At 40.9% G+C, this 72,089-nt stretch overlaps 2 protein-coding genes and 1 long non-coding RNA gene across 3 annotated transcripts; 2 read left to right on the top strand and 1 right to left on the bottom strand.

The window, feature by feature from the left end:
- The first annotated feature begins 19,841 nt into the window (after positions 1–19,841).
- lyplal1 (lysophospholipase like 1) lies at positions 19,842–27,470 on the top strand. The gene is made up of 5 exons (XM_063878693.1): positions 19,842–19,964; positions 20,982–21,081; positions 21,357–21,526; positions 26,310–26,425; positions 27,165–27,470. The coding sequence occupies exons 1-5, from the start codon at positions 19,880–19,882 to the stop codon at positions 27,402–27,404; spliced, it is 711 nt and encodes a 236-aa protein (XP_063734763.1). The 5' UTR covers positions 19,842–19,879; the 3' UTR covers positions 27,405–27,470.
- A 20,332-nt stretch (positions 27,471–47,802) lies between these two features.
- preb (prolactin regulatory element binding) lies at positions 47,803–62,785 on the bottom strand. The gene is made up of 10 exons (XM_063880348.1): positions 62,565–62,785; positions 60,850–61,039; positions 51,355–51,553; positions 50,726–50,973; positions 50,303–50,383; positions 50,089–50,216; positions 49,821–49,994; positions 48,895–48,967; positions 48,651–48,810; positions 47,803–48,563 (listed from the first exon to the last, which is right to left on the bottom strand). The coding sequence occupies exons 2-10, from the start codon at positions 60,982–60,984 to the stop codon at positions 48,469–48,471; spliced, it is 1,293 nt and encodes a 430-aa protein (XP_063736418.1). The 5' UTR covers positions 60,985–61,039; positions 62,565–62,785; the 3' UTR covers positions 47,803–48,468.
- Positions 62,786–68,111: 5,326 nt separating this feature from the next.
- LOC134862186 (uncharacterized) lies at positions 68,112–71,296 on the top strand. Its single transcript, XR_010165474.1, has 3 exons — positions 68,112–68,237; positions 69,010–69,109; positions 69,730–71,296. It is a non-coding gene; the product is annotated as an uncharacterized LOC134862186 (long non-coding RNA).
- Positions 71,297–72,089: the final 793 nt, after the last annotated feature.

Raw genomic sequence — 72,089 nt, 5'->3', positions numbered from 1 at the left:
GCTGAATAATTTTGATGGTTAAGTTTTTTATGTTTGGGGATGGCATATTTCATTGTCTAATTTAAGTTTGTGTGGTTGATTGATAGCCTAAGGCTTACTAGACACATGTAGCCTATGCCGTTTTTTTTTTTAATTTACTTTTTATTTCAACTGTTTGCCAAAACATAGGAGGCTATAGGCCTATGCCTACAACATCAGACTATTTAGTTATTTATTTTAATCAAATTTTCCTGCCTGTTGTTTGTTTTGGCACATAAAATAGGCATTGTCTGATATTTTGTCATGGCTGAAGATCAATAAAGGTTCATCTGTGTCGCGGAATTGAGTTTTTCCGATGTTTCACTGAGCAACCCCACCCCCACACTCACACTCACACTCACACACAATAAAGGTAACACAAAGCTTAAATTAAGTAACCTATGGTAGCCTACAAACAGACCAGCATTTTTTCCTCTCCAGTGTGCAATAAGAAAGTGCAAGTTGACCGATGATTCACTCCCATGTCGTGTCTTGTTGCAGCGCCTTGGTAGGCCAGGTAGCAAACCTGCACGCTATGAGCCCTGCTTGGAGGAGGCCTAAACGTCTCGTTGATGAGACTGCCTGGGTTATTTTGTTTCGATATTAGTTATACTTTAAAACAGCCAGTCATTGTAGCCTACCACTTGGGGAATAGGCATTTAAAAGAGAGACAGATTATGGAGTGATATGACTCAGAAATTACATCGGGCAATGGCAGCGCGAGATGTTCAGAACGCAAGAGCTTAACTTCTACAAGCTCAATAACATCCACAGCAAAGAAAGAAGGTAAGAAAAATAGTGGGAAAACTTTGCCCATTAATTAGATGTGCAGGTGTACCTGCTACACAGGCAAGACAAGCAGGCAAGTTTTGGGGTTGTTATGGACAATTAAAAATGTGAACATGCAAGATACACTTGGTGCGGTGGACTTTAAGGGAATTTCAGAATGAATAGAGTAGGCGTTTCTTTAATATCGAGGCTCCATAGTTTGTTTCTTGTATGATTGTTAGGCCTGCTGGTATAAAATGAATTGCACTGTCTGCCTGAAAAAAGACCGCTCTCTTCCCATGCAGTCAAAATTAACGTCTTCAGAACTGGCTCATCCTGGATGTTACCCTGACAGGACAGTAAGTTAGTACGTAGAGTTAATTCGCCTATAATGTGAATGACTTGTTATTATATTCGGGCTTTCTTTCTTTTTGCAAAAAATAAATACATACACCTAAAAACAACCGGCGGATGGCGGGTGGGTGTGACTTTGAAAATTGGTGAAAAAACGTTGGTTCGGATGGATGGCGGACGGATGATGAGTTTTGTGGTGCGGTTGCGGATGAAATAATAGCCCATCCGCGCATCTCTAACACACACACACTCCTCACGCAGGTCAACAGGTGATTATAATTCCTATGAGTGCCGCCCATATCCATGTGACCCCAACAAACCAACCCATTACGATCACACAATAATATCTTATAATGATACAAACTATTACCAGATATAAATTAGAACAAACTTACTTTATATTAAAACAAAATGCATCAGTTTGTAAATTTCATGGCTCCTACATTATATATATATATATTATATTATCATAAAACAGCTTGGCTCTGCAGTTTTTTGTCCCCTTGCTCAATGCTAGTGTTGTTTTTAAGATTTTTTTTGGACAAAAGTGGCAAAGAGGAATATATCTGGTTTTTAAACACAAATAAAACCTATTAGTAATTTTCTGTTGATTTGAATCAAAATTGGAACCTCATAGCTCTTATATGTTTGAGGCCCAAATTGTGGCATATCTTACACATAACCCCTCTATCTTTACTATTAACTGTCATGCTTGTGCAGATTAAACTCAAACTAAATTCAACATCAGCTTCAACATTTGAATTGATATTTTAGTACTTTTATAATCATGTTTTATGCTTAATGCTAATAAAACAAAAACTATGCTTTGAATGTTTAATTAAAGGTTGAAGCATATTTGTAAAAGCCAAGAAAAAAGAGATTTATTGTTTAAGAAAGGAGCCAAAAAGATTTGACTTGAAGCAGCATTTTTCATTCCCACCAAAGTTGAAATGCACAAAGACTGTTACTGTCCAATCCCTGTTTCATCTCACAGAGCAGACCTCAGGGGTGAGATAATAAACAAACCATAACATCATGAAGGTTTTTAGGAAGTGTGTGTGTGTGTGTGTGTGTGTGTGTGTGTGTGTGTGTGTGTGTGTGTGTGTGTGTGTGTGTGTGTGTGTGTGTGTGTGTGTGTGTGTGTGTGTGTGTGTGTGTGTGTGTCTGTGTGTCTGTGTCTGTGTGTCTGTGTGTAGCATGCACGTTTGTGAAAGGGAATTGCGTACAGTGTGATAGACACCATGCATGTGTGTTTGAATGAGCAGAGCTGCTGGAGTGTTTCTGATTCAGTGTCAGCAAGCTAGCATAACAATCTCACACAGGGAGGAAAAAGCAGGGAACAAACACACACGCCCACACACACACACACACACACACACACACACACACACACACACACACACACACACACACACACACACACACACACACACACACACACACACTTTCTGGCTCTTGTATGTAAACAGTTTGGCTTCACACGAATAACACCAGAGCAAGCAAGTTTTTTTTCTTACAGTTTGGAGCCGATTCAATCAGATTTATGGGTTTCATGAGTATTATCTGCTTGGCAAATGAAAAATGGATGACAAGGTAATTCCAAACATTTAAAGCCTAACAGTTTTCTTCTAATTATATTTAAAAGGTCTAAATGAACATTGTCACAACTAATTAAACTAACCCTCAGCTCAAACAGCATCATTAACTTGGCTGATGACCACAATTTCATCAGCCTAACCACCACAAGACGGCGTACAGAGAGGAGGAGAGGAGGTCAGAGCCCAGGCATCTGGGTGCCTGAGCAACAACCTCCATGTCAAGGTCAGCAAATCATAGAAGCGACAGGGAGAAGCCTCATCATCACCATCAATGAGACTACAGTGGAGAGAGTCAGCAGCTTCAGGATCCTCAGGGTTTTCATCAATGAAGACTTACCATCATATGACAGCAGCTCGTCCCCTGCGATTTCCACAGGTTCATCCTGACTGGCTGCATCACTACCTGGTACGGCAGTTGTGTCACCTAAAACCGTTTTTCAAGTCAGAATTTATAGCTCTGCCATAGTACTATATTAACTTGGACTGTACTTTTTTTTTTTCTTTTCCACAATTAATTACTAGTTGTTGTTTTTAAGGTATTTTTGGGCCAGAGGGCCTTTATTGGAGAACTTAGAGTGATAGGGGGAGACAAAGGGGAGGATATTGCCTGGTTCGGCCAGCCCGGGGTTTGAACTGGCCTATTAGGCAGGGGTGACCGCATATTATCTGATAGCTCACACCACTGATCTATCTGGCAGTCTGAGTAATTACTAGGGTTGAGTACTGTACTCAATCGAGTAAGAACCAAATCAAATTTCCCGGGACCTGGTACTCAAAGGGAAAAAAAGATATAGGTTCTGCTTATCAGTTCTTAAATGTACCTAAACTACCAGACTTCAGATCAGAGGGAAGTCAGTACGTCTCTCCTAGAACAGGGTCTAGAAAGTTACTTTTTGAATCAAATTACGATTTATTTACTTTTGCAAACAACAATCAGATGTGTAATGCATGGCATATTACAGTACACTGTATATGGTTGTACACTCTGAGGGCAACAGTACGGACACCGAGGGAATAGTATTCTCAAATTGCACCACTTAGAACTAACTTGTGAATGCAAAACCAATGCAGGGATTATCATTAAATCATTTTCATTTATTAACACCAACCATAATTAAACAGTTTGACGTGATTTGTGAATGTGAATATTCTTTGGGTAAGGTTTCATAAATACATCTTGTTGTGCGTATTCTTCTTTTTATAGATTGTTGTGTGAGTACTCCTGGAAGGATCCTGAGACCTTAGAATTTCAATGCCAGGGACTTAAGTTAGATGACCTTGTCTTTAAAGAGAAGCCCTGAATACTGTACGGAGAGAGAGCAACAAGGGAGTCACGGCACACAGAAGGCCGTATATGTAGATGACTAGTGTTTGAAGTTATAACCGACTGAACTATGAAACGCAAACGCATACCAAAAAAAAAGCTGCTTTCCAAGTTACAAACTGTTCCCGTATATTACCTGCTGCTGAGGATCTGAATCATCACACAGGAATCACCGCATCACATTTGTCCAACATATCTTAAGATGGAAACTTTGCAGGCTCCTGTCTCACCCACAGAAACTTGAAGAGTTTCCATTAAACACACACATAAAGCCAAACCATCTGCAGCCTTTTTTAAAATCTGCTTTTATGGCCACTGTTTGTATAAATATGTAAGGATATGGTGTATGATGAAGTTAGAAACATGTCTCACCTATACTTTTGTGCAACTGTACATTAACAGATGTTGTATTTGTCAAAAATGTTGAGAATCTGAATTCCCCAGGTTTCCAAATGTCCCTCACCACGGGCTTATTACTCTTGCAACAACTTTTTCAGGCATCCCTCCTTCTGAAGAGAAAACATCTGGGACAACTACCTCTACTGCATATCTAGGTATCACCTTAGACTCAATGTCCTTCCAGGCTTCTCTACCCTCAGAGCAAATACAACGCATAACTCTGCTCCAGTCTATGCTAGCAGACTAACCAAATGCCAGCTACCAGCCCCCTTTGGACACCTCAATAAGACCATTTGCATAATTCCACAAGCAACATTTTTTCTGTCCAACCTCTGAATAAACGTGAAGCCGCCCCTTTTCTCCATGGGTGCATGGAAAACTTGGAAATGCGTCTTTGGCAAGATTCCCTGTAATTCAACAAAGGCAACCCCTTCACTACAACTTTATCATCAAGCATGAACATCTTCAACTCTTCATGGATGCAGCTGGAGCGCAGGGAGATGGTTTTCTTCGTTTGAAATGCAGCCACGTGTGATATGTGAAGCTGCGCTTCCCACTGCGATGACCATAACCAACGACCATGCTTCTGCAGTTTCCATTTCCAGCCTGGATTGGTATTGCACTCTACCCAAGAACCTTTTCAAATATTGGCAGGTATACTTTGCTCACTTTAAAAAGATGGCTTTGTTACCTTTGCTATGTGAACGGTCACTCTTCTGTTCCAAGACGGTCTCTGGTAACTATAGGTGAATTTCCTCCATCTTTCTTCTGTTGCCCCCTGACTCCTATATGTGTGTGGATTAAAGACCTCCTTATATAGAAGAAGAAGAAAAATAAATAATATACCCTTAATCGTCCAACAGAGGGGAAATTTACATTCTGCATTTGACCCATCCTAAGTTTACGCACACACGGTTCAGTTGCGTTGACACTTGCCGGTGGGCGTGTCTGGCGCCCCCCCCCCCCCCCCCCCTTAGTATTCACCATATCGTTTGCTCTTCTTCTTTTTTCTTTCCTTTCATTTTTCCTTGTCATTTCATGGAAACATATTGCTATAAGCTAGGATAAATATCCTAAATAAAGCAAGCAACAAGAACAAATGCTCTGAAAGTCAAGTAATTTAGGGATTAAGGAAAAGTGGATTTGGACAGCTTTTCTGAATGCACAGGTAAGTGCCTATAGAGATCCAGTGATGACGTATTTTTGTAGGCCGACTGGGTAGCTATCATCGCAAAGGTCTCTATTGCAGAAAAGATGTTTTGTGGCGAACACACATTCATGATACTAGACACTTTTTTTTCGTCAGCATAATCTCCACATATTAATCCCATTAAATGATTTTGGAAGCTTAAATAACCAGAATGCCAAAGCTAACGAGCTTTAAACCTGAGCAACACCACCAGTCTCCTTTAGTAATTTGTTAGCACCCAACGTTTTTATGACACATAGAAACCTCAGACATTAACAAGTGGGGTAATTACTGAAGTATTTTCTGTTGGAGAACAAAACGTGAACATTTCTTAGGCTTGATTTAACCACAGACCCTTATTCAGATTCTGACCAAAGACACGTTCAGAAAAGCATTGAAATCGAGACGAGGGAATCGTAAGTTGTCAAATGCTAGGTTAGCCATGGGTTTTAGGACTTGTTTTAGCACCACTGCAACGAGTCCTTATTATCCACATGAATCCAGTCAGGTATTATATTAAATAATTCCTTCCTTAACCACAAATTGGCTTCTAGCTGACTTCCTTGATATAGCTGAACTAATAAGCATTTTTTAGAATAGGTTTACCAGTATGTTCTTTTCGGACTAAAGCAGGTTCTGTTTCTGTATAAATCCTGCATTGTGTTACTGCATGAGCTCCCTATTACCATTGAGCTGCTTGCTTATCTACCCTCAGATATGTCTCAGCCAATCCAACTGCTTCATAGTTTTCCATTTGACACCCGTCAAAAAAACACAGAAGTGTGTCCTTGTCTTTTCATTTCTATCCGGGTGTCTTCACACCCTGTGCAAACACAACTCTGAGCTGACTAGACAGAAAAGAGCCGCAGGGCCTGATATCTATGTGATTGTCTACTCAGCTCCTTTCAGAGACAATTAATGTAAAATCCTAAAATTACGCAGAAAAATCTTAGGTTACCCTCAGGGTCGTGTGTGTCAAAGCCTGAAACCTCAATGTTATTTCATATGCATGATGTGATGTGACACATGACAGTGTTCCAGGGAGGGCTGAGGTGAGGGTGTGTCACAGGAAGATGAAAAGGAGTATAGAGGGCAGGAAAAGTTGAATATGCTAAATGATGACAAGGTATGTGGAGGCAATGAAGTCAGAACAGGAAGGAGAGGTGGAGAAAGGAAAATCAGGCAGCAAAGGAAAAAGAAGATGTGCAAATGAAGGTGGATGACTGTAGGAGTCTGTTTAAAAAACAATTATCAGCCTGACTACATGGGCAATTTTGCAGCAGGGCTTATGTGTCTTCAGACGGCTGCTTGACTTGTGAAGGCGAGTGTTGAGTGAGATATGTAGCCTTCTTGCTGGGACTTGATCCTGGTTTAATCTGATGTTGAGTGTAAACACAGGAGTTGCTCTTTTATTTGCATCCAAAGTCTCTTAAAACTGCACCATATTAACTTAAAGACAACCATTTAACTGTCTGATTTGTTAGGACGATAGCCAGACAAAATTGTCCAGTTTGTCGCTGAGTTTGAACCCTAGTGTTGAAGGATCAGTTCATTTTGCAACATAAAACAATAGTGGCTTTTAATGTTGTTTTAAAATAAATCATAACCATTTTAAGCAACCTATTTATATGGGTTTTCCAGAGAGTAGAGGTGCCAACAACCATCCAAGCAACCCAGGATACTGGTAATCATTTACATCTTTTCTTTTACTATACAATTTAGTATTGCTATTTACAACATTTTCTTTTTTATCAATAGAGTTGAAAGTCACACTTTTTTCTCTTGAACTGTGAGCTCAAAGTGTCAAATACTAAGTATAAGTATGAATAAGTATGCCTAGTTTTTTAAACCTCTTATAAGGTCGTTGTTAATGGAATCCCTAAAATTGGCAAAAAGATGGATGTCTATGTCCAGGGTAATAGCCAGGTGGTCAGAGATGGTGAGGTCAGCCTGATTACCAGATGGTTGATGAAGATACTGGAGGCCTTAGCTCTGCCTAATCAATACAAAGACATTACAGTAATTCCACTTTAGCTGTGAGTTCCCCGGAAGGCTTTTTTATCTTTGAAAGTTAGATTTAGTCATGAGCACACAGCGGTCTATCCTGAATGAGAACATCCGATGGCTGTAACACCAACTTTGTACCAAATTTGATGTTGATTGTTTTACCAATTAAGATTTTCATGTTCATGTCAATTAAAAAGTGAAAACTAATCCATAAACTACAGTTTGTAATCGTTTGTCTCTCTTTTTTAACACTACAAAGCAGCCCGATAACACTTTAAAGATTGTATTCCTTTATCAGAACAAGAGTTTTTGGTTTAATTAAAAAGTAAATGTATCCATCATCCAGAAATGGTTCAGTTGATGATCTGCAAGGTTTAAAAGTAAAGACGTGAGGTTTTCTCTTGACATTGTTCCTCAAACCAAGTTTCTTGTCTTTCCTCAAAGAAATAAAACCACAAATTACCATTGCTATTTGACAGCTGAAAATAAAAAGTTATAAAGTGGGAGAAAAAAAAATGTCTATATATGATCAGATCAGATAGGAGTGTGGCTAAATGTTGAATGAAAAATTCAATAGTCGCTCATAGATCATTTTAGAAAAAAGATCTTCTGTTATCCAAGACTGACACTCTTCCTGCTCAAGCATCAGTTTCCTAAAAGATAAAAACATGGACCCAAACAAACAGTACACACTGAGCAGACTGAAATGCACTCAATGACCCCCTCATCCCTCTTTGATCCCAGATCCCTCTGCCTCAGCTCCTCTTAGGATCATGTTTTAGCTTATATGACTCTGGAATTGAATCAATGTCTGTTTGTTCACTTAGCACACACACTTTCCAAAGCACTGAAAGTTCTTCAACACATTTAAGAGACGGAAAATCACAAAGGTGGTGTAGAATCCAACTCGGTGCCGTGTTCACACCAGAATATTATTAACTACTATGGTGGGGTTTTTTTTTTCACTTCCAAAGTATATTTCTGTCCTGTTACAGGTATGAGCATGGGTGTTGTGTTTTGACAGCCAAAGTACACAATAATCACCAGGTTCTCATGGTAATCGCCAACAAAGAATCCATTCGGATGCTTCTATCGATTTTCCAACCCAGTTTATATTTAACTAGGCCCACTTCCAGATGACGAAAGCATCAACGCAGTAGGTGGGAGCCAGTGTTGTGCGTGAACGAGTTCAAAAGAACGCGTTCATTGAACACGCTCATTTTTTCGTGAACGTTGAACTGAACGCAACACATTTTTCAATAAAGAACTTGAACGTGAATTCGTTCACATTATGTGTCATGAACGGCAGACATCACTGTAAATGAACGTTGGCATTTGTTTTCCATTGAAAACTGAGTGACATCTGTTTTCTCTTTTGAAACGCAACGAGAGAGAAAGTTCCTCCCTCCTGTAGGTGCCGCTTAAATCATGTATCAACGCAGAAATAGTTTTGGCACTGTATGCGCAATGCATTGCGGGCAACGTAGTGTCCGCCTGAGAATAGTTGAGTTGAATAGTTGAAACGTACTGGCTTCCGCACGACGTTACCCATGATGAATTGCAGCAGAGCGGCTTAGGCATAGCAACGCCGAGAGCGCGGAGGGCTGGAGGCTCGAGAGAGAGAGAGATACAGAGACCAATGACGAGAGTGAGAGAAAGCGCTGCGATTAAAAAAAAACAAACAAGATGGCTAGTGGAAGTGATGGCACGGAGACGGACTCCGATTCTCCTCACGAACATTTAAAACAATTTTACACTCTTGCAAACCAAGACCCCGACGGCAAAAATCTTTCCTTCCTGTGTAAGATGTGTCCACCTGCGCAGCAAAAACAAGTTAGGACATCGACAACGTCCTTCTCGAATTTGAAACGGCACATTGAATTAAAACATCCATCCAGTGTGAATGCAATTCAAGAGTTTTGCTCATTTCATACACACACATAGGTATATATAATATCATATATATCAAATAATATATTCATATTTCATATTATATATTCTTTATTTAATTGAATGCTAGTAGATTTCATTGCACTAAGTATAGAACTGGTCTATCTTGTCTGTATTGCTACAAGTTTCAGCACCTGTTAAGAAACCCACAAAAGCAGTGTTATGAGCAAATGTCTACAATGAACAGTTTCAAAGAACGTATAGTGATTTCTAGCTCGTAGTGTGAAAAAAAGTATTTATTTGAATATCTCACGAAAAAAGTGAAATGAACTGAACTTTGAACTAGTTCAGAATTAAAATTGTGAACTTTGAACGTGAACTGTTCACTTTGAGCATGTATGAACTGAACTTGAACTAGTTCAGAAAAGCTGTGAACTGGCACAACACTGGTGGGAGCGGGCGTGGTTAAATCTAAATCTGGGTTGGAAAAACTGTAGATTCAGACAGATTTTTTGCTTAGCATTTAATTTTCTTGCAGTTACATGTGCAAAGTTAGAGTTTTATTTTGGTAAAAGCATCAATTAAATAGTTATGTAACTTAAAAGGAATCAGACTGACTATAACTCAATTAACTTAAGTTCTGATTGGACCCAGACACTGTCCAATACAACAAGTTCATTTGGACATTTCCTTTGTAGACTCTTGTCAGTGAGATCATGAGTGCAAACAGTAGTTAGAAACTCCATTGTTACCTGTCCTTCTCTCTGCATCTCACCTTGACAACATTACACAACTCATTTTCTGGTCCACCATAACTTTGATTAAAAAAAACAGGTAAAGATACCATAATCGTGGTTGTTCATCTGGATTTTGTTTTGTCACATCATGACTGTTATTCTTGGGTTGTTCTTAAGGTCAGACCGTATGTCCAAAATTGAGGAGGACTCATGGGACTTAATGTCTTAGGATCCTTCAAGGCTGTCAAGCCCCTCCGTCACTCGCTGCAACCTGATATCACCTTTTACCCCTAGTCGTGACACTATTCCCCAAAGATAAATACAGGAATAGATACTGGATGTCTTACAAAGGAGACAGACAACTGGAACGAGTGGATGCTAATGAAATGCAGGGTCTGATATGCACGACTAACTCTAACTAGGTTAAAAAAATATTTACGTGACTGAATCAAACTTAATATATAAAAAACAAAGACGTGTTTTGTTTGTTTGTTTTTCCTTTATATAGCACTTTTCTAGTCCTCAAAGCACTTTAATAAAGAAGTAATTAAAGAAGAAGAAGTGTGCCGAACAAGGTTTGACCTGCTCAAGGGAACTAATATTCACACACATTTAGGGGTTAAGTATCTTGCTAAAGCATACATCGACATGTTGACTTACTGGCTTGGGATAGGACTGCCAACTTTCAGATTGTCAGACGACAACAATATCTTACAGCCACATTCAGCCCTGGCCTTCTGTCATTGGATGGTTCTGATCAGCGGTGGGAAATAACTAAGTAGATTTACTCAAGTACTGTACTTAAGTACAATTTTGAGATATTTGCACTTTACTTGAATATTTAATTTGTTTTGCTACTTGTACTTTTACTCCATTACATTATCTAATACCTTTAGTTTTTTATAGATTTGGATTAATGATGTGAAATATAATCAACACTTAATCAGCCTTAAGTTCCACCTGGAGTAAATTCACAAGCTACCCTGAAACATGCTCAAAAAATGCTCCATTAACAAGCTGTGATAAACACATTAATGCAGGGGTGTCCAAACTACAGCCCTGGTGCCAACTGTGGCCCGATGTCCCTTTGAATTGGCCCTCAGAAAATTCAAAAAGTATAATGGAATATGGCCGACACATGAAACTTGTTCTATATTTATATTGTACTTCCTAAATAGATATCCAAATATATATTACATAGCATAAATTCAGTCATAAATCGTAATTGTTAAAATAAACACATTTCGACAACAGGCTTGAAATAGACACGTCATATTTCCCCTTATTATAAACAATCTGAGGCTTCTGTTTTAAAGGATGAGCTGCCAACACTTCTTGCAACTAAATAAATCAAACTCTATTGAGAGCTCTGATGTAGGCTGGTGGTTTTCTAAAAGCATATTCAATTATCAATCATAATTTACCTACATTTGATTGATTTAGCTAACCTATAACTTAACTTATGCATTAATGCATCAATAATTATACTCAAAACATATCATATATTATAATAAAATGGACGAATCTGCAGAATGAGTACTTTTACTTTTGTACTTGTACTTGTAACAGAGTATTACAATCTGGTACTTTTACTTAAATGTCTCCGATTATGCTCTTTTATGGCATATATTATAGGTCTCAAAATATAAAAAAAACATACCTCTGACGTGTTTTGCTCAAAATACCAAACAGATCATGCTTTTTAGCATGGCTGCTGTCCCTCTCTTTCAGCCCCGTTTTCTGCGACTTTCCCTTTCATGCAAATGAGCTGAAGCTGACCATGGCCCTTTAGAGCGCGGCTCTGTCTGAAGAGAAACTCTGCTAAACGCTGCCGTGATTAAACGCTATATTATGTTCCAAACAGTGTTAATTTTGGCAGCTATTTTAGATTAGTCTTAGATGTAAATGGTTATTTAGTCACATTTGAGTCCTTTCGATCCTTCATAGTTTTAGTCGAGGACAACTCAAAACGTTGTAGTCCAGTTTTAGTCGATGAAAAATCATTACATTTTGTCAACTTTAAGTCAAAATGGTTTCTCTCTTTAAACTAATGCAGATAGGCAAATACAGGTATCTGAAATTGGAATCAAGGTAACAGTGTCAAGTGTCGAATTTCGTAAAGCAACATTTCACTCTCAACACTTTACTTGTGTAATATCTGGATTCCTTAGTTAGTAGGATATCTATAGCCTAGACTTACATTGATGTGATGCTGCTGTGCTGATCCACTAAGGTGCATACTAGGCCTATATATATGGTATGCACCTTAGTGGATCCTTTGAAAGACAAGACCGACAATTTGGGGGAAATAAAATATCCTGCATTTTAAATGTACAATAGTCCACAATTAACACTTTAGTGCCGTCTCGTCTTAATCATGTAAAAAAGGTCTTTGACCAACATTTTTCCTTATAGTTTTTGTTGACGAAATTAATGGTTCCAAACCACATCCAGCATTATTTCTGAAACGCTTCTCAGTGTGTACCACTAGAACAATGACATCATATGTACAACAACTCTAAGACCCTCCTGCAAACATCTTGAACAGAATCACAGAGACACAGATGTGCTGCAGTAGCCTGGCAAAGCAGAACCCTACATCAAGATGTTTGGTCTGGGCACACACAATTGTCGGGGCTCAATCCGAGGGGCGGGAGAAACGGTTGTCTTTCAAATTCCCTCTTCACGCAATAGGATAGCGCTACAACCAATCAGAGCAACGAACAAGGTGACGTTCAGTTCAGATTACTTGTTGAATATATGCTTCATCGCTATAACATATTTACCATTTGTAAGTGAGATGAACCTCGTCCACCACAATCCCTAATAGGTTTTCTTGGAAGACCTTGGTGGCCAACATGTCTTGCCATTGTTTCTGAAGAAGCCAGGATTCAGGAATCCCGTAAATCAACTGGCACCGGCCGCTTCGAATGTCCTCCTGGTCGCCTTTGCCAAGTTGCAGGGCCTAGAATCCAAATTTGGTAGCCTCGTTTACCTGGTCCTCCATAAGCGCAATCAGTGGTGAGACAACAATCACCAGTGGGTCTTCACTGAGTCCCATGTGTTTGGCCACCAGCGGAGCTAGCTGATAAATTTAACTTTTGCCGTATCCGGTTGGAAAAACTCCAAAAACATCTTTCTCTAGAATGAATGACTTCAGTGCCGTTATCTGTTCATTTTTAAAAGAAAAGCTTAACTCCAAATCGTTTAAAGTTGAGGCCAAAGCCGATTCGAAAGACTTTTGTTCGTCAGCAGCAGCCATCTTCTTTATTTACATGTAGCAGAGACCGGCAGGGACTACACACGGAACGGTCGCAACTCTGACGTCATTACGTAAAGCCCGTCCACCGACAATCACAAGATGTGATTGGCCAAACCAGAGTTTAGGATTTTGCAGCTCGGGAGCTAACGAGGAGTTTCTAGACTGAACCCTGGCTGCAAATTAAATTTGCTACCGCTAGGGTGCACCTAGATTTCTAGGCTAGTGCTGGAACAGCTCGCGACTGCATATTGCGGACGATAGGTTGGGACATGTCACGTGGGCGGGACGTTGCAAGGAAATCAATGTAAAGCCAGCCCACATTTCTGATATGACGTCATATCGGCAGCAAATCTGGATCAGTTCGTTTGTACCCCCGTTTTTATAGATGAGGGTAAGGAGGAAAAGAGAGAGGGTAGTATTTTCTGACACTTTGTGAGTCTCCTTACACACCGGGGACACATATTTATGAATGAAAGACAGCAAAAAGTGCATTGTGCATAATAGGGGACCTTTAAGTACAATAGTTTAATACTTCTTCCACCTGGTTCTGATTACACTTCGGAATGCTAAGAGCAGATACACCTTCTTTTGACAGTACAGACACAGGCACCTAAAAGACATGTCAGCACTATTAATCCACAGTAACCAAGCTAATGGTTGTGAGACGTGGTCTTTGGAAATAAAACCGTATATTCTGTATTCAACTCATGAGACACACTCGGTGAAGGGTCCTATACAAATATAGATTTTAAATTAATCATATATACACTTTAAATGAACTACCTCAGCAAGAGCTTTTCAGCAGTGCATCTACTGTAACATGAATCTCACAGTGCTTGATCATGATCTGTGTCTTTCCTTCTCTGTTCCTTCTCAGCGAGCCATCAGCGCTCTATCTTTGAAATCCAGCCCCTTCAGTTGAGCGGGGGCTCAGTCACAGTCTGTTCTGAGGATTCCCCCTCTTCAGTTAGCACGCTGGCCAGCAGTGACAGGAATAGAAAGGGGACTGTAATTGTTGAAACCTCCAGCAGCTGCTGCGCTGACACAGATCAAAGAGACTCCGAGAGTCTACCTGAATACTTTACACTTGATACCGTTTCATTAAAATGCCTCGGGTCTGCTCTTCTGAGGATAATGGATATTACAGTTTGAATATGGTGCCAAAGTTCAGCCATATCAACTAGTGACCTCCATATGAACAACATGGTAAATGTTCATTTACTCCTGACCCACAATCATTTATTGAAGTAATATTAAGAGATTAAAAGTGTACACTCCAGCAGTCAACCTAAACAAATGTTTGAATTGCAATTAGGTCCGACTTCAACGATGATTTGAAGCATATACAAACAGCAATTAGGACACCAGCTCTGCTCCTAACAGAGGTTTAAAGAGGCCCTATTATCCTTTGTGAGTTTTCCCTTTTGTGTACCGTGTTATATAGGTTGTATTACATGTAAATGGACTGCAAAGGCTAAAATCTCTCCCCCCCTCTCCCCGCCTGAAACGCTTCCATTGGACTCCTTTGTTTTTTTCCATAATTGTTCAAGATTTCCCCCAAATATATTGATTTATTATATAAATCTTGCGCTATTGGTACCTGATAGGCTAAGGGGCGATACATCTCTAAGTTTGCTGACCAGTCACTAAAGAGCCGGCCAGCTAAGCAATCACAGCAGACTGGGCTCTGGTTTCAGACAGACGGTGAAAAGAGGTGCTGCAGCACAGGCAGTATGAGAAAAATAAAGATCTTTTTGAACATTAAAGAACGGAGACATGTCCCAGTAGAGACACTAAATACTTATAGGATCCTGAAAATTAGTTTAATAGGGCCCCTTTAAATGACAGTCATGTTCTCATCAAGCACAAAAAGGCATATTTTGACTAAATTGTTGAACTGTACCTTTAAGTTCTTGCTTCTCTAAATTCCTTCTCTCTAGTTGCTGACATAACAAATCCATCATAACAAAGGGCAAAGATCCATTCCAGAGGCTGTCCCACCATCCAAAACCAAAGCTAGCAGAGACTGTGCCGTGCATAATGATGACCAGAGCTCTCACTCTTTATTTTCCAAAAATATTCTTGGAAGTTGAGTTGGCATGAGTGTCTTGCAGCTTAAAAAACACTGCCTTTTTTCTTTCCTGTGTAATGGAAACCAATGTGAAGTTGGGCCCGCTACAGAAGCACTGTATTGTGGTTTAAATCAGAGGCCGGGGGATAGCAGGTGCTTCCTCAACACCCTTGGGAGAGAAATTTGCCCCTGAGTTCTGGCCTTGGATCAGCTTTCTCTACACCACATCAACCTCAACTGTTTTGAGGTGGCGGGTAAAATATTCCCTGGACCAGTGTTTTGAGGCCATTAAACCATCTCCACCCCTTTATGCAGCAGCAGCAGTTGGGCGACTTCCACAGAAGCAGCAGAGAGGTACTGAGAATGAGATGTTCTGAGAGCAGACAAGGGACTACTCATAGGTAAGACGAGTTCAAGTTATTTATCAATTATGCTTTTGGGACAGATCGAGCTGTTTCATTGGGCCGACTTTGTGAGACTGTTCTGTATCATGTGCTGTCCCTGTTGACCTTTGTTCTGACATGTATGCTTCTAATTGTTTCAGTGAGAGAAAGAGAGGAGATACATCCATCCACATCAAAGTCAGGCCTGAGAACAAAACGATATTGCCAGAAAATTCCTTGGCTTCTTGTGAGCATTCCTGTAAATCCAAAACTTCTGCTCCGATGCTGTAGGTAAGAGGAATCACAGATCACATACAGAACAGATGAGATGTCCTGTAAGGGAGGTTAAAGCAGCTGAGTGCACACCGCAAACTGGGCCAACTGCCATGGTTTTGTCCCCCTATTTACCAGCGTTTAAAGATTCATCATCTTTACCCTTTGTGTCCATAAAAAGTGTACACTACTAACACTTTCATGTTGGTTGAGTTATGTGTCTTTCTCTGGCAAGGCTGCCGGAGGGGTGCTTTGATGTGAAGCCATAAAAGCTGAAAGAGAGCGGCCAAGGCTGCATACTGCAGTGTAGGTTGAAGCAGGATACTGAGGTCAGCAATGATACACTGCATGGGGGGGGGGGGGGGTGAAGACAGGTACCGCTGAGCCCACATTTAGTGATGTGGAAATCAGAGAAACACCGAGTGAAAAAGCGTTTCAGTCAGTTACTGTGTGGGTCCTGTGCTGAAGCCTCCAGCATAATAACCCTTACTAAAAATGTGTGTATTCAAGAATACTTCATTTAAACTAAAAGTGTATACTTTTTATGTGCCAATCAATCACATGCTGTCCTTAATTAAGTAATATCCGTATGGCTTATATGGACAAGTATACAGAACATTAGAGTACTAAATCTTTACATCAAAGAATAGTATAATCAGAATCAGAATTCCTTCATTATTCCCATAGCAGGGACATTTACATTTGTTACCGCAAAAGTTGCATAGCAGGTAAAAAAAAAAGAAGCTTGCAATAACACAATAAGCTAATATATTAGTAAATTAAAGAAATGCATAGATTAGTTTTACTAGAAAAATGTAAGTAAGTATGACTAAAAAATGATGAGCAGAAACTTACACACATATGTACTGTAAGGTGTTCAGACATTATAAAAAGGATGATTGATGAAGATGATGGTGATTATTGCACAGTATTTCAAGGAGCTAATTAGTCTTGCCTTATTATAACCCTGGCTTTTAGTTGTGGTTAATGTACTTGACCCCCCTGTCGTGTTCAGGTCAAATCTGACCGATTTACTACTTTCATTCATCATAAATATTGTGTTTTACATTTGATTTCCACAAGGTCTCATGATATCCTCAACAATAGGCATTTGAACATTTGTGATTACCATTTTCATCGAATGTTGAATTGTTCCTCGTCAAAAATGACCGCCATAGGAAATGAACGGGTGATCCATCAGATAGTACAAACCTACAAATCAACCACCATGTTAATTTTGGAAGACATTTTCAGTATCTATTGTTGAGGTATTCATGTCAACCAGTAGTCTGAGACATTGTTCACAGCTTAAAAGGGAGTTAAATAAAATGTTGTGATGATTAATGGTTTTTGTTAGAGCAGTTAAAACAAACCGGTCAAATTTGACCAGGAACACTAAAGTAAAGGGGGAGAAACGAACACGACAGGAGGGTTAATACCTGTTTCACACATATTGGCTTATGTCAGTACTCCTGCATATGTTTTATAAATTCGTATAAACATACATGTTCCAGTTTATAGTAACAAGTCAGCTTTAGGGCTGAATACCTGAGTAATTAGTGCAAAGGTGGAACTGAACTTGATCTTTTACGTATCCTCTGTTAGATAAACACTTGGCTGCTTTTATTCAGTATTCTTAAATAATGGACGTCTTGCCAAAGGTCAAGGCAATGTTTCATCTGTTTCAACAACACATTACTCTTATCACATCAACCTCACCTAACCTCACCGAGCCTTACCTCATTTATGAAAGAAGTAAAGGCTTGCTAGATTTAGGTTTAATTAGATGACATAGATTTAGCGAGTGAAAAAAACACAGCAATGATTAGAAAATGCAACATATGCATGGCTTTGAGGGGCACACTGTACCATCTATTACCAGCACCATATTTTGTAATGTTATGTTTAAACTGGGAGGTCTAAAGAAATGACCAGCTGTCAATGCTGAGCAGCAGCATACAGCTGATGGAGAAGCCATGTCTGCCAGATGCTTGGTTAACGGCATATAAGCAGGCATCTACAAGTAGCCTCCAATACAAGATTCAACAACACTAAATACTTGAAAGTGTGCTACAAAATAAAATGTCTTAGTACATAAAAAGGGATTTTGTTTTCTCCACCAGAATTCCATACCTGCAGATAAAGCTCTGAAACAAGAAGTTAGACTATTGGAAGACACATCTGTAACAAAAACTTTTTTGGGGGTATTTTCACCGTGACCTCAGTGTATTTTACATTCTGACTACAGCTCGGGCTTGCTGTTCCTGTCCAGTGTTCGACCACCCTATGTTTTCCAGAAGCTTCTTTGTGTACTGCACTGGCTCCCTGTTGTAGCTGGTATTCTTTTAAAATTTCTCCACCTACACTCTCCATGTTGATGCTCATCTTAGACTCTTCTCTGTTGTGTGGAATTAACTCCCATTGTAAGGACCCCAGAGCTGCTGCCATCCTAAATGTCATCTTATCAGACAACACCCAGACACCCCATACATCTATCACCTACTGATGTATCCTTTCCTTAGAAAAAAGAAAGATTCCCTGGCTTTTTCATTGGAACAACACAACAACTTGTACGTTTCCCTGGACAGAAAATCAATCAAACGAAAGTGTTGTAAAAGTAAACTTGTGTTTGCATAGGATTATTGGCATATCGAGCATGTGAGCAAAGCAAGCCTTCATTAAATTGCTCTGAAGGCTCATGAGTACTGTAAAATGTAACTGTGGTGCTACATTTCAAAACTGAAGAAAAGGAAAACAATTGAAAACTTGGTCTTAAAAAGCCTCATAATATTTGTATAACATTTTAACAGCTTAGTTTTGGCCCTAGTGAGAATGGTTTTGAATCAATGAACATCAGTTTTTTACAAGTAATGCATGTTCCTTTTACAATACGCAACAATTAAAATATGGTATTTTATTTATATATAATGAAATAATACAAATATAATTTCAAATGATTGGACACAGTGACCATATTAGTTTCAGGCCTTATTAAGCAGAACTCTACTCTCAGCATCATTAAGGGGGGGTTCAGTCCTCTCAGCAGAAGTTTATGCAAGATAAGGCCCTCGCATGGGTTTACACTGATATACGTCCAGACATTCCATTCAATCACTGCACAGTGTATGACACACTGCTGGAAAACAGGCGTTATTTATCAAGATAATACCAGCAGTGAGTATGTGTTCACAAAATAATATTTAGTTTGGCTGTGAGACCACTGCCTTATTATCAGTTTATCTGGTTTTATTGTTCACAGGTTTGGGTTCGAGTAAAATAACACGTTTGTTTTATTCTTTAAACGACTGAAAACATATTGACTTCTCAGCTTGATCACGTATGTTGGTGTATAAACCTGCTTTTCATTACTTGATGCCTGAACAATAGATATTTTTATTATTTAGACCAGATGCCATTTTTTGAAAATAAAATCTCTAAGTTAAAATATTTGTATTTGAAATTTGGAATAAATGTTTTTAATAGTCCGTAGAAAAATTCCAAAATGATTCAGTTCTTCTAGCAACCACTTCCATCCAAGGTTTTGGTAAGGTCTCTCGCGAGACTTTAGCCCTGCTCTGTCACTCTCGCGAGATTTCCCTCAGTGTCATGGCTGCAGTACAGAAGCTTCAGAAGTGTGCGGTGTCTTCGGCGGGGAAACACACCGCCTCGGTTATCTTCCTGCACGGCTCAGGTGCTCAACTCTCTGTTTTACACCTCAGTGACTCTTTGGGATATTATGCTCCGATTGTTCATTTATAAAAAAGCTTTAAACTGCTCTGTGTAGCTGTTGTTGTGTGTCGGACACGGTAGGAGAGCTCAGGGTGAATCATACTGCGACAGTGAACTCAAGTTTAAAAAGATTCGGTAACGTTGGAGTTGATATGGATACAGAGGTTATATACTGCTTGCTTTCAGAACCGACATGCTGACCCACTTCCGGAATCTTCCTTCTGTACCGTCTTAACGGACCAGAAAATACCTACACTGCATACATAATAACAAACAGTGAGCCTAACAAGTTAATACACACAGTGAACACACAATATCAAGGTAACACCTGAATAAAATAAAACATGACACTCAGAGCCACAACTGTTTCCTCGTGCAGCCTTTTTGGATGTGGTTCATTATTGCTCAAAGTTTTAAAATGAAGACATTCCCATCATTTGGAAAACAGTTATTTTTACATTCTCCAACATGACAAGTCATCTACACATGTTAAAGCTAAATTCCCTCCAAACGTTTAACATGCATTTTCAATATCTATTGGGTATTGACAGTGAATAGGGTGGTATTATTGTTATGTCATTCATCCCATTATCCTGCAGTTATTCATTTGATTAAATTATTTTATTTTTATGTAGTAATTCTACTCTTAACAACAAGAAACCTTAAACTATACCTAAACTAAATGATTGTTTACACAAGCAATACATAACTGATATACAATGATCTTTCCTATTTTAATATACTTGAGGTGTTAGCCATGTTCACACATAGCACCTAATCCAAGCTTCAGTCTGTGTGTTTTAATATTAAGTACCCAAAACTCTAATGGAGATGCTTGTCTTCAGCTGCAGTGAATTGCAAAACACATGCTTGTTTAGCACAAGTAAATGCTTTAAAATTAGCCATGATGGATTCCATATGGTCAAGTTAACTGGCGAGCATTTTTTGTTCTATAATTTTGTTTCATTCTAATGTGCAGGCGACACGGGACGGGGGCTCAGAGCCTGGGTCCGAGACGTGACGGAGCCGGATTTGACCTTCAACCACATCAGAATCATTTACCCCACAGCTCCAGCTCGGTACGTCTAGATTAGACTAAATCAATTATCCATGTTTTTTTTCTTTACTTCATCAATTACATTGGATAATGTAAGTTCAAGCGTTTTGTCTTTGAACGGTAATGTGGCTGTTTTTTCAAAAGGTCTTAGTAGTTTGAACATTATTGAGGAAATACAAGTTTTGATTGTCACATTTCTGTATATGTATTATTCTTAATGCATTATTTATATAAATAAGCCTGTAATAAAGATGCTTCCATGTAACATAACACTGACCCTTATTTTGATGCCATCAGGCCGTACACCCCCATGCGAGGGGCTCTGTCTACTGTCTGGTTTGACCGTCACAAGATCTCGAGGGACTGCCCTGAGGACCGAGAGTCCATAGACGACATGTGCAACTCTCTGGGGTTAATCATTCAGGGCGAGGTCAACGCCGGGATCCCCAAACACAGAATTGTCATCGGTATGGATTTGGTTTTTACTTTTCTTCTGCTACAAGTTTAATTTGTATCATTTACCACGACTGAAGCTTTTCAAAACGTTGTGTCACCAGTTTGATGAGTACTCAGAAATGTAGAAATGGTGCTTTTAAGATACAATCCCAAACTTTTTCTTGATGAACAAATTGTGCTCACACACCATGAGCTACTTGTCCTTTAGGACTCAGCACAACAACCAGAATACAATAAATAAACTGGTTACTAAACGCTTTTAACTGTAGGACCTGTCTCTAAAAAGAATGGAATGAAAGAATAACAACAACCTCTTTTTTAATCCAAGATGGCCAATTTATTTATTTTTTCTCTTCTGTTTGTTTATGCAAGTAGTCAGAACAAATTCATACATGATCACGACCTGAACCAGCACCCCTAAAGTTCCCAATCAAGTTGCTACATATTGAGCTACTGCTGCCTTTAATCACCATTATTGTGTTCCCCTTAGAATGGATTGTAATAACTATCTTTGATTTAGCACAATCAATCGTTCATTACCAAATACCTGCCATCCTCCCGATCAGCCTGTACTCTGTGTTCAGTTTTAGTTGTCGAATGTTGATTGCTGCCATGCTAAATAGAGATGGTGAGTATAGCTCTAACCTGCTTATTTTTTAGCATTGTCATTTCGAGTGACAATATCAGGATCAACAACTGATGTGGTTAATTCTGTTCATAGGTAGGGATGGGAACTGTAAGTATTTTATTGATACCAAATCAGATACTGATACTGCTTTTCGATGACAGTATATATCAATGTGTTCTTTTGCCGTAAGAATTGTATAATTCTAGTCCTTGAGCTACTCAGTCAGAAGTAAAGAAAATGACATAAAACCCCCCCAAAAACATCTAAAAAGAACATAGATTCTAGATATTCACTGTATTTTTGAGCCCAGCCCAAAAAACATAATCAATTCATCATTCAACACTTTTTGTTTGTAAAAATTGTATTCCCTTGGTGAAATCGAGATCTCTCTTTACGGATTTACAGATAGTGCTTCCGTTTGTCTTGCAGCTATTTGGTATTTCGGTTCTGACCAATCAGGTACCGGTGCCAATTTAGTACTGCGTTTCTGCATGTCTTAAACACTATACAATGTTAATCAATGAGCTAGAGCATCAGGTGTTGGCAGATGTATTTTTGAACCGCCGACATAGTAAGTCTAGCTAATTCCACCTGCTTCCAGTCTTTATGCTAAGCTAGGCTAACTGACCTGTGCTTGAATACAGAAACACAATAACAACTTACCATCTTAAATAAAAGTGAGCTGCTCTCAGTGAGGGAGTGGGAGACTAACAGAGAGCATCCTCACAGTCTCTGCTGGCTCTCTCACTGGATCCTTTATTTCTCCCACACACACACACACACACACACACACACACACACACACACACACACACACACACACACACACACACACACAGCCTAGCTGTTCCTCACTCCCTCTGTCATGATATAAAATAAAGAATGCACTTCATCAGGTTACCATGTTCTTTCATTTGCTGCCAGCAGAGAATAAAAAGGGTTTCAGGGTGGGGGTTCTCAGGTCGTGAAAAGCTCTTTGCCTCAAATATTCTGCTTATCAAGTTCTTCGTATAAATAACAACGGAGTGAAAGCACCGGTATCAAGTACTAAAAACATTACGGCTGAGGCAAGGTAAGAGTTCCCACAGGAAACTTATGGGAGGCCATCAAGGGTTTAATGTCCGCCAGTGAAGGCTGCACATGAAAGAGGAAACCGCTGAGAGCGTTGGGAAAAGGGTGAACTCCCCCCCCCCCCCCCCCCCCCAGCAGCCCTGGAATATAGAACTGTACAGGAACACTGTGGAGTGGCGGGGTGGGGGGGGGGGGGGTGCATGAAAGAATGGACTCCAGAGAAAAGTGAGTGAAAAAACACATGCTCCTGGGAAGCTGCTGAAATATTATCTTACTAAATCATAACATTTTGTCATGAACTATAAATACTCAGTGGAGTCACTCGGCATGTACCCAGAAAACCCCCGCCCCCCACTCCCACCACCACCCATCCCACGCACTGACAATCGCCACAAGTTTCCATGGAAAAGGTTTTTGAGGAGGTCGGCTGTGTGGAGATTTTTATTGTGGAGAGTGTGGAGGGGGGGCTCTTTACTTCTTAAGTCTATTAACTTCTATATTCAGCAGTGGCGAACCGTGTCTATCACAACTGGACATTCTGTAGACCCCTAACCCTAACCCTGGTTGAAGGATATTCTTCCCAGAGACCCAGAAAATCATCTGATTGGATTTCTTTTCTAACACTAAACCACTCAAATGCGTAGCGCGTGGACCGAGAAAGACAAAGAAATCAACCTAACACTGAAATATTACAGATCAACAACACATACGATTCTCATTTATTTAATTGTATTACATTTTATTTGTATAATTAATTACATTTTTGGAATTCTCTGAATACCTTGAAGGCCCTGGCGGTTCACCACTGTTATTCAGATATGTAAAGAAACAAATGAACAATGAAAGAATTATGATAAAACAAAAATGTACATGTACATATTTTTGGCGGATCATGCGGTTTATTTCAAAAATTCAGATTTCTAACTTTTTTTGGTCTATTTTTTTTAAGTTATAACATTTTAAGTTGATTTTTGAGACAGACCGACCAGAATATTCCTCATCCATGTTCTTCCAGTCTATATTGTTAAAGCAGTGAAGGAACAAAAATCCATAAATATATAAATCTGTAATATTTACATAAAGGGAAGCTCCATTCCACAGTATTGTTAGGTAGCTAGTGGCATGGCTAGGGATCACCGCGTTGGTCCGGACTGACGGCAACAACTATTGGAGTAATCCTCTCTTGATGAACTGTTTTTGGTCACCTGTCTTCCTTTTTTTTATGTTACTGTCAGTTTTGTAAGCGGAGGAACAGGGTGAACAGGATCTCAGTTCACTCCACCACACATTGCCAGCAGCAATCTAAAAAAGTCGCAATATCACTGGCAAAGGCAAAAAATAAATATTGATCTTTTCTCTTTATTAAAAAATAGTTAAATGTTAATTATTTGGTTTCTTAGCCTTATGTTTGAAATCAGACAAAGACATAAACCCATCACCCGGAATAAGACATTTCTTTGACGCCACTGATGACTGAAATGGGAATCCTTTTTAGAATTTGAATTTTCTGTGCTTGAAATCATGCTGTACATTTGGGGTGACCACATGTGCATTTTTATCATTTTTCCCGTGTCCCAAAAATTGAGACGATGTCCTGCATTTGATTGACAGTCGCTCAGAAAGTCGAAACTTTTCTTTTATCCAATGGTGGTCTAGAAAGCAAGACAGGGCTATCATCATTAGCTGTTTGTCAGTGTTGGGGAAACAGGACCCAAGTGCAGTAAATCAAGGGGAAGCAGGTAAGGGTCAAAAACAAAAAGCGAGCTTTATTCAAAAGCTGTTGATGAAAACACGAAGCAAGGGGAACACAGGACATGAAAAACACTTAGCTCCAGACATGAAGGGCGACAGGAACAGGCAGGTAACATGGAAGGGATCAGGGAAGAAATGACGATGACCGAACAACAGACAAAAGGGAAACAGGGACTAAATACACATGGGTACGAGAGACAGCTGGAAGGGGGAGGAGAAACACAGGGGCAACAGGTGAACACAATGACACAATCAGGCACAGGAGGGAAACGCAGACAGGAAGTGAAGCTTAACAAGTGACACGAAGTGGGGAAAACATTTCAAAATAAAAGACAACACAAAGACATGACAGATAGGAAACACGGATCATGACACTGTTTCAGATGTAGAGCAATCAACACAAGATGTACTTATGGGTGTGGCCGGTGGATCGGGTTCCCACAGAGTTTCTGAGACATTTTTGTTTTATTATCTCGCATGGAGATGAATACGATTTGAAGCGACACATGTGAAACTCACAAGAAATGCCAGGCTCATAAAAATGGGGGATAACCAAACAGAGAAGGTAACAGTGGAATAAAAAACCCTTCAAACTAAATAAATATAAAGGGTAGGCTATAGTTTCAATAGAAATGTATTTTTTCAGAGTTAAATGGACACCATATTACATTCTAAACTACTACATTTTTATATCTGCAGTTATTGTGTCATTATGTGGCCCTCTCCCTTAGGTTTTGTTGAATTTCCTTCCGTCTGTTTTTAATTGGCAGCAGCAGCTCATCATTTGAATCACATTGCTTTACTTGAATAGGTGTGGACAAGCAAACACACACGTACACACACACCGGTTAGTTCCCTAATCCATCCCTCAGATCGCTGCATGTCAGTTTGATTTGACTTGTTGGGCGAGACCTGTGAATTCCACCTCTCCGCTCTTCATCTGTTCCTCCCGCTCTGTTTTCACTCTCCCCTCGTTCCTCGACTCTCTGACAGGATGATGGGTACTTGCACACTTTCCCAGATGTGCACAGTGTGCCCAGATGTACCCAGATGTGTGAGATTAAGGACAGACTCATGAAACTGGCTGCATATACTAAGGCAAAAATAAAACTGATGATGTGGAACTGAGGAGTACGATCCATCTAAATGTTTTTCTTAAAGTGAAGGATTCACCACCTCAGACTGCAAGAAGCGCCCTCACTTAGAGCCTGCTACTTGTGTGGAGATGAATATGTTTATGACTTTTTATATCATACTCATATTTACTGTTCCATAAAAAAAACCCCAGAATTATCTTAATGTTCCTGGCTGATGATCTTTTCTCTTTTTGTCCCAAATCAAAGGGGGGTTCTCGATGGGCGGAGCCATGGCGCTCCACCTGGCGTGTCGGTACCACTCTGATATAGCGGGAGTTTTTGCACTTTCTAGCTTCCTCAACAAAGACTCTGCTGCTTATCAGGTACATCTCCAGCCATCAGTTTGTGTAAAATCAAAGGAATGAATTGTAACATGTATAACTCGTGAATTCATAAACTATAGAGTGGTGCAGTGATGACGGATTTTTGTAGGCCGGAAGAGCTCACTCCACAAAAAGTAATGGGATTTCCTCTTTGGATTTCGGCATATTGAAGAAAATAAGCTTTGTGGCAAACAAAGGTTTATGATAATTAACACGTTTTATTCAGCACAAAAAAATCTCTGAATATTAAAACCACTTTGTGATTTATTTGAAAGCGTCACTGCAACAGGCAGAAGTAAAAAGCTAATGTAAGGCTACGAACAAACTGGCTGCAAATCACCACCACTAAGCTAAGGGCGGACATGTCTCGGCGGGATGACCTTTACCAATCTAATGTTGTCACTTAAGAGCTTCAGACATTCACGAGTGGAGTATTTACTGTTATATGTTATGTCGTAGATCTAACCATGAAAATATATTCAGTTTGTGTTAACCAAAGAAAGTAGACAGAAAGTACTTAAAATCTTTGGAATAATGAGCAAATGTTTGGTTCTGTGGAGACGCTTGCATTTCAAATGTATCTCAGCTGCACACAATATTTGTTTGCAATCAATAATCCATCCCAACCATGACCATTAATCATGTAATAATGATTATGGTCATGCACCTTTAAGACTGAGCGTGTTTTAATGAATGAAATTAATAATATTCATAACGCGTATTTCTTCTTACTGTGAAGGCAGTGGAGGAGCACCACCAAGCACAACTCCCCCTCCCTGAGTTGTTCCAGTGCCATGGAACCAAGGATGACCTGGTGCTCCATCAATGGGGGGAGGATACCTCTGTGCTGCTGAAGGAGGCTGGCATGGCCACCACCTTCCACTCCTTCCCAGGCCTGCACCACCAGCTGTCCACGCCCGAGATGGAGCTGCTGAGAGGCTGGATCCTCAAAAGGATTCCCCCCATCACCTCCTCCTGAATCACCCTACCTCTTTTTTTCTCACAGAATTTGTTATTTTGTCAATAAAGGTTTTTTTTTCTTTAAGTTTGCCGTGTTTCTATATAATATATTTAATGTGTAACTCATATAGAGTGACCTAAGGAGTGGTTATTCAACATGAAATTGGGTTTTATGTGGGTATATGAAGAGCAGAGAGTGTATTAAGCATTTCTTCTCAGGTTGCAGGTACTGAATATGGAGGTTGTACCTGCTTACAGTCATTTTCCTGAGTTATTCATTGAAGCTAATAAAAAACAGAACAACTGCCACCTGGGGAGGTTAAGAATATGCCTTGCTATGATTGGTGAGTTTTACATTGAATCACTTGAGCCCTTGGAAAGTTTTGAAAGTAAACTTATTTAAATAGTTGCACATATAACAGGTTATTTCAAGACCTCTTTTATGAAGATCAAGTGAAGACCTTTATGTATCTCCAAAGAACCCTTCTTCTTCAGTTGACTGATAATAAGAAACTAATATGAAAATCTTCTTTATTATGATGCTTGGATGTAAAAGATAGTGATATGCAATCTGAGTGAACATGCTTGAGGCAGTGCACAAGGGCACAAGCATTGCGTCTTGCTGCAATGAAACAGGTATTACTACATCCACATTCCAACATATAAAGTGACGGTCCAAAACTCTAGCGTTTATAGTGCCAATGAGGCCATTTTCATTCAATTGGGATTTTTAGACTTGTGCAACCTTCTGTTTTCCCCATCAGCAAGAAAGCTTTAAGTTACAGTCTCTGTTTATCCCTGTAGTATGTGTGTGATGAGTTCAGGTTTGAAAAAAATGTTCAGGAACCTGATAAAGCAAAATAGAGTGGTGCATTGATGACGTAGTTTAGTAGGCTGACCCAGATGTTAGCATCAACAACATGTCCCTAGACAAAAAGTAGTGGGTTTTCCCATTGGATTTCAGTCCAGAAAATAAACACTGTGGTAAACACACATTTTGGCCAGCAGGATTATGTCCACATAACACCACTTCATGTTTAAAAAACAAAATGCAATCAGCAAAAGTAAAAAGCTAACGCTAGGCTATCAAACCACATCACGGTCGCATAGCTGTGCTTCACCACCACTAAGCTAAGGGCTTTTGTCACTTGTTTGTTAGCAACTGCCATTTTATGCAGTTAGAAGTTCCGTACAATCACAAGGGGGTGTTCACTGTCATATTTTATGACGTAGAACAAACCGTGAAACACTCTTCAGCTTGTTTTAACCACAGAACTTATTTCAGGATTTTGACGGAAAAGACGCAATCTTTGCTAAAGGGAAGTGAAGGCTTTAAAATGCTAACTCATTTCCGGCTTTAAGGACTCATTGCTGAACCCCTCATTTGACTGCTGCTACTTTTTCTTTTGTGCGTGAATACCATCGTTAACTCATTGTTTACAGAACGTGGCCCCCTTAAGTTGTAAACTACAGTAAGCAAACACCTCAGCTGTCAATCACACATGGCCCGCCACTGCTCCTAGTACAAGGATGACTTAAATGCAGAGGACACATTTCACTGTGTGCTCTGCTGTGTGCATGTATGTGACAATAAAGAGGGTTTCATCCTCCTATTCTACTTCTACTTGATTCAGGGAAGTATTTCTGATGTATCTCCAAAGAACCTGTGTTCTTGCTATCAGTAGTTGTAAAAGCAAGGAAGCGTTTAGCTATAGCCTCTGTCTTATCCCTGTAGTATGTGCCTGAATGATGGGTTCAGGTTCTGAGACAGATGATGTGTTCCAGTGTGGGGGAGAATTCTTTCTTCCTTCAAACGGTGGGTAGAAACGGTCGATCCTAGAAAAGAGAATCGCCTGACAAATCATCTGCAAAGTCTTCTAACCCACACATTGAATTGTTCTTTCTCTCTGTTTTTTCACACTCTTCTGTCCGACCTCCTGCAGAGAGGAAGGAAACGTGAGAATCAGCTGCACTATGGTTAGGCAACAATGTTGAGATCATTTGGAGTGTATTGGTGTGGATGGATAGATGGCGAGGTATAAGAGGCAGGATGAGGAGGTGGGCTCAACTGGGGCCCTTGCATGAGGAGGTGGAGGCCGGGGGAAGAGAACGTTGGTGGAGCCAAAGCAAACAGAAGGAGCTCAGAGTTTGGTTCTAGCCTCCGCCGCTGATTACTTCCAGCTACGTGTGAAAGAATGCTACTGTTGAGTCGCCAGCAGCAACCCTCCCACACTACACCCCCCATTGAAGAAGTGGAAACCGCCTCTTCATCCCTCAGCCCCCGCCACTTCACTCCTCGGCCCCTCACTGACTGAGTGGAACCACGGCTGTATCTGTCCGGGCCTTTTGTGATGCAATAATGGGAATGGATGGAGTCAATGTGACAGAAAACATCCTTCATTGTTTTTCATTTACAATTTTATGAGGTACCTCTTGTGTTTGGGTATTAAGTGCCTCAGCTGTAGTTATTGCCCAATGCTTGATTCCTACTTTTCAGGGGCAGGCCCCCCCCCAGCACCAGGGTCCCAATGCCAGTAGTGCGTCCCCTGTTGGTCAGATGATGATGCGCTCTTCTGCCGATGTGTCAGGGGGAAGGAATGCTAATCTGGAAGAGTTGCGGACTGCAAAGTCTGAGATTTTTTTGGCTCCGAGTTTCCACTGTGCGGTACTTTCCATGTGGAGTGGCTCCAGAGTGGCCGTGCTGCAGAAGGAATTCCTGGCCAAGGGAGCCGAAGTGTTGACGGATTCCAGATTGCTCATCTGACCACACCTCCTCAATAAAGATCACAGACTGGCGGTACGATCGCTGTATCAGGTCTTTACTCATTGTGTGGATGATAAGAGCTGATTGGGTAAGGACTGTGAAAATATTAAGGTCTGTAGTGAAGCTTAAGTCAGGTCCTATCATGATTCCTCTGAGTGGTGCAGGGTGTGACACATCCCAAAGCTTCCATATATTTTAGTTTTCATCATACATAAAATGAAATTGGTCTCCATTTAATATTACATTGAAAATAAGCCTTTAAATCCAATTCTAAATAAAAATTGTGTGAAGCGAGAGTTCAGCTCCACCTATCATTATACATTATATTACATACGTTTTTAAAGATAATGATATCTTGCCAGTTATTGTTCTTTCTCTTTTTTATTCTCAGTAAGGAGATGCAGCTGGTTTGAAGATTTGTGATGGCAAGTTATATCAGAGGCAAGTTTGCCATAGCGAACCTCGACCCTATATTTGAATGGTATTGCGGTTGGTAAAAACCATGTTGATTCAGGTGTAAAGTGATCTGGAATGCATTGCAATCAAAATATGATTGGATCCACCAGACCACATTTGGAGTCGACAACATGCCTGTCGAGCCCTACCTAAATAAAAGAAAAGTGCTAACCGAGGTAGCACTATTGGTAGCGACCTTCTGCATTGGCTTTGATTACCTGCATACAATAATGTTAGGCTCGTTTGCAAGGCTACAGAATCTTAGCCTACAAATGCCTCCAACCATCGCATCTGGACTCATCCTCCTTCTGCAGCCAACATAAGCGGAAGTAAAACAAAAATAGTGACAGGAGTGTCCCCTGTGTGGCTCTCGTGTTGCCCACAAACTTTTTTGATGAACCCCCAAGTCTAATGAACTCTTTAAAATATAGCTCAAGTTCTGACTGGCTGACACACATGGAGGCATCTTCATGTAAAGAGCAGAGCACCTTTTTTTGGACACATTAACCCGTAACTGTGTGGACCAATGTGTTTAACTCACACAAACCCACAATAATGTAAAAGCATGGACAGGCACACTATTTCCTGAAAGAAAACACACACAGACTTGTGTCTTGTTTTGTAGTGCTCAGCATAGAGCTGCAGTTACTTGGTTTTAAAATACGCCTTTTGATGTGTGATTCTATAATAAAAGTGGATGTCACTGGACTACAAACTGCACTTCGTTCATACGTACCCCGCTGTCTGTGGCTACCATGGCCAAGCACCATAGAGTCACTAGTGACGTCAGAAATTGAAAAATAAAAACTCTTTGACCACGAGTTGGTTTGGCCTGTCTGCCCTTGGAGGCTACATTTAGATGCTTAACACCAGGGGCCGCAAACAAACATCATTCTTATTTTCTTAATGTGTGCTTGCCACTTTAACCACACGTTTGACTTTAGTCTTTTTGCAGGACAAATATAGGATTTTTGTTTCTGATTCCAATATGTTTACCCAAAATGCAGTTTCTGTGTGAAGTGAACAGTCTCCTCTTTGCTGCCCAACCTCTGTCTGGGAGAGAAGCAGGACTGGTTAATAATAATAATAATAATAATAATAATAATAATAATAATAATAATAATAATAATAATAACAATAATAATAATAACAATAATAATAATAATAATAACAATAATAATAATAATAATAATAATAATAATAATACATTTTATTTATGGGCGCCTTTCAAAGCTCTCAAGGACACCTTACAGAGCATAAATAAAAACAATCAACAAAGAAGGTCAAACAGTAATTGGAGACTACTATTGAAAACAAAGACTTAAAAGCAACAATCAGTTCATAGTAATTATGGCACTGAATAGGCCAGTTTAAAAAGGTGGGTTTTCAGGCAGGATTTGAAGGTTGAGAGTGTGTCTATATTGCAAATTGCTTGTAGGAGAGGGTTCCAGAGACGAGGGGTAGAGTGGCTGAAGGCTCTTGACCCCATGGTGGTCAAGCGGGCAGAAGGTACAGTGAGTTGAAAGGCAGAGGAGGATCGGAGAGCACGAGAGGGGTGTAGGTGTGAAGGAGTTCAGAGAGATGTGGAGGTGCAAGAGTGTGAAGGGCCTTGAAGGTGAGGAGCAAAATGTTAAAGTCGATGCGGTATTTAACGGGGAGCCAATGGAGTTGTTGAAGAACTGGAGTGATAGGATCCATGGAAGGAGTTCTGATGATGATACGGGCGGCTGAGTTTTGGACCAGTTGGAGCTTACGCAGAGATTTTTGAGGAAGACCGGAGAGGATGGAGTTCCAATAATCAATACGGGATGTAACGAGGGCGTGGATGAGAATGGCGGTGCTGTTGGGTGTGAGTGACGGGTGGAGACGGTTAATATTGCAGAGGTGGAAGTAGGCAGATCGAGTAATGTTGTTGATGTGAACTTCAAAAGATAGGGTGCTATCAAGGATGACACCCAGACTCTTAACTTGGGGGGAGGGGGGGGGGACTGTGGAGTTGTCAATGGTAAGGAAGAATTTGTCAGTTTTGGCCAGAGTGGACTTGGAGCCAACTAAAATAACCTCGGTTTTATCACTGTTTAGTTCGACAAAGTTAGATGAGAACCAGGATTTGATTTCCAACATGTTGGTTAACATGTTCTGATGTATGGCAACTGATTAAACTTGATGCCTCTATATGATGATGTGTCTATAAATATTTCCTTTTTTGAAGGAGTGGATTGAGGCTGTCACCCTGGTCGTGTAGGGCAGGTGGATTCAAAGGTTTGGGATTTGCATTATAAAGAGAACATTTTCAGGTTCATATTTGTTCATGGTGTTTCAACTGTGACATGTTTTCATCTTTTAATGTTCAAAAAACGTTTTATGTTTTCTCACACTGCCTGTGCTGCAGCTGCCACAGTTGTTTCTGGTTTTTCATATCAATAACATTCCTGTCAGTTCAGATTCCGCCCTCCTCCAAGTTCTTGCAATCAGCCCTTCCCCTCACCTGCTACTCATTCCCTCATTAGCCCCACAGTTTATACCCCCTCACTCTTAGTTGTCCCCTGCCAGACTGTGTTGTGTGTTTTGCCAAGCTCGAAAGCGGTTCACGGTCGTATCTGCCAGTTACCGGTTCAGCCCGGTTCTGACCCTACCTGCCTTGTTTTGGACTTGTAGCTTCCTGCCTGCTCCCTGATTGCACTTGTTTGCCCATTTGATGGCTTGCCTGGTTCTGAGCCCTTTTCTGCATGCCTATTATATTATATTTTATTTTAATTGCTGCCTGCCTAACTGCTAGATATCGTGAGACTGGGTGGGATGTCCTGGTTCTGTGTCATGCTCTTCAATCACATCTGTCCCTGTGAACATTACAGCAGCACCGGTCCTTTCACACTTAATATATATATAATATCCTGTTTTATATTTTGTGTACATTTGTGTTCCAACATGTATATTTTCTACTTCTTTAATGCTATTTTATTTCTATTGAGATGTTTACATTTGAATTGTTTATTTCTAGTCTTTTAATTTCTGTAATGAACAACAAAAAAAAATCCTAAATTTGGATCAATAAAGTACTTACCTATCTATCACATCTTTTCATCCTCTGTCTGAAACCAGAGCCCATTCTGCTCTGATTTGTCAGCTGGCCAGCCCTGTTGTGATTGGTCAACCACTTGGCCCGACCCGTAGCTTATGGGGGTCCAATGTGTTGGAGAGTTGGACAATAGAAGTGTGAGTGTTACATATGTAAGCTCAGGAAGTAAATAAGGGAGTCCAATGGAGGTGTTTCAGGCATTCCCTCTGGAGGGATTTTAGCCTTTGCAGATCATTTACATGCACTAAAACCTCTCAAGCACTCTACAGTCAAAGGGAAAACCATTAAAAGCATAATAGGGCCCCTTTATCAACTTTTAAGAGATGCTCATCAAACGAACAGCATCATTCACTTCAGGAATAATATTAACAGACTGATAGTGTCCCTATATATCAATGTGTGTGTGTGTGTGTGTGTGTGTGTGTGTGTGTGTGTGTGTGTGTGTGTGTGTGTGTGTGTGTGTGTGTGTGTGTGTGTGTGTGTGTGTGTGTGTGTGTGTGTGTAGAGCCTGCTGCTGATTGGTTTTCCTGTGATTGGAAAAGCAGCTGCTGGCACCAGCAGAGGAAGGAGGCCTGTTGACTCAGGCCCTGCAGGGGCTGCCATGTTTTCCTAGGCTGTTTGGGGGGCTTGGCTGCTGAAGTACTTAGGGTGACAGAAACTCTCTGTGTTTCTGAACCGTGCAGCCCTTTATTTGAGCTGCTTTGGATCATCATTGCCAGAGAAAAGCTCTCTGAAGCGGAGAGCGGAGCCCCAACGCAGGATAAACATTAACCCCTCCAATCACAATATGCCCCTCCCCAGTACTGCTTATTTTGAAGAGGGATCATATTTAAATTTTGAACTATTAACATTTCAAAGCTTGATTAAATCATGTCGTACCGCAAGCACTTTTTCCTCCCCTCCTGCTTGGGTCCAAGTCACAAACAGCTGCTGTTTGAAGGTGAAAGCGTGGAACATGATCAGTGGAGGAAATCTAATTTCACGTAGCTCATTGTTCCCGATCTCCCTGCGTTCATTGCAGCGATTCAATTTAGAGTTCTTAGAGGGACACCAAGAGACACTGCGATCCCTCTGAAGTTTATACAACTGCCCTGGGTAAACTCATTTTAGAGAGTGGGCCCTCGTCCAACATATATATTATTCTAACTTTCTTACTGCCATGAGACAGTGGCTCTTCTGTGCTTTCAGTCCTCCCCATTCACTGCCTCTGCAAGGAACTGGCTCTGTGTGACTAGCTTCACACTGCCCTGTGTCCCCAATCTGAGATGTTGGTGTGAATGCATCCTTTGCTTTTCCCTGACATGAACCTGTGGAGTTAGAACACTACAAATACACTTTATTGTCTAGCTACTGATGGAGTTGGGTAATTTTAGAAGCAATACCAATAGAATTGAGGGGTCTGAAGCTCTGCAGCGGCCCCTTCAGGCTGCTGTGTTTATCCAACATGAATATGGAGTCAGTGATGATTAGATTATTGATGATTTATCCCAGCCTCGGTTTTTCATTTTTATAAAACTGCTTTAAAGTGTTTCTGGAGCTCCCACAGTCCCAAATCTATTATTGCATCTTATGAAGTCATGTTCAAATACAAATGACTCCTTTCATTAGGTCAAGGGTGTCACATGGGAGGGTTGTCATTTCTTTACAATGACCTGTAAAATCTGATGTATCAGAATATAAAAGTAATATACATTTGGATTACCTCAATATTTAATGCAATGTAAATAAATGCAAAAGAAAATAAATATCAATAAGATGTTTTTTACTTGTGTATTATTATTATTATTATTAAAATGTGAACCTTTTCAGGCATCCCTGTGGAGGCTGGGGACATTAAACCAGAGTGGGTGGTGTTCAAAGCCTCTATTGCTGAAGCTGCGGCGGGGAGCTGTGGTCTCAATGTCTTAGGTGCCTCAAGGGGCGGTAACCCTCGAACCTTGTGGTGGACACCGGTGGTCAGGGAAGCCGTCCGACTGAAGAAGGAGACCTTCCGGGATATGTTATCCCTGGGTACTCCTGACGCAGTTGCAAGGTATCGACAGGCCCGAAGGGCAGCAGCCTCAGTCGTGACTGAGGCAAAGCAGCGGGTGTGGGAGAAGTTCGGAGAAGCCATGGAGAAGGATTTTTGGTCGGCACCAAAGTTGTTCTGGAAAACCGTCCGACACCTCAGGAGAGAGAAGCAGGGTACCATCCAAGCTGTGTACAATAAAGATGGGACGCTGTTGACCTCAACTGATAGTGTGTTAGGACGGTGGAAGGAACACTTTGAGGAACTCCTGAATCCGACAACTCTGCCCTCTATGTTAGAGGCGGAGCTGGAGTATGAAGGAGGATCCAAAGGTTGAATTTGGCACTTCAGAACAGAACATATTCTTAAAAGATTATAGTAACTTAAAATAAGCCAAAAACACGGAGGTGCAGTGAAAAGTACAATATTTGTATATAGCCTAAACTAAAAATACTCAAGTTAAGTACATTTATATATATATAATATTATATTATATATACAGTGGAGGAAATAAGTATTTGACCCCCTGCCAATTTAGTTAGTTTACCCACTTACAAAGAACTGAGCAGTCTATCTTTTTTAATGGTAGGTTTATTTTCACAGTGAGAGACAGAATATTTCTTTTTAAATCCAGAAATGTACATTAAAAAACAAAGATATAAATAATTATGCATTTAATTGGGGGAAATAAGTATTTGATCCCCTTGCAAAACATGCCTTAGGAGAAGGAGGTTATCAGCCAATATTCTACGATACATGGCCCCCTCCATCCTCCCCTCGATGCAGTGAACCGCCCTGTCCCCTTAGCAGAGAAACCCCCCCACAGCATCATGTTTCCACCTCCATGCTTGATGCTGGGGATGGTGTTCTTGCGTTCATAGGCAGTATTTCTCTTCCTCCAAACACGACATATCGAGTTGATGCCAAAGATCTTGATGTTGTTCTCATATGACCACATCACCTTCTCATATGCCTTCACTGGAAGACTTCAGACGGCCTGTACATGTGCCTTCTTGAGCAGGGGACCTTGCGGATGCTGCAGGATTTTAATCCACCACAGCGCAGTGTGTTACCAATAGTTTTCTTGGTGACGGTGGTCCTAGCTGACTTCAGGTCATTAACAAGTCCCTCTTGTGTAGTTCTTGGCTGACCCCTCACTTTTCTCATGATCATTGATGCCCCAAGAGGCCAGATCTTAGATCGTGGAGCTCCAGACCGTGGGCGATTGATGGTCATTTTGTGCTTCTTCCATCTTCTAATAATCAAACCAGTTGTCTCTTCCTCACCAAGCTGCTTGCTGGTGGTCTTGTCTTCTATTCCAGTCTTGTGCCGGTCTACAATCTGGTCCCTGATGTTCTTAGACATTAGTTCCACCATGATCCCCAGACCTGTCTCTGGTATTGCCCTCGGTGGAGATGTTGTAATCTGATTCATTGACTGTGGACAGGTGTGTTTTATCCAGGTAAAGAGTTGATATCAGGAGTAATTCCTTAAAGCGAGAGGACTTATTTAACCGGTCTTTGAGAGCCAGAATTCTTGTTGGTTGCAAGGGGATCAGATACTTATTTCCCACAATTAAACGCAAATCAATTTATTTTATTTTTTAACGTACATTTATGGATGTTTTAAAAATATTCTGTCTCTCAATGTTAAAATAAACTCACCATAAAAATTATGTTCATTTCTTTGTAAGTGGGTAAACTAACTAAATTGGCAGGGGATACAATACTTATTTACTCCATATATACAGTGGGGCAAAAAAGTATTTAGTCAGCCACCAATTGTGCAAGTTCTCCCATTTAAAAAGATGAGAGAGGCCTGTCATTTTTATCATAGGTATACCTCAACTATGAGAGACAGAATGAGAAAAAAAAATCCAGAAAATCACATTGTAGGATTTTTAAAGAATTTATTTCAAATGATTGTGGAAAATAAGTATTAGGTCAATAACAAAAGTTCATCTCAATACTTTGTTATATACCCTTTATTGGCAATGACAGAGGTCAAATGTTTTCTGTAAGTCTTCACAAGGTTTTCACACACTGTTGCTGGTATTTTGGCCCATTCCTCCATGCAGATCTCCTCTAAAGCAGTGATGTTTTGGGGCTGTCGCTGGTCAACACGGACTTTCAACTCCCTCCAAAGATTTTCTATGGGGTTGAGATCTGGAGACTGGCTAGGCCACTCCAGGACCTTGAAATGCTTCTTACGAAGCCACTCCTTCGTTGCCCTGGCGGTGTGTTTGGGATCATTGTCATGCTGAAAGACCCAGCCACGCTTCATCTTCAGTGCCCTTGATGATGGAAGGAGGTTTTCACTCAAAATCTCACGATACATGGCCCCATTCATTCTTTCCTTTACACGGATCAGTCGTCCTGGTCCCTTTGCAGAAAAACAGCCCCAAAGCATGATGTTTCCACCCCCATGCTTCACAGTAGGTATGATGTTCTTTGGATGCAACTCTGCATTATTTCTCCTCCAAACACGACGAGTTGAGTTTTTACCAAAAAGTTCGATTTTGGTTTCATCTGACCATATGACATTCTCCCAATCCTCTTCTGGATCATCCAAATGCCCTCTAGCAAACTTCAGACGGGCCTGGACATGTACTGGCTTAAGCAGGGGGACACGTCTGGAACTGCAGGATTTAAGTCCCTGGCGGCGTAGTGTGTTACTGATGGTAGCCTCTGTTACTTTGGTCCCAGCTCTCTGCAGGTCATTCACTAGGTCCCCCCGTGTGGTTCTGGGATTTTTGCTCACCGTTCTTGTGATGATTTTGACCCCACGGGGTGAGATCTTGCGTGGAGCCCCAGATCGAGGGAGATTAGCAGTGGTCTTGTATGTCTTCCATTTTCTAATAATTGCTCCCACAGTTGATTTCTTCACACCAAGCTGCTTACCTATTGCAGATTCAGTTTTCCCAGCCTGGTGCAGGTCTACATTTTTGTCTCTGGTCTCCTTTGACAGCTCTTTGGTCTTGGCCATAGTGGAGTTTGGAGTATGACTGTTTGAGGTTGTGGACAGGTGTCTTTTATACTGATAACGAGTTCAAAAAGGTGCCATTAATACAGGTAACGAGTGGAGGACAGAGGAGCCTCTTAAAGAAGAAGTTACAGGTCTGTGAGAGCCAGAAATCTTGCTTGTTTGTAGGTGACCAAATACTTATTTTACTGAGGAATTTACCAATTAATTCATTAAAAATCCTACAATGTGATTTCCTGGATTTCTTTTTCTCATTTTGTCTCTCATAGTTGAAGTGTACCTATGATGAAAATTACAGGCCTCTCTCATCTTTTTAAATGGGAGAACTTGCACAATTGGTGGCTGACTAAATACTTTTTTGCCCCACTGTATATATATATATATATATATACAGTATCTCACAAAAGTGAGTACACCCCTCACATTTTTGTAAATATGTTATTATATCTTTTCATGGGACAACACTGAAGATATGACACTTTGATACAATGTAAAGTAGTCAGTGTACAGCTTGTATAACAGTGTAAATTTGCTGTGTCCTCAAAATAACTCAACACACAGCCTTTAATGTCTAAACCGCTGGCAACAAAAGTGAGTACACCCCTAAGTGAAAATGGCCAAATTGTGCCTAATTAGCCATTTTTCCTCCCCAGTGTCATGTGACTCGTTAGTGTTACAAGGTCTCAGGCGTGAATGGGGAGCAGGTGTGTTAAATGTTGTGTTATCACTCTGACACTCTCTCATACTGGTCACTGGAAGTTCAACATGGCACCTCATGGCAAAGAACTCTCTGAGGATCTGAAAAAAGAATGGTTGCTCTACATAAAGATGGCCTTAGGCTATAAGAAGATTGCCAACACCTTGAAACTGAGCTGCAGCACGGTGGGCAAGACCATACAGCGGTTTAACAGGACAGGTTCCACTCAGAACAGGCCTCGCCATGGTCCACTAAAGAAGTTGAGTGCACGTGCTCAGCGTCATATCCAGAGGTTTTCTCTTGAAAATAGACGTATGACTGCTGCCAGCATTGCTGCAGAGGTTAAAGGGGTGGGGGATCAGTCTGTCAGTGCTCAGACCATACACCACACACTGTATCAAATTGGTCTGCATGGCTGTTGTCCCAGAAAGAAGCCTCTTCTAAAGATGATGCACAAGAAAGCCTGCAAACAGTTTGTTGAAGACAAGCAGACTAAGGACACAGATTAGTGGAACCATGTCCTGTGGTCTGATGAGACCACGATAAACTTATTTGGTTCAGATGGTGTCAAGCGTGTGTGACGGCGACCATGTGAGGAGTACGAAGACCAGTGTGTCTTGCCTACAGTCAAGCATGGTGGTGGGAGTGTCATTGGGGCTGCATGAGTGCTGCCGGCTGTAGGGAGCTTCAGTTCATTGAGGGAACCATGAATGCCAACATGTACTGTGACATACTGAAGCAGAGCATGATCCCCTCCCTTCAGAAACTGGGCCGCAGGGCAGTATTCCAACATGATAACGACCCCAAACACACCTCCAATATGACCACTGCCTTGTTAAAGAAACTGAGGGTAAAGGTGATGGACTGGCCAAGCATGTCTCCAGACCTAAACCCTATTGAGCATCTGTGGGGCATCCTCAAACAGAAGGTGGAGGAGCGCAAGGTCTCTAACATCCACTAGCGGAAGAGGATTCCAGTGGCAACCTGTGAAGCTCTAGTGAACTCTATACCCAAGAGAGTTAAGGCAGTTCTGGAAAATAATGGTGGCCACACAAAATATTGACACTTTGGGCACAATTTGGTCATTTTCACTTAGGGGTGTACTCACTTTTGTCGCCAGCGGTTTAGACATTAAAGGCTATTCGTTGAGTTATTTTGAGGGCACAGCAAATTTACACTGTTATACAAGCTGTACACTGACTACTTTACATTGTATCAAAGTATCATATCTTCAGTGTTGTCCCATGAAAAGATATAATACAATATTTACAAAAATGTGAGGGGTGTACTAATATATATATATATATATATATATTTCACTCTCTAATGCCGGTTTATTTCTATTTTGAGATGTTTATATATTAGAATTGTTTATTTCTACTTTTTAATTTTTAACTTATGCAATGCCTTGTTGTTTTTTTTTCCAGTTTGAGATTAATAAAGTACTTATCTTACCTTATCTTACCATCCAATATACTATATCATTAGGTGTTTAAAATGTATAATAGGCTGCTAAGGGTGACAGAATGTTATAAAATGAAATGCTATGGGATGTTGTTTCAAATCTACAACATAGTGTACGTATCCTGATGGGTGGGGGACAGTGCCACACACACACACACACCCCTCTGCAGTAGACAAGGACTCCAAAAAGGCCTCCGACAGACGTGTGTGTGGTGTGTGATGATCCTGTTAGTGTGTCAGAGCATCATTTCTCCTGCTGTCTGACCTCAGAGGGGCTCAGTCACCGCTCTGTGGTGACACAAAGTTTAACTCCCCCTCAGAAAGGGGGGAGTCAGCCCCAGACAGAGCAGGAGCATGTTCCACCCACCCTGTCATTTTCTTTTGTCACAAACCAAAGACCTCCTCCTAATGGGACCTCATTTTCTTTTCCGTGTTTGTTTTAAGAAATTGCCTCTATTACCCCCAAATGGAAGCAGGGTGTGTGCACAGTCAGATCCCCATCATCTGTGTGACGCAGTGCCACGGTGCTGAGCGCACTGAGCCTGCCACACTGACCCAGAGAGCAGAGAGGGGGTGGCAGAGTCTTTATCCTGTCTGGTTTGTCAAAATAGAACTCAAATGAAAGGGTTTTGGTTCAAAGAAAACCCCCTAACCTTTATTGAAACAGCGTCGTCTACCACAGCAGACAGAGGGCACGCCATAGCAAGACTTGACGTGATGACCAGACACAAGAGAAATAGAAAAACAGTTCAAACAGAAACCGCTCCCTCTTTGTTTTACTTCATTTGGTGTGACGGTACACTAAATCATGTCTATTTGAAACTATTCCATTATGTTAAATACACACAAGTATTTTATGTCAAATGAACATGACATTTTTATGTTCATTTGAATATTTCCTTTAATGTTAGGTATATCATTTACCCTATGTTTAACCAACATTACTTTTTAATGTTCATTTTAGCCTTTTAATATTGGAGGCTGGTTCCAGTCCCACTGCAGTCAGCATGTCGTTGTGTCCCTGGGCAAGACACTTTACAACCAAAATTGCTCCTGCGGGGATTGTCCACAGTATAGAATGTATGCAAGTCGCTTTGGATAAAAGCGTCTCACAAGTGACATGTAATGTGTTACGCCCCACCCTAAAGGTGGCAAAATACAACACATAAGACACCTTTAAAATCATCAAATCCTTAGGAATTATTACAATCAACATGAACGTGAAATGTTCAAATTTACATCCTAGGATGAGAGACTGAGCAACAGCAGTCCCCATGCGCAGAGGCCTCTCCCTTCAATGAACTGGAGCTTTTAACCTCTTCCTCCAGGTGCACCTTGTCTGAACTTCGTTGCAGCAACGCAGCACACCTGGGTTAGAGAAACGAGAGGGAAAAGTAACAGGGAATACATACCGGCGTAACCAACATGAATGTTTGTTTAAACTACATGCAATGGTGTTCTGTGTTTTACAAGCACATTTGGTCAGTTTTCATTACTTTGAAGCCTCTTTGTTGTCTGATCTGCTCGTGTCTGACCTGATGTATCCGTTTTAAATTAAAAGCCCTCTAGCTTTTCAGTGTAGTCAAGCTATTAAACAAAAACAGGGCTGTTCACATAATTTTGGTTATATACCATCTGGTGTTTCAATAAATAAATATTTTATAGCCCAACTATTACTTTGTAGAGAGCTTAAACACAATTGCCATAGAAAACAATAACATACATTTTTTACGCACCATGGAGTCCAAATGTCATCCTTTAAGAAATCAAATAAAATGTTAAATGTTTTTGCCTTTTTTTTCTGCTTTTCATGTTGTCCATTAAAGTGCCATATTGTTCAAGTTCAATCACAAAACGATTAAAGTAGGTTTTTGAGTGGACCATTTTGATCTGCGAATAACATATTTGCCAATAATAATTAGAAGCTGTATAATCGGCTGCAGAGCAAGCTGCTGACGTATGTGCTCAGTGGGCGGAGTAATAGAGATTAAGGTACATTTTTCTTATTTCTTAACATGACTGAGACTTATAGAATGTACATCCCTCAAGATTAAAATAGTTCTACATGGTTGATTGATATTTAGATGGAAAGATTAATAAATTGTGTCTCATATATTAACTCTATATTTGTAAATTGAACAACCCCACTTTCCCCTTTTTTCAGTGTAGCATGTATCGCTAATTGTTTTCCATCTATAATTAAAGAGGCCCTATTATGCTATTTGGGGTTTTCCCTTCCTTGTTGTGTGTTTTATAGTTTTTTTGCACGTAAATGGTCTGTAAAGGCTAAGATCCAAAAGTTCGAGCCACACCCTCTGCCTGAAACGCCTCCATTGGACTCCTTTGTTTACTTCCATGACATAGTGACTTCACTATGTAAAACTTGCACTTCTATTAGCTAGTGCTCCAACGCTTTGTACATCATAGGTTAAGAGGCGGGACATCTCTTAGCAGTTGACCAATAACAACAGAGCCAGCCAGCTGCTGTGGTGGCGAAGTCCGTAGGGAACAGGTAGGTCACCGGTTCAATTCCCCAAAAGACCAATTGCTACCGATGTGTCCATAAGCAAGGCACCGCTTCCTACACTGCTGCCCAGGCGCTGTACACATGGCAGCCCACTGCTCCTAACACTAGGATGGGTCAAATGCAGAATGTACATTTACCCTCTGTTGGACCATTAAGGGTTCCTTCTTCCTCTTCTTCTTCTCTCTAACCAGACAGAACAGAACGGGTTCTGGTTTCAGACAGAGGGTGAAGAAATAATGTTGCAGCGCAGGCAGTATGAGAAAAATAAAGAGCTTGTTGAACATTAAAGCATGGAGACATGTCACAGTAGAAGCACACAATACAAATATGAACCTGAAAAGGAGCAGAATATGGCCTCTTTAAAGGTCTCCTATTATGATATATTTGAACAATATATTGTAGGGCCAATTCTACAAAGCCTGTTTGTGAAGAGTTTTGCTCAAAATACCAAACAGATCACCCATTGTAGCATGACTCATACCCCTCTATTGCAGCCCTGTTCCTGAAGTGCTGATTCTGTGACTGTCGCTTTAAGTTAGAGCTGAGCTGAAGCTGGCCACGGCCCTTTGGAGCATCATGATCTCTCTGTCTGAAGAGAGAAGTTTCTACCGGAGAAACTCAGCTAAACGCTGCCGTGATTAAAGTCCATAATATGTCCCAAATCTTGAACAGCTCGTTTGTACCCCCGTTTTTAGAGATGTGGGTAAGGAGGAAACGAGAGAGTGTTGTATTTTCTGACACTTTTTGAGTCTCCTTACACACCGGGGACACATATTTAGCCTATGTATAAAAGACATCAAAGAGTGCATTTTGCATAATAGGGGCCTTTAAACAAAAATACCCAGTTCCAGTGAGCATGGAGTCTGCCACTAGAAAATAATATCCAAATTCAGTCAGCTGAGACCATCCCCTCAAGGCTTGTTATGCTTCACATCTGAGTGTGATTTCAGTGTTTTCTACATTTATATCTATATAATTATAAGGTGAAACATAAGGTTTTGAAACAAGCTGCAGTCTTATACACAAGTCTTGCTATCAATCTTACTTTTTGATGTTTTTTCATAAACAGTTTGAGCTGTTCACCCTTATGAATGTCCTTAGCGCCTTAATTAAAGTCAACGTTTCAGTTTTTGCAGTGTAATATTTTCTCCACCTTATCAGCACTGAAATCACCCGACCTGTTGTACACCTGTACTTCATTGGTTTCAGCTTGTCCTGATTCTATGTTAGTTTTTGTCTGATCTGTTTACCGTGTCGTTGTATGTCATAAAACATGTAGCAGTCATGTTTGAAACCAAATGTATTTTCAGTTAATTGTGCCTGTCTCCTTGTTCAACCTTGCTCCACTCCATCCTGCCACACACTGTTTCTGTGACTTATGATGCTCCTTCACTCCCTTTAAGTGTAGCCCCCCCCCCTCTTGTTAGTGCTCTTGGGGTATCTGTCATACTTGCATGTGTAATCGTCATCCATTTTTAGCAGCCTGACATCTTTTCCACTCATTAAACGATTAACCAACAGACTCCACGCCTGACGTCAGCCTGCAGGCCCCACACACTCTTGTGGTGTGTGAGGGGGTGTGTGTGCGTGTGTGTGTGTGTGTGTGTGTGTGTGTGTGTGTGTGTGTGTGTGTGTGTGTGTGTGTGTGTGTGTGTGTGTGTGTGTGTGTGTGTGTGTGTGTGTGTGTGTGTGTGTGTGTGTGTGTGTGTGTGTGTGTGTGTGTGTGTGTGTGTTGGAGACACTGCAGGGTCCTGGTAGCTCGGTCACTGCTGATTGGGTCGAGAGGATAAGAGTGTGTGAACTGTGTCCACATTCCGCGGCTGCAGCCTTTAAGAGGTTTTTTAATTTCATGAAGCGAGACATGGTAGGTGTTGAGACGGAGCTTCACACTCTGGGTGTCTTAAAGGATTAGCATGACACGACAAAGCAAAACAGCAATAAAGAAGGGAACGAGTCTGGTGTGTGTGTAAATGAGGGAGCAGGGCGGACTACTGTGTAGGGTTTTGTGAGTGTGTGTGCAAGAAGACGTAGAGGGAGGGGTTTTTTTTATGAAGGAAATATAAAAAATAAAGTTGAATTGTTTCTGGGCTGGGACATGGGCCAACCAGTTATTTAACCTTGTTTGTTTTGTGTCTTTACATTTTGTTTTTCTTTCTCTGCTACCCCTTATTTCCTTTTCCAGGGTGCCTTAGTAGGTTAATAATAGCTAATAAGACATAGATTAACAATAATTGATAAGAATTAATGCCTCAGTCAGTAGAAAATACCAATAACATAAGTTAACATTAATAAATATAATTTAAAAAATAAGAAAGTAAGCATTTTGATATATGAAAAGAAAAAAAGATCTATTATTATTATTATTATTATTAAAAGCATGGACAGAGGTGAACAGTAGTAATGTAATAATGCCAAATTAAAAAAATAGAGACAATAAAAATAGAATAACAAAACTAATGATAATACTAATTAACATATAAAAATAAATGTTTAATTTGTTTAGTTTTTTTAAACAAGGATTTGTTGTCTGGTGTGTGTTATTCTGGAAGGATTGCATTTGCATGGATCTAATGCTTTAATACACCATGTGACACTTTAGTAATGTCATGCCTTGATAACTGCTCCCAACTTTATTATTCAATTCTCTACCAAAATGTAATTGAATGTAATTCAATTCATGAATGACTGTCCTATTTTTAATTCAGCACAGCAAATAAGCGGCCCACGTCATCATCATTATTTTCCTCCATTACTTTTAACATTTCACAATAGATATTAATGTGGTGTCAGGACATGGGGGACTTCAGCCCTTATTGCAGCACCTCTGGGTGTTTCTGTATGTGTGTATCTTGTTCCCTTGTTTCTGTCCATCTAAGACCTAAGATAAAAAACTAACTATTTTGAAAGTAACATTACATGTAGAGTCCCCAGAGCTATAGGACACATAGAAAGCAGAGCCTTAGTGAAGATTTTTTACATTTTGGTCAAATGTTGTATTATTTTGCCCGCTGACAAACACTGAAACACAAGAGTGAAACACTTACAGTAATTGTATTGACACTGGGGAGAGATGTATAGCTATAGAATACAATACACAATATAAATGATCAACTATAATGGCAGACTATTAAACCTATATGAACATAGAATTACACTCTGTAGTTCTTTTTTTATAACTTACCATTTCTGATGACTGGTTCATTTAGATGTTATCTGACACACTGACCTGTCTGAAGACTTATTATTTTGCCGGACCGCTGACCTGAGATGTCTGTCTCTGTGCAACAAGCATTTATATTCACACGTAAGATAAGGTTAAAGGATTTCAAAAGACGCTCATTATGTCTTAGTCCCTGACCCTAACGCCAGATGTGTGTCTGCAGGAGGTGGGACCAACGCACTGTGGCTCTCAGCAGCACATTTAGTGGACATGGGGAGCCACCTGTTGGAACATGAAGGGAACAGAGAGTTATAGCATGTGTTTACTTTGCATTTAAAACACCAGAGCATCATCAGTCACTGGCTTCTGTCCCTGTCATCAGCCTGCTGGTCAGCATCCAGGGTTGGGAAGGTTACTTTAAAAATGTATTCTGTTACAACAACTGGTTACATGTACGAAAAGGGAATCAACCCAATCTAATATCGAAATATAAAAGTAATGTAACCTGATTACATCCCACCACTTTTGGATTACTTCAATATAAAATGGATTGCAAATAAATACCAAAAGAAATCTGGCATAGATCATGTTTTCATTTTTCTGAGATAATGTATTTGTATGCATGGTCCTTTTTCAAATACATATATAAATAATAATAAGACAACAGAACAATGTGACCTTAGAAAAGAAAACACCAAGACATTTAATATCAGAGAGGTGTCTTCTTTATTCCACAAACCTGAATATGCTCTTTTTAGTTTAAAACAGGATCAAAATCAGATGCTGCATTTAAATACGTGTTTTAATGCGCAAGCATGTGCTTTGTAATGTACCTGTATTCTATTCTAAAATGTAATGTAACATGGTAATCCTTCTAGTTATCCCCATTTTTTAAGAAATGTAACAGTAATCTGATAATGCATTTGTTTTTGTATCCTGATTTTGTTATCCCATTTCTTGTATTGCAAACCTGAGTAATACGAGGCAAATAAGCATCAATAATAAAATATTTGTACATATTTTCAGGACTTCATTTTAATAACACCATCAGGATAAAGCTTGGAACAGATACTGCGTTTGCTCCGGTTTGTCTTCCTCTACTTCATTTCTCATGTCTCCTATGAGGTAAAAAATAGTCAAATTATACACATTTGGAGCGAAAACCCATTTAAAATGAACTTAGTGAAGACCCACTTCACCCTGACTGAGCATTCTGGGTACCGGAGGTGAGATGTTGCAGCGTCCGTTGTCAGGATCATGTAAGCACAAAGACCAACATGTTGTTTTTTCCTTTCTTATTAATATTTTATTTCTTCTTTCATTCCACCAATTTAGTGACAATAATCTGGGCATCCTTTAAAAGATTCATTCACATGTTTGTACATCTGCTTCGCAAAACTTGCAGTAAATGTTTAAATAAACGTCTTCATAAAATATGGGCCGATAACATGTCATTACACCCCCCCCCCTGCTTCTTATGGGCTCTTAGCAATGTCACATATATGTTCTGCAGCGTAGTGTGGTCTTGTTGAGTTAACACTGGGTTCCTCGTCTAAGTTAATTTGCCTTTATGGATGTTTTAGTCCTCAAACATCTGGATGGAAGAAGCACTTATTCAAAGAGGCTGATTTAAAGAGTCAATGTGCACAAAACACAAACCAGACTTATTATGTGTCATTCATTTATACATTTGTACACTGTTCTTTAAATATGTCGATAAAAGATCCCACACTTTAAATATTCACCAACCTGAGCCCTCCAACCCTCCGAACATGATTCAAAACAAGATTAAGAATAATTGATAGAGATCAAAGTAAACCCCACAGTCTGTTGGTGAGAGGGACCGCCCTGAGGGCCATGATGTCAGCGTTCAGATGGGAGGGGGGGGCTGCTGATGTTGACAGATGCATCCAAACTCCATCAACCTGCGACATCACTGGCATGATTTAAATAAATCCCGGGAAGAGGTACTGCAGGAGGAGGACGACCCCCACCACCATGAGGCCACATAAGAACAGCACCAACCATATAGGAAAAGATCCTGGTGGGAATGGGAGAGAAACGATAAGGTTAGCAGGTCAGAGGTCGTGAATTGTGGCTGCTGATTGGATGTGGATGCAGGACTCACTTCGGTTGGGGACGGTGTGTATCTGACAGCGGCTGTCCACAGCTACACTAAGCATGGCCGTTTCGTTATTCCCTTTCATGTCTTTGCCCTTCAGCGAGTCAGGCAGGAAGGCCAGGTCCGTCACCACGATGCCGTGGGACTCCTGCACGTAATACAGCTTCTACTCAGGGAGGAAGCAGGGGTTAGAGTCACACAGCAGGCTAGATTTACCGGAGTTTAAGACGAGTGACCGCGCTGTGTTTACCTGCAGGGAGAAGGCGATGTAGATAGCCACTGATCCCGTCACAGTTCCAAGGCCGAGAAAGGTTCCAGAGTCACTGTCAGACAAGGTTCAAATGTGAGCTGGAAGTTATTTCATCCTAAAAAAGATAAACCTTTCCAAACAAAATTACCCTTAAAAGTACAGAAGATGAGACCATCCTTCCCAGTGTCCCAATAAAAACACTTCAGCTAGAAATAACATTCTTCAGTTTCCTGCTCAGGTAAACAATCTGAAATCTACCTGCCCTTAAATAGCAGGCCTCGCTTAGTGTAGCTGTCATGTTTGTCGCCGTCTGTTGTTTTTCTGCGTTATTGTTTGTTGTTTGTATATTATATGTATACTGTGTACAGTACTGTGAAAATGAAATTCCCCCTGGGGACAAAAAAATCAAAAGTAAAAATCTATACAAGTTGGTTTGGCACAATAAACCCTAAAACAATTTAAATAAAGAGGAGATATTGCACTCATTTTCAGGGTCAATATTTGGATTTTGTGGCTTTTCTGTGATGTCACTTTGTTACGAGAGTAATCAAACAAGTCAAATGGAGGCGTTACAGGCAGGTGGGGAGTGTGTGGGAGAGGAACACAGGGATTTTAGCCTTTGCAGACAATTTACATGCACACAAACCTATAGAACACATTACAGGGAAGGGAAAACCCCCAAAATATAATAGGGCCTCCTTAAAGAATGTCATTTCAGAGTAGATAGTAGATTGTGTTGGTGTGCTCACACTGAAATGCTACTTTTTTGCTAAGTGCCATAGCAAACAAAGTCAATGCCAAAAGGAAAATGGACACAGATTGTGGCAGACGACCTTATAACTAATCAGAAACATAATACTAATGACTGAGGCGTCTCTGAACACCTCTCAGTTACAATACAATACTTCCATAAACCCATCAGTCACCTGACTGCCAGACTGGAGATGACCTCTGAGCCGCAGGGGGCCGTCAGCATGGGCAGGAAGCTCTTTCCATCCCACTTGGTGAGGTAGCAGGGGGGAGGTTTTCTGTCCCGTTTGTGGGGGATCTGCACGGTGTAAAGTCTCAGGGCATCTTTTTGGTCTTCTACCTTTCCAAACCTGAAAGACAATAGAGTAGAAGCATGTAAAGTCACCGTCAAATCCTTCACATGGATATGTTTAGAACAGCTGGGATGCTCTTTAGTTTTTTTACCTGCATGCCATATATCGATAAGACTTCTCGGCTATTTGAGGCGTGGTTTCGAGCCAGTTCAGACCCATGGCCAGCTGACTGCCGCTCCACACACTGCAGGAGAAGTCCCTGCCCACAGTCACCAGGTGCTGCGGCACAACACAAACAACGATACTGTTATTATCATTAGTTGGTTAGTTGGTCTGTTGAATATCAAACACCAAAACTGTGTCACCTTGTTCCCTGGACTCATATCCAGGTCTTCTATCTCCCCCTCATGAGCTTTGAAGTCGTACTTCTTCTTCAGGGACGGAAACTTTAGAAGAACAGACAAACAGAGTCAACACATGGATGTTTAAGAACAGGAGAGGGTGACATGTTGATTTGAGATTTTAAAAATCATCAAAATGAGTCTTCAATATCGATCACCAAAATCAGAAAAACGATACGTTTTATTCATCTCAACATACTTGCGTTGCATTTAAGAAAAAAGTCACGCATTATACAGTAACTCAAAACATATCTGTTAGAAATACACATTATAACATTTAAAAGCTATAAAAGGCTCCAGTACTTATTAAGTATAATTGCACTCTTTATATTTGCCTGTTAGTGGCCTCCGCCTGCAGCAGTGACAGAACATGTGGACAGTGTTTACCTCCCAGACCCGTATGTGTCCGTCGGTGCCTCCCGTCAGCAGCAGGCTCATGTCGGGGCTGAAGCGAACCACCTTCTGGAGCGGGTCCCGGGGGTTCAGGTCGGACTGCACTTCAGCCAGCGCAGTCACAGAGATGTGGGACGTCTCATCCTTCGTGTCCGACTTATCTCCTGATACTGCGGCGTCTTCCTGTCCTCTTTTGTCTCCTTTCCCCCCTCGTCTCCGGGCCTTCCCCTCGCTGTTCCCTGCTGCAGACAAAAAGCACAGTTTATTAGAAATACAGGCTCAATAAAAGGCATTTGTTTTATTTATCCGGCCTTTTATACGTTTCCTCTTTGCTTTGGCGGCAGAGAAAGCCTTTATAAAGGAGAAAACACAGGGATTTTAATCTTTGCAGGCCATTTACATGCACTAAAACCTAAATAACACACTACAGGAAAGGGAAAAACTTAAAAAGCATAATAGGGCCTCTAAAGAATACACGCTGTATGGCTAAGTAGAATAAGATGCATACATATGTGACTGCCAACATTAAATAAAAAGTTGCACAAAATAGAATGCGTCATTATGTAGCTTTGTGATGTGTGTGGTATAGGGTTTATATTTCTGACTGTAGCACTAGTCCTCACCTTGTTTGGCAGCAGCATTGTCTTCCTCCCCCTTCCTGCTGTGTTTGAACCTCATCAGGCTGCAGCTGCCGTCCTGTCCTGCAGCGATCACCCCGTCACCCACAGCCAGGTTCATGGTGGCGCGGGTGTCGGTGTCATGAGCGTGGAGCAGGCTGGCGCTGTACTGCTGTTCTCCCACCAGCTGCAGGTCCAGGAAGTGCTGAAAGAAACATCGAGAGTTACTCCTGCAAACTCTCAGTGTTGATACTTACATTTTACTTTTGCAATATACAGTACATGCAGAAAATACAGAATTTGTTATGTCGACAAGAAAAACATTTTGTCCGTGATTTCAGCTTCATTTGATAGTGGTAAGGTGTACACTGTCACGGTGAACGCCCTTTTTCGTCGTCGGCAGTCAAGCGGAACTAATTATCACTCGCATGGGAACACTCGAGCAGGAAAAGAAGACGCACGCAGTTCCGGCTTAATATCTGTTTAAAAAGACAAACGTCAGTAAAGCACGAGGAGAGTAAGAGGCGGCATTCTCATCGAGCTCTTCCGAAGTTGTGCTGAATCTGGTACCAATTATTCAAAGACTGAACAGACAGCCGGTAAGATCGCTACGTTAAGACTTTGTTGCGAGTGCCACTTGTTGATTGTTTGATGGACGCCGACGACGCATTTGAATGCTGCCGCGGGAAAGTCATTTGTGTTTGTGCACGGTAGTATCTGCTTTTTGTGTAAATATTCACGGGTAGTGCAGAATGTATTGTGGAAACGTTGGTTAGTCAGTTTTATTGTAGTTTGCTTAATTCAGTGATTTAGCTCTTTGATATGGAATACTGCTGTGATGGATTGGCATAAAGCCATGGTTTAAAACGTGCATAGTCCTAGATCATGAAGTTTGTCTAAAATGAATTGCTGAAATTGCACATTGTAACTTGGTGGGAGTGAATATGTATTGTAAATATTTATATGGGAAAAAATGGTGTGCTAAACATGCTGCTAACAATTTAACTGTTTAGTGATCCATGTGGTTGATCAGTCACTCATTGTGGTTCTCGTATTAGAAAATGTAGGCTAATTTAATATCTGTGATGGATTCAAGCTAAAATGATTAACTTAACAAATGTGTTTATTTATATACATGTGGTTATTTATTTATATATATATATGTGGTTATTTATACATGTGTGTGTCAGGTCAAACATTTTGATAATTGATCATTGTTGATTCCTGTGCCTATTTTTATAAGAGATGTGCAAATTTGTAAATGGTTGGTGTTCTCTGGTTTTTAAGGTTTTTCACCTGTACTGTCTGGGCTACAAAAGGAAGAAAAATAAATCGGATAAAGATATAAGAAGCCTGGTCATTGAGTGAAACCCAGTTAAAACATTCAGAATTGGTGCCTCCCTATCAAGTGGGGGTTAAGCACAGCCAAAAAAGACGGAACACTTGACAGTGAAAAACCGACTCGAGCTGGTTGAAGAGGCTCCTAGCAAGCCAGGCTACAGCTTCTGCAGTTGGGCACACACGTGCAACTAAGTCAGCGGAGTCTACGCCCACCTGCAACTAAGTCAGCGGAGTCTACGCCCACCTGCAACTGAGTCCACGCCCACCTGCAACTGAGTCCACGCCCACAGCTTTCCAAGTTCGTTTCCAAAACCCAAAATGGAGTCAAAGTCTCTGCAGCAGTTAAAGAAGGAGAGAACGACTGCCAAACAGCGGTTTTCCCGACTGGCAAACTCACTACTGAAGTCTTGCAAGAAAGTGTCGGCGGAAGAACTGGTGGAAGCCTTCAGCAAGGTCGCACTCGAGGCTGACCGGGTGATGGAGGCAAATGAGGAGGTGGAAATTTACTGGACTGAGGAAGAAGCGCAGGCCAAAGAGGACGTAAGTGCAGACATTAAGAAGACATCAGATGAATGTGAAGGAAAACTTGAGGAGGTGGAGCAGGCTGTCCAGAGGGTTCTATGGGGAAGTTTTGGCAACCCTGAACTGTCCCTGGCACTGGGGGCAGCTGAAAGGGAGTGTGAGCGGATGCAGAAAAAGGAATCTGGCCTGAAATTGGAGGTATATGAATTGATGCTTAGTAACCTTGAGGGGCTGGTGAGAGCAGGAAAAGAAGCCATCCGCAAATGGACTCGCTGGGTCCCAGATGAAGAGCGGCCTGACTTCCAGCAGCGCATGAGGCGTGTGGAAGGTTGGCTGCTTGACTTGATTTCAGAGAAAGCCACCCTATTACAGGCGAAGCTGGAGAATGATGGGTCCCCAGGAAAAGAGCCACGTCGGACACCTGCTATCAAATTGAAGCCAACAGTACTCCCGCAGTTTGATGGAAATAAGCGAAACTTCTACCTCTGGAAAAAGGAATGGGAGGCACTCCAAAAGCAAGGGGAACCTACCGGCTCCTGGGAGGTAAGGAAATTCCAGCTGTTGGATAGCCTTGAGGAAAAGGTAGCGAGGGACCTTCGCCTGTCAACATATGGAACGGCGGATGAAATCTTTCGCGTCCTTGAAAACCGGTTTGGAAATAAAACAGCAATTGCCCTGGAAATTGTTGAAGAGTTGCAGGCACTGCCACCGGTGAAAAGCTACCAACCCAGGCAGATCGTGGACTTGATCCAGGTTGTTGGAAAAGCCTTGTATGACCTCAGCGCGTTGGGAAACACGGGCGCCTTGAAAAATCCTCTCGTCACAAAGTCCCTGGAGAGCAAGCTGCCTGAAAGCTTAAAGAAGGAGTGGCTGGTCTATGTATCAAAAGGGAAGGAAGACGTATCACCTGAAGACAGGTTCGACATGCTCCTTGGTTTTCTGAAAAGTCAGGAGAAGATTTATGAGCAATTGGATCAATTAAGGGATGATCCCAGCAAGAGAGAGGCAAGAATCCCACAAAAGCACGCCCGAACAAAGTCCACCAACTCCTCAAGCTCCCAAGCATCTTGTGTTGTCTGTGGAGATAGAGGCCACGGGAGGAAGCTGTATTACTGCAAGAAGTTCAAAGAGCTCAGAGTGGCAGAAAAGAAAGAAGCAGTTAAGGAACTTGGTGCTTGTGGGAGGTGTCTCGAGGTTCACGGCAATGATGCAGAGTGCAAGACCACCTTTTTGTGTAAAAGCGAGGGGTGTAAGGGCACTCAAGGCCCACGTCATCACTATTACCTCTGTTCCAAGGCTGGAAGAGAAAGAGATGGGCTGAGGAAGTTGAGGCCGAGCCCTGCAAGAGGCGAATTGAAAAAGTACACAGAGACCCAGGAAGAGTTCCTGACAAGCCTGGCCCCCGACTTGGCTCAGCGGTGTCGAAATGTGTTCTGTAATTCTGTCTCAAAAACATCCAGTTCAGTCATGGCGGAGAATGGTATTGATGAGTTCCCAGTCATAATGATGATCCTCGAAGTCACTGCAAATGCTGGGCAGAAGCTTGGGACCCTGATAGACTTGGCATCCGACACCAATTACATCACTCACGAGGCTGCAGGTGAGCTGAACTTGCGGAGTGAGGATGTCACGCTCATAGTCCATGGAGTTGGCGGGATGCAAGTAACAGTTGAGACCAAGCGGTATCTACTGAAAATCCGGGTCACAACTTCAAAGGGAACTTTGAGATCCCACCAGCTTGTGTGTTATGGGCTGAATAGCATCGCAGAAGTAAATCGGCACGTGCCACCCAAGAGACTGCAAAAAATATTTCCTGACGTTCCCCTCCATAAACTGGTCCGTCCCACTAAAATCAAGCTCCTCATCAGCCATAAAGAAGGCCAGCTCGTCCCTCAGAAGGTGCGCTCCGTTGGTGACCTTGTCTTGTGGGATGGTCCCCTTGGGACGACAGTGGGTGGTTCTCATCCAGACCTTTTGGAAGATGTTACAATCACGGCCCATGCCTCCAGAACTCATTTTGCACGCTCCATGCGGACAGCAGCTGCAGAGTATAAGGAAATCATCTGTAAAGGCTCACTTGAACAGCCTCCACTCACCCAAGCCACTACGTGTGCGGCCAGCAAAGACTTCCTGGACTGGTGGAGGTGGGACAGCATTGAGGCTGCCTGTGAGCCCAGGTGCGGCGGCTGTAGATGTGGACATTGTCAACCTGGGGGTAAAGAGATGACCATTTCTGAGGAGCGGGAGCTGGAGCAAATAAAGAGTGGGTTGACGTATGTAACCGGAGATCGTCACAGTGAGAAGCCACATTGGCATGCGAAATATCCCTGGATAGAGGATCCAGTAACATTGCCCAACAATAGGAGGGCTGTCGAAGCAACATTCATGAGGACTGAAAAGGCGATTACGAGGGTCAACATCGGAGATAAGCCGGCAGGCTGCATCGCACAAGTCGCCATGCGTGAGACGGCGAATCTGCCAATGTTCAACCACCTTGCAGAAGAGCGCCGTGTGCTGGAACAAGACGCCTATGTCGATGATGTCCTGACTTCGCACAACGACCCGAGTCAGCTCAAGCAAATAACAGCTAATGTCAAAAAGATCCTGGAAGCCGGCGGATTCTACATGAAGCCGTGGGTCTACTCTGGCCAAAGTGGGAGGCCAGGACACAGAGACCTGGAGAGGAAAGAACCCTCAGTGATGGTCCTTCCAAACCAACTCTCCGAAGAGAACAATAAAGCTCTGGGTCTTGGGTATGACCCAGAGAGTGACAAACTTCGCATGATGGGGGCTGTGAACTTCTCTAAAAAGAAAAAGAAAATGAGATTGGGAGAAAACCTGTTGCAAGATGAAGTAAGGGCACGGGTGCCAAATCCACTCACTCGTAGAGAGCTCCTAAGTCAAGTCTCTGGACTGGACGATCCCCTTGGTCTTGTGACGCCTGTCAAGCAGAAGGGAGCCATCTTGGTGAGGAGAGCTTTCCAAGAAGCAAAGGGCAAAGATAGTCCATCAGAAAATACATGGGACGTACCTTTGTCTGAGGGCCTCCGGGAAGATGCCGTCTGCCTCTTTGAGGACTATGCTGAGCTCGGTCGGGTGAGTTTCGTCAGAGCCTTGACACCTCCTGACCCATCCGCTGAGCCCTGCGGTATCACATTCTCCGATGGTAGTGAGCGCTCGTACGGCGCTGTGTTGTACCTGCGGTGGAAATTGCCACAAGACGTGACCATACGGCTAGTTGAATCCAAAGCCAGGCTGACGCCGTTAGACCATAAGGGGGACGCTGTCAAGGCTGAAGTTTGTGGAGCTGTCTACGCTGCCCGTCTGAAGAAGTATTTCCAGAAGCACTGCAGAATTCGTGTGGAGAGGTGGTACCACCTGGTTGATAGCCAGACAGTCCTGGGGGCTATCCAACGCGAAAGCTACGGCTACCAGACGTTCTTCGCAAATAGAATTGGGGAAATTCAAGGCAGCACGAACGTCCAAGACTGGTGGTGGATTCCTGGTCCACTCAACATAGCGGATATTATTTCCAGAGGGGCAAGCCCCAGAGAGTTGGATGAAGGCACAGAGTGGCAGCTGGGTCCTAAGTTCTTAAGTCTCCCAGAGAGTGAGTGGCCAGTGAAGTCCGCCAAGGATGTTGCTGCCGAAGCGGGAGAGAACCTCACACGCATCCAAAAGAAGGCTTTTGTTGCTGCCCTTACCCGGGCTGGAGCAAAGCAGGAGCCCAAGCAGGAGTCAAGGCAGGAGCCCAAGCAGGATCCAACTTCGACCTCCGCGGATCTGCATAGGCCACCAGCCGAGGTTGCAGCTTCAAGCCTGTTGGATAGCAAGCGGTTCAGTAGCCTAACACGACTAATGAAGTCACTAGCGCTGGTCTGGAGGGCGGCAAAGAAGTTTCTTCATTGCAGAGCCAGGGGAAGACCAAAGTGGGAGGCAGTCCCATTGGTTGGCATCATCACTACGGCCGAGAGGGAGGACTCATTCCGAGATCTGTGTTTAGCAGCACAAGAAGGAGTTACCTTCCCCAGCACCACAACAGACCGGCTGGTTGTGTACAAGGATGGAGCTAGTGGGCTGTTACTGTGTGGAGGCCGAATACAGTATTTCAAAGAAGACTGCTTGGCTGTTCCACTGGTTCCTTTCGACACCTGGCTAGGAACTCTACTGGCACGCCAAAGTCATCAGGAAGGTCATGAAGGGGTTGCCGGGACTCTGTTAAGGATGCGGCAAAAGGCTTGGGTCATCCAAGGTAGAAGGCTGGCCCAGAAAGTTGTCAACCAGTGCATCCACTGCAGGAAGGCAAGAGCTCAAGTATGCCAACAAGTGATGGGTGATCTGCCAGTAGGAAGGGCAAGACCTGCTGCGCCATTCCAGTTTATATCTGTTGACTTGTTTGGACCATACCTGGTGAGAGATGACATCAAAAGAAGAGTATCTATGAAAGTATGGGGGGTCGTCTTTTGCTGCATGGCGAGCCGGGCTCTGCACATAGATCTCGCCAGTAGTCTGTCCACAGAGAGCTTTCTAATGGCCTATCAGAGATTCGCTGCCATCAGGGGCCACCCCCTCAAGGTTTGGTCAGACCCTGGGACCAATTTTGTTGGTGCAAGATCTTTGCTGGAGGACTTGTACACCTTTCTGCAAAGCCAAGACACAGCAAGCCTGGAGGAGTATGCTGTAAAAAATGGGACAAGCTGGACATGGAAAGTGCTCCCCGCTGATTCACCACATCGAAACGGAGCTGCTGAAGCTGCCGTAAGGATTGCCAAGAGAGCACTTCAAAGTTTGAGCAAGACGGCAAGCCTTACTTTCAATGAGTTCCTGACAGCCCTCCAGTTGGCAGCTAACCTGGCTAATGAGCGGCCCATTGACGCAAGAATCCAGAGTCGAGAGGACCGCATTGAGTATGTAACACCAAACTCGCTTCTCTTGGGACGAGCATCTCCCAGTGGTGACGAGAAGTCCTTCAGCTTTAACAACTACCCCTACAAGCGCCTTCGTGAAATTCAAACCCAGGTGAATGAGTTTTGGAAAGCGTGGAGCCAGCTTGCTGGCCCAAGTCTCTTCATTAGAACCAAATGGCACACCACAGAAAGAAATGTCAGCGTTGGGGATGTTGTGTGGCTTTGCGATCAAAACGCTCTACGGGGTCATTTTAGGCTCGGCAGAGTCGTCACTGTAGCTCCCGACTCAAAGGACATCGTGAGAGATGTTGAGATTCTTGTCACACCAAGCAACTGTGCCTCCGTTCAGCATCAAAGGCCAGCGACCAAGTCCTCAGAGAGGTCAGAGAAGTCAAATGGGGTGGTATTGCGAAGAGATGTCAGACGGCTGGTAGTCCTTCTCCCTGTAGAAGAGCAGAATCCTCACTGTTTAGGTTCACCTTAAAGTTTGCAACCTATCTGTCCAAGTACAAAAAGGTTGAGTGGGAGGTGTCACGGTGAACGCCCTTTTTCGTCGTCGGCAGTCAAGCGGAACTAATTATCACTCGCATGTGAACACTCGAGCAGGAAAAGAAGACGCACGCAGTTCCGGCTTAATATCTGTTTAAAAAGACAAACGTCAGTAAAGCACGAGGAGAGTAAGAGGCGGCATTCTCATCGAGCTCTTCCGAAGTTGTGCTGAATCTGGTACCAATTATTCAAAGACTGAACAGACAGCCGGTAAGATCGCTACGTTAAGACTTTGTTGCGAGTGCCACTTGTTGATTGTTTGATGGACGCCGACGACGCATTTGAATGCTGCCGCGGGAAAGTCATTTGTGTTTGTGCACGGTAGTATCTGCTTTTTGTGTAAATATTCACGGGTAGTGCAGAATGTATTGTGGAAACGTTGGTTAGTCAGTTTTATTGTAGTTTGCTTAATTCAGTGATTTAGCTCTTTGATATGGAATACTGCTGTGATGGATTGGCATAAAGCCATGGTTTAAAACGTGCATAGTCCTAGATCATGAAGTTTGTCTAAAATGAATTGCTGAAATTGCACATTGTAACTTGGTGGGAGTGAATATGTATTGTAAATATTTATATGGGAAAAAATGGTGTGCTAAACATGCTGCTAACAATTTAACTGTTTAGTGATCCATGTGGTTGATCAGTCACTCATTGTGGTTCTCGTATTAGAAAATGTAGGCTAATTTAATATCTGTGATGGATTCAAGCTAAAATGATTAACTTAACAAATGTGTTTATTTATATACATGTGGTTATTTATTTATATATATATATGTGGTTATTTATACATGTGTGTGTCAGGTCAAACATTTTGATAATTGATCATTGTTGATTCCTGTGCCTATTTTTATAAGAGATGTGCAAATTTGTAAATGGTTGGTGTTCTCTGGTTTTTAAGGTTTTTCACCTGTACTGTCTGGGCTACAAAAGGAAGAAAAATAAATCGGATAAAGATATAAGAAGCCTGGTCATTGAGTGAAACCCAGTTAAAACATTCAGAATTGGTGCCTCCCTATCAAGTGGGGGTTAAGCACAGCCAAAAAAGACGGAACACTTGACATACACATCTCTGTTATTCTTATTTTACTATTGGATTATTTACTTATTAGTTTACACAGTCACCGGGGGAACTGGTCAGTGTGAATCCGGCAGGAAGTGGTGGAAGAAGTCCTCACAACCTTGACTTAAGTAAAAGTAGTAATAATACAGTGAAAAAATAGCCTACAAGTAAAAATTCTGCATTCAAAATTGATTGTACTTTTGTGTCACGATGGAGAAAGTAGACAGATTTCTTAAAACCACCAGGCCAGATATTATTTTTACAAACATATGATTTTACTGTAACATTTTTTAAAAAGGCCTTTTGGACAGACAAACTTAAGATGTACAAATACTGTCTTGAAAAAACACTGTAATTGTTTGCTGCCAAATGTAAGAAATACATTGATCGCATGGACAAAGTAATTAGAATCCAAATATATAAAACTATTCCTGATGCAGAATATCACTGGATATCAATAGTAACCAGTTAATGTGATCATCCTTATATTTTTGCAGCTGGTAAAGGTGGAGTAAATCTACTTACTTACTTTCCAACACCTGGTAATGTATAGTCAAATTAAGAAAACAATTATGTTGATATAAAGAGTCTACCCATCTGTATATTTTAGTATGAGCTGTTTGTTAACTCTCCTTGAGATGAGCTTTGCTACAGAAATGAATTATTAGGAAGTTTTCACAATTTTTTTTTTTACAGTGAACAGGTTTACTGAGACCTGGCTTGTTTGCCCAAGGTCAATCTTTGAGTCGACATTCGTCGGTGTTGCTCGTTGGAGCAGAACTGTCAGCAGTTAGTCAACCGCCCCAAACACAAACACACAATCAGAGACTGTGCAGAGGCAACGATCAGCAGAGTTTAAAAAGGGTCGTTATGAACTGTGCAAAGACATCACTCATCTATAATTTAACAAAATGAACATCTTCAGCGATTTGACTGCTTATGCAAAGCGTTTGGAGAAAAGCTGGAAAAATGGAGAGGAAACTTACAGAAATATGATGCAAAAACAAAAGACACAACCAAACAGACACGCAACATACACATTCAGAACGTGTAAAGGTGGATTTCCCTGTGTTTGTCTATGTGCATGTGTTCCCAGGGCCATAACCTAAACTCAGTACTCACCACAGCATTCTTAATGCCCGTCTTGGAAGCCCCGCCTCCTCCTGCTGTGATCACAAGCCCTGTTTTGGGGTCCACTTTAATGGTGTATAAGGGAAAGGGGGCTCTGTACAGATCCGGCACCCTCCTTCTACCCATTGTTGCTGTGCAAGTCACTCACGCTTCGTCATAAAACTGCTGCATTCAAGCACACCTGCAGGAAAACAAGAGAGTGTTAGTTTATCCTGGTTCCTCCATCTCCTGGGGGAGGAGTTATACAACTGGAGCGGTGAGCTTCAGGTGGTTTACTGAAGCATGCCCTAGGTTATACAACACTATTTTAGAACTGTTTCACACATGTGATGATGATGATGATGATGATGATGGTACGTTGTGTTCTGGTTCTGTGTTTCTGTTGGTATTTGTAAGCAGCTGTGACTGACAGAATTTATTTGACATGTTTTTTTTATGGTTATTTCATTTTTGTAGTTATTTTTTTTAAGAAGGGGCAGGATTTACTTCTGCCTGCTCCTTTCCAACCTGTGCTGTAACATTTGTGTTAAGTGTGTATGTTTCGTTTTAAAATAATGTATGTAATAAACAAATAAATAAAAACCTGAACAAAGGAATCAATGAGCTGAGTTTGTGTTAAATTAACTTTAAAATAAACACAAGAGCAATAGATCTCAGTAAAGCATGTGCAAAATGCAGGATTTGTGTATTTTGGAATTAAGGAAATGTGAATCATTTTTAAATCGACAACAAATTAATTTACTGTTTAAAAAACTACTTCCAAAAATATTTTGAACTTTGGGTCCATCTTTTCCAGCAAGGAGTTTTGCTGCAGTTTTAAATAACTGTATTTACTTCAAATATCTCTGAGTTTAAAGCCTGCCTTTTTTAAGACATCATAAGGGACTCTGTCTAATGGCCATTTTTTATTTTAAAGACTCTGATGTCTCATTCCCCAACTGATTATTTAGATGAATAATGCAACAGTTTCATCAGCAATGACAAAACATAATATTGGGTGATCCCCAGTATTTATGTCACAATATATATACACACAAATCAGCTGTGTAGTTGTGGATTACACTGGTGTGTAACTGGACCAGCTGATATTCTGCATTGGAGCCTGATCCATACTGGAGTTTTTGAGGCTGATTTATATTTAGAGTTCATACTTCTATAATAATGTATAATCAGCTGAAATGCATTTAATAAATTCATAACAAAGAGAAAGATGTAACCGATGTGTTGCACTGCATTAGCTTCTGCTTTTTGTACCTTATCAATTGGCAACTGGGAGAAAAACTGTTATACAAGCACTACTACTATGATAGTCTACCACCATCAGTGTTAACCAGGCAGTAACATCAATAAATGCCTCTGCAAGAGAATGCAAGAGATGCTAATACATTACATTATATTTTGATGTTATTAACCTCTTTGCTTGATTGATTTATGTTGAGCCGCTTTCCTCTCTGAACTGTGTTGCATTGATATGAGCGAAGTGTCAGCAGCTAACATGACGAACAGTGTCACCAACACACCACCATTTGGTAAATACGAATGTAATACTATGAATAAGAGCACTTATTTTCAACAATAACGTAAAAAAGGCGTAATGACAACCGTTAAATGTGTCAACTACGATGTCAATACTGTTAATCTGTACAGTAAGCTACTGGCGGCTAGCCTACTAGCTCCTGCCGGTGGTTTAGTTAGCAGTCCCCTACCTGTGCAATAGGCTCGGTTGGTCTTCCTTTGTTATCAGATAGCTAACATACCACCAAACTGGTGGATTTCATATTGGTCTGTCAATGGAAACGTTGTGAGAAGAAGAGGAATATCAAGAGGGTACTGCTATATGCTAACTCCACTCAAAAGCCACTTCCTGACCTACACGTCAGCAGCGTGCAGTGCGTTCTGACGTCACCACAACGTTTCAAAAGTTTTCATCTTCTTCTGTGGTGTTTCAACGCAGCTGGGATATCCTATGTTGTATTGCTGCGACCTCCTGGTACATGATCATTACTGCAGCATCTTCATTTAGATCAGGGGTGCCAAACATTTTTCAGTGAGGGCCACATAGTACGAAGGGCTGAACCACTCACTCGAGATGAGGTATATTAAAATAAGATAAGATGTACCCTTATTAATCCCTGTGGGGAAATTCAGTAGTTTAAGTAGCAACAGAGCAAGAATGAAATACAGGACACTACGGATTCACAGAAGGATAATACAAATTAAATTAAATACAGGTAACTGTTAAATTGTTATTTTGTTACAAAAATAACAAATACATTTATTAGAAAATGTTTTCAACTATAATTGACTGGGTTTATGTGATATTTGGACTTATAAACACTGACACAACAACAACAACAACAACAACAATGAATACTGTAAAGTATAATATATTTTAACCCATTTGTTTAAGAGGTACAATATAATAAGACAAGCAGAAGTTTCATGTGTGGGCCTTATTCCATTATATTTTGGGAATTTGCTGCCGTCCAATCAAGAATGGACCATGGGCCACAGTTGGCCCCCTGACCGTAGTTTGGATACCCCTGATTTAGATCCTTTTGCCAAAGCGGGGCCTCTCAAAATGTCTAAAAACTCTATATACTTAAGTACAATTTTGAGATACTTGTACTTTACTTGAGTATTTCCACTTTGTACTTCTACTCCACTACAATTCAGAGGTATTATCATGTACTTTTACTCCATTACATTTATTTAATCCCTTTAGTTTCTTTACAGATTTGGATTAATGATGTGAAATATAATCACCCCTTAAATCAGACTTTAGTTCACCTGCAGTAAATCCAGCAGCTACCCTGCAGTATACAAAGCCATTCAAACTAGCTGCACCTTTACCAGCTCTGAGAACAATTTAATGATCAATAATTATAAAACATATCAGAGATATTATTCTGAAATGGACCAATCTGCATAAAAGGTACTTTTACTTTTGGCACTTTAAGTATATTTAGATGCTTATAATATTGTACTTGACTAAACATTTGAAGGCAGGACTTTTACTGTAGAGTATTCCTACACTCTGGTACTTCTACTTTTACTCAAGTACAACATCAGAGTACTTCTCCCACCTCTGGAATTAAGGTACAATTTTAGAATGGTGGTACCTCTATTACATTTCCAAAACAGTAAAGCATTTATTCTTGATCTTAGTAATGGTAATCCTACAAAAGAAAACCAAATCAAAAGGGTCACTTCAACAATATGTAATGGCCTTCACGATGGATGGACTTTAATCATGGAGAATGCAAGAGTTCATTCTTCAGGAGACATTTTTAAATGTATGCCTGTAATGTGTGTCTGCAGATACTGTAAAACACTTACAGTGGGATCATGTATTTGTACATGTAACCTGTCTGATACCAGCTCCTCTTAATAACACCACACTGCCAGTAGGCCTGTATTGATTGTTCCAATGAAAGCCTGCGAACATCTGATCATTACGCAGATTGTTGGCCATCGACCAGAAACATTTCATCAGCATCACCTCCCAGTCTCTGTGTCCCAAACCCAGTGGCAAGGTCACACTGCCAAAACACAGAGACAAACACTGACTCAGAATGTGTGTGTGGATTCAGAGAGTAAACAACATGATAACAACATATTGAACAAGCCTGAGTCTCAGACATGATATATTGCCAAGTTTGGACACTTCATCAGTAATTAATTGGCCTTTGGAATTCTGTACATTTGAATTATGATTAATGAAGGGTATGCTACAAAATGAGGAAGCAGGAAACAAAAGATGGAGACGGATTATGTGTTGGATTAAATTGCTGCATCATTTACCATTTTATTAGATTAGACTACACTATTTTGTGTTTGAGAAGATAAAAGCTGGAATATCTTAGCTTTTCATTAGTCATATTACTTCATGCTTAAGATGACATTTTGCAGGACCAAGTCCAATCCATAACTGACTCTGATAGATTTGATTGTGAGATAGTATCACTCGCTGATCTGATACTCCATAAACCGGAAGACATTCTGTACGCCATTTAAAAGACTACTATAGCCTACTGTTTTGAATGCCAGAAAGGGATCAGTATGTCCCACTACATAGTTTGCCAAATTCAGAAAGCCTAAAATACCATCAAGTCCTTCTGCATCCAGTCGCATTTTGCATTATGAGGTCAACATGCTTTTCTGGCTATTTTTTTAGTAAACAACATGATAGCAACATGTCACCTACAGTCTGGGGACCATATTGGATAAGCCTGAGTCCCAGACATGATGTAGTCCACAGAGAACTGCCAAGCTTATAGATACATCATCAGTAATTAATTGGTCTCTGGAATTATGTAATGTTGTTACTGTGGAATTAGCAGAAAATCTGCCTGCATTATGATTAATAAAACTGTATGCTTCAACATGAGGAACAAGGACACAAAGGATGGAGACGGATTATGTGTCATTTTACTGTCAGGAAACCAGATATATACTGTCATCTAGTCTAAAATGAAACTATATTCCAGTCTTAAACAGTTTCCTTGTGTACTTTATTTCTCTTTGTGCATTTGTTTACCAATGGAAGTGTTTTTGATCCAGGGGTCCTCCTGAATTGTTTCAAGGAAAATTAACTTCTCTGCCAATCACGTTCAGTAATAATAAGCCTCACAAGTTGAGAATATAACACATGACACTCAAATTGATTGTAATTTGATGTCACGATGGAGAAAGTGGATTGATTTCGTAAAACCTCATAGGCCAGATATTATTTTTACAAACGTATGATTTTACTGTAAAGTCCAGTTCACTCTCTGATGTTCGTATTGTTCGTACTGCTTACTGTTTTTATCTTTCTGTAAAAAAAGAAAAAGGCCTTTCGGATAGACAAACTTAAGATGTACAGTTACTGTCTTGAAAAAACACGGTGTAATTGTTTGCTGCCAAATGGCACTCAAATTTCCTCAGAGAACCATCCTCCCTCACTCCTTGCTCCTCTGAACAGAAATATGGCTGTGTTCCAAAATACATATTCATTTGACTTTAAGTACATACTGCAGCTGCCCTAATAAAGTATGTACTTTTGCATGCAGTGCAAATACAATTGGAACATGCTATTCCGTCCTTAGCTGTGCAAAGGATTGTGGGTAAAAATAGCCAGAAAAGCATGTTGACCTCATAATGCAAAATGCGACTGGATGCAGAAGGACTTGATGGTATTTTAGGCTTTCTGAATTTGGCAAACTATGTAGTGGGACATACTGATCCCTTTCTGGCATTCAAAACAGTATAGTAGTCTTTTAAATGGCGTACAGAATGTCTTCCGGTTATGAGTATCAGATCAGCGAGTGATACAATCTCACAATCAAATCTATCAGAGTCAGTTATGGATTGGACTTGGTCCTGCAAAATGTCATCTTAAGCATGAAGTAATATGACTAATTTTAAAGCTAAGATATTCCAGCTTTTATCTTCTCAAACACAAAATAGTGTAGTCTAATCTAATAAAATGGTAAATGATGCAGCAATTTAATCCAACACATAATCCGTCTCCATCTTTTGTTTCCTGCTTCCTCATTTTGTAGCATACCCTTCATTAATCATAATTCAAATGTACAGAATTCCAAAGGCCAATTAATTACTGATGAAGTGTCCAAACTTGGCAATATATCATGTCTGAGACTCAGGCTTGTTCAATATGGTCCCCAGACTGTAGGTGACATGTTGTTATCATGTTGTTTACTCTCTGAATCCACACACACATCCTGAGTCAGTGTTTGTCTCTGTGTTTTGGCAGTGTGACCTTGCCACTGGGTTTGGGACACAGAGACTGGGAGGTGATGCTGATGAAATGTTTCTGGTCGATGGCCAACAATCTGCGTAATGATCAGATGTTCGCAGGCTTTCATTGGAACAATCAATACAGGCCTACTGGCAGTGTGGTGTTATCAGCTGGTGTTTTACAGTATCTGCAGACACACTATCCTTCAAGTCTTACTACAAATCGATTTAAGTCTGAAAATGGTCCCAGGAGAATTGATTCAGCCTGTATAGACAACAAAACAACTGGATCACACACATTTATTTGCAAATAACATTTTTGAGATACTTTTTTTTAACAGTTTGATAGTTTTAAGTCACGTGGCACAGAGACCTGCAGCACAAAACAAGGTTCCAACATGACGAATAATGCTGGGAATTTCATAGCACAACCTCAAAAATATGTAAACTTTGAATTTTTAACAACCCATGCATGTTCAGATCACAAATCCACTGCCACATATCAATCATTTAGAAGTCCCTGCACAGCTGTACTTCGCTGATGTTTAACATTACATGTATTTTGTAGAATCTATCCCCTTGTACTACTGATGAAATTGTACAACAGAATTGACAGTACTTTTGATCTTGGTAGGTCAATAATGTTGTTTGGGAGGTTAAAGACCAACACTAATTATTGTCAAAGCAAAGATAAGCACTTATTAGCTAACGTTGTTTGCTAGTGCAGTGAGCCCTTTTGGCCTAGCATTGAAACAGCGTAGAGCTAGCATATTTTACATTTTACTTGGTGCATTCAGGGTTTACTTCAACCAATCCAGAGGTGATTGGTTTAACAGAGGAAATAACTAGACGGTTTTGATGAGTTTAATTGTGTTTCTGTTGAGTTAAAATGAGTTTACAATTATCGCCAAGCTTAACTGTTTTTGTCTGTTTGAGTTTGCTAGCAGAAGAGCATATTAATTGTATGTTTCATACGATAGAGGGGTGCGGAATGAGTCTGAAAACCTCATAATGAATTAGCATTTCTCCTGGTTCCCTTATTTCAAAATCAAGTTTTTTTTAATGTGTTCCTGGTTAGAAGCCTGGAATCAGGTATGTGGTTATCACAAGCTGAAGAGATTCTCACGTTTTTTTCTACGAGATAAATCACGTCATTCACCCCACTCGTGAATCACCGAAGATTTTTTTGTGATGTTGCTAACAAGCAACTAAATAAGACTGCTAAACGTTATCACGACAAAACACAAGTCCGTCTTTAGCTTAGCGGTGGTGGTGATGCAACCATGATGTTATTTGTTTACCGACGAGTTGTAGCTTTAAATCACAAAGTCGTGTTAATATGTGGAGATTATCCTACCCATAAAATGGTGTAAGTATAATAGATTTAGCAAAAGAGACTGAATTCTGCAAATGTCCCAAGTCCAATCTAAAAATCCCATTGCTTTTTGTAGAGGGATCCGTACGGTGGCCCTGAAATACGGTGGCCCTGAGAGGCCAGGGCGCTGCAAAAAAAAAAAAACGCTGCAAATAAAAAAGCCACAATTGAAGTGAATTACCGGGGACTATTGCCGATGCACATGCGGTTTTTTATGCAAGAGAAGAAGAAGGCAGGGGGATCTCCAGGAATCATCTCATGGGTAAATTTATAATGTTAAAGTTACACAGGATGTACATAATATCAGTCGCTGCCGTATTTATGACTTTACATGACGTTGTTCTGTGTGTGGGAGCAGATTATGTGTGTAGTGTATAATGTTAGTAGAACTTAGGTTTGACCAAAACTGCAGAAAGCTATTTTCAAGTTGTTTGCTTGTCTGTGAAAACTGTAAGGTTACAGTTTGATTCTGCTCGATTTATCTGTGCAGCTTGAACCGTTTTAAATCTAGACTACTTTGATCTGCTAACGTTAGCTGTTTTGTAAACAAACGGATCTGAGTTGCCCGGGACTTAAAGATGATGCTAAGACACACAAAGTAAGTAGAATATGCCTTTATTCAACAGACGAGCTCGGGTCCTCTCCTCAACATGCTCTGAAGAAGGAACAACTTTTACTGAATACATACAAGTATAGATCTTCACTAACATCCTGTAGTCAATCTTGACTCCATCAACATGTCATCTAAATGTGCCTGTCTACAGATAAATAAGGGTCTCTTATCCTGCTTACAGATAGAGTCTCTATCCTGTCCAAGACGTGCTTCCTTTGGGAAGTTTACTGACTTATTTTCTTTTTTTTAAAAAATATTTTGACATTATAGAAGCATGGTTCAGATATTAAGTGATGCAGCTGATATCTGATGTTAAATTAGTGTCAGCAGTTTGCAGGAAACATTACCTGCTGCAATAGCTTACCAAGTAGCTGTTATTTCATTGCAAATGAATAACATTCACATTGCTCATTTTCCACAGGCAATGTATTGTCTATATTGTAGGACTGGTGGGTGTTTTGGGAGGTTTTGCGGCTCCTGTGGCAGCAACATTGAATGTTTGGCACCCTTTCTTGAAGATGGTAAGCTCCTCCTTATAGTCAAGAATTTCACCATTACTTAAGTGAGAATGTCTTATTTGTATATGATTTGTTGCCATTTTAATATATGCTATACACATATTATTGTCAGTCATGGCAATTTCAACATGATTTAGAACTACTGATAAAAAAAATGCCAACAAGTAAAAAAATCTGGTGAAATACCAAAGTTTATCCATTATGTGCTCCCTCATGTGCTGAGGGTTGAGCCTTCTGATGCATTTATGCACAAATACAGGCATTAAAAGGGTACCTTTTTGTTCACTACCTCTAGATTGATATGTATTTTAATCCTTGTAAGCATCCCAATATTTTGTCCTTTGCCTGTTTATTTCTCTCTTATTTTTTGTCACATCATCCTAGACCTCAACTTTGTCTTAAAAAGGTAATCTTACTTGCCTGTCTTTTTCTTTATCAGTCAGTTTTTCTTTTTGCTCCTCATGTCTGGAGTTGTTCACACATTGAACATACTGAAAACATACACTTAGGCGTCAAACAGTTCAGGTATTTTCCTCATTACTGATACATTTTCATTTTTTTCTTAATAGGTTTCTTTCTTATTAGTTTTCATTCCTTATGACACTGTTGTCTTTTCCCTTCAGTCACAGAATCTAATGAAGGAATCGAGGCAGGCCTCATCCACAAGTACTTCACGGAGGGACACGCTTATGAAGGGGTCCTTGATTTTCTAGATAAAAGACACAACATTTGTCTTAGTCTGAGGACCTTAAAGAGGAGGCTACAGAAAGCTGGCCTAACAAGAACGACAGACTACACTCCCATTGGCACTGTGCACCAAACTGTTGCACATGAACTGAGAGGCTCGGGTCGGCTGTTGGGTTACAGAGCTATGTGGCAGACTTTGCATCAAAAGTATCACCTGACAGTAAAAAGAGAGGATGTTAGACAGACGATTTCCAGACTGGATCCATCTGAACTGAGAACTGACTCAATGGAGTTTTAGTTGCTTATCTAGCATGTTTGGGGGGTTAAATGATCAATTTGTAATCACTTGACTCATTATGTTTCAATGTATGACTGGTCTTAGGTTTGGTGGAACGGAGTGTGGATTTCCAGTGTCCTGGGAAGCCCTACACCACTTTGATGGCATCATGCAAGCCCAGTACAGTTTGTGTGGTGATGAGAATCTGGAGATGCATTTTGTGGACTTGCAAAGACGAAGTGGGTTGGCTCCACCAGTGAACTGGACAGCTGCTGTTCAGAATTACATTTCCATGAAAAACATGTCTGGACTGTAGAATACATTGTCCCCCCAGAGCCTTTTTTTTGTGTAAATGATTCCAACGTAGGTTGAAAATAATTTAGAATGCTGCAATTCTGAGTAGATAAGTCCAGTGAAATATTCAGCTTGTATCTTTGCGTAAGTCATAAGAAACCTTTCTTTGTTTAAATAAACATACAGCATATTCATGTATTTTGTAAAACATGTTTAGTGTTACATCCGTGTTATCAGTTGAATGGTTGATCGTCAGAAAATTATGCACCTAATATTTTGGTAATTGATTTTAATGTTGTTTTGAATATAAGCAGGTTCCAGCCTCTAAAATGTGAATATTTGCTGGATTAATTTGTTCTCTGAGGCTTCACTTTCTGACATTTTAAAGACCATGGGCGTCTCCGAAATCACTCACTCATTCACTACTCCCTACACACTATATAGGGAATTCTATATAGTGTGTAGGGAGTGATTTTGGACAGAGCCCATAACAAATTGATGAATCAACAATAACATTCATTCATTGCATCAGTCACATATGCTACTGTTATTTCTGTTTTCACAGTGGATCTGAGAGTAAAATCTCATGAACCAGCTACATCCTTGTCATCTTTGTAGCGTGTGTAACATATACAGTATGCTGTACGTAGAAAACAAGTACTTACGTTAAAATGAAACACTCTCAAACCATTTAATGAAGAGTCATTCAGCTTTACTCTTGAAAAAAGTCCATGTAAAAACATGTTGATAAAACTGACTGTGTGTGGCATCATTAACTTTTACCACAAGTTATTTAATTGTTTAAAGGCACCCAAAGCAGAGGGAATTCTTAATGCCAAAGTTCATGTTGGCTTTGAAGGCACCATAAGTGTCCAAAAGAGGAAGCTTTAAAATGTTGGCACAGGTATTTGCCATTGGGAATTTTGACGTTGTAGAACATAGGAACTGAAGGCGTGGCAGAGGACTCATACCAGCAGGAGGCACACATGGCACACCTGTAGCGAATATTAACACCTCCTCCAAGGTCACTGAGCCGTCATTTTCAAAAAGTAGAGAACATTGGAATCAATTGAGAGTAAATACTATACATCAACACTGGAATTTTTCATAATTTATTTATATAAAAATCAGACAAGAGCAAATTGACTAACCTTCACAATCGAGAAGATAGTCTGCCCAGTAACTCATAGCTTTCTCTTCCTGAGCCCTTTTGTTGCTTCCCTGTTGACTAAGTTCAGGCTGGAACAGATTTTCCATCTCTGCAGCAGACAGCTTCACATCGGCATGACAGAGAGCATGGGTCAGGACCGTCGGATGCTGCTGCAGAGCTGTCAGAAACAGCAAACTTTCAAGTACAGCCTTGATTCTAAAATACTATTAAAAGATGCATTCAAAGATACATGTGCCTCATGTAGAAGTAAGTAAGCAAGAAAATGGGACAACAGCAACACGTTTTTCATAATTATTTTAGCAACAACAATGAAATACAAAAACCTACCTTTCGATTGCAGTGTTGTTCCTGTGGATGATGTACCACTTCAGGTACTCTTCTACGATGATTTTTTTCTTCTTCACATGACCTGACATGTCTGAAGCACCCAGCAGTATGCAACATGGCCCTGTTCTGTATCATCAAGTCCTGAAGGATCTCCACTGAGGGTGCATTAATTACAAAACAGCTAACGTTAGCAGATAAAAGTAGTCTATATTTAAAACGGTTCAAGC

This window comes from Eleginops maclovinus, chromosome 3, assembly GCF_036324505.1.
Source record: "Eleginops maclovinus isolate JMC-PN-2008 ecotype Puerto Natales chromosome 3, JC_Emac_rtc_rv5, whole genome shotgun sequence".
NCBI classification, from domain to species: domain Eukaryota; kingdom Metazoa; phylum Chordata; class Actinopteri; order Perciformes; family Eleginopidae; genus Eleginops; species Eleginops maclovinus.
This window is presented reverse-complemented; position numbering and strand designations above follow the sequence as displayed.

Excerpts from the sequence above, each read along its gene's own strand:
- lyplal1 (XM_063878693.1), top strand. The coding sequence starts at position 19,880 with ATGGCTGCAGTACAGAAGCTTCAGAAGTGTGCGGTGTCTTCGGCGGGG. Across the intron at positions 21,082-21,356 it reads TACCCCACAGCTCCAGCTCG|GCCGTACACCCCCATGCGAG; the intron begins GTACGTCTAGAT and ends TGATGCCATCAG. Across the intron at positions 26,426-27,164 it reads AAGACTCTGCTGCTTATCAG|GCAGTGGAGGAGCACCACCA; the intron begins GTACATCTCCAG and ends CTTACTGTGAAG.
- preb (XM_063880348.1), bottom strand. The coding sequence starts at position 60,984 with ATGGGTAGAAGGAGGGTGCCGGATCTGTACAGAGCCCCCTTTCCCTTA. Across the intron at positions 49,995-50,088 it reads TATCGATATATGGCATGCAG|GTTTGGAAAGGTAGAAGACC; the intron begins GTAAAAAAACTA and ends ATTGTCTTTCAG. Across the intron at positions 48,564-48,650 it reads ACACACCGTCCCCAACCGAA|GATCTTTTCCTATATGGTTG; the intron begins GTGAGTCCTGCA and ends CATTCCCACCAG.